The sequence below is a fragment of the Odocoileus virginianus genome, chromosome 7, assembly GCF_023699985.2.
Source record: "Odocoileus virginianus isolate 20LAN1187 ecotype Illinois chromosome 7, Ovbor_1.2, whole genome shotgun sequence".
NCBI lineage: Eukaryota > Metazoa > Chordata > Mammalia > Artiodactyla > Cervidae > Odocoileus > Odocoileus virginianus.
In genome coordinates, this window is record NC_069680.1 from 33,527,516 (window position 1) to 33,598,927 (window position 71,412).

At 49.0% G+C, this 71,412-nt stretch overlaps 2 protein-coding genes, 1 long non-coding RNA gene and 2 pseudogenes across 3 annotated transcripts; 4 read left to right on the plus strand and 1 right to left on the minus strand.

Moving 5' to 3' along the window:
• Positions 1–2,135: 2,135 nt before the first annotated feature.
• On the plus strand, positions 2,136–30,769 carry SCART1 (scavenger receptor family member expressed on T cells 1). Its single transcript, XM_070469826.1, is given in 17 exon segments — positions 2,136–2,727; positions 2,729–2,766; positions 3,425–3,512; positions 3,514–3,719; positions 19,552–19,860; positions 20,207–20,358; positions 20,360–20,513; positions 20,671–20,940; positions 20,943–21,236; positions 21,239–21,364; positions 23,184–23,321; positions 23,324–23,498; positions 23,691–23,799; positions 23,841–24,186; positions 27,193–27,339; positions 29,566–29,670; positions 30,663–30,769. Coding segments are annotated over 17 exon segments (3,312 nt in total). The 5' UTR covers positions 2,136–2,179.
• On the minus strand, positions 5,579–9,274 carry LOC139036012 (uncharacterized). The gene is made up of 2 exons (XR_011488692.1): positions 8,767–9,274; positions 5,579–8,680 (listed from the first exon to the last, which is right to left on the minus strand). It is a non-coding gene; the product is annotated as an uncharacterized lncRNA (long non-coding RNA).
• Positions 30,770–50,454: 19,685 nt separating the features above from the next.
• On the plus strand, positions 50,455–51,267 carry LOC139035915 (mitochondrial pyruvate carrier 1 pseudogene; annotated as a pseudogene).
• Positions 51,268–53,724: 2,457 nt separating this feature from the next.
• On the plus strand, positions 53,725–54,654 carry LOC110128944 (olfactory receptor 13A1-like). Its single transcript, XM_020880013.2, has one exon. The coding sequence runs from the start codon at positions 53,725–53,727 to the stop codon at positions 54,652–54,654; it is 930 nt and encodes a 309-aa protein (XP_020735672.2).
• Positions 54,655–71,241: 16,587 nt separating this feature from the next.
• LOC110128950 (olfactory receptor 13G1-like) overlaps positions 71,242–71,412 on the plus strand; it is a 912-nt pseudogene continuing 741 nt past the window's right edge.

Below are 71,412 nucleotides of genomic sequence, written 5' to 3' on the forward strand. Positions count from 1 at the left end.
TTGTGATGTCAGACACTCTTGATTCTGTTTAAATCTTCTATTTCAGCAGGTGGCCATTCTGTTTGGACTCAGTGTGTAGGTTCCAGTCTTCTTTTGTGGCCTTAGTTCCAATGATAGTTTAGGTCTCAGAGCCCTTGTAAAGCTGTCATGGCCTGTCTTGCTCTTCTGTGCTTTGGGACTCCTACTGTGTCCCTGCTGGTCCCCATGATGTCTGGGGTCACTGTGTCACCACCCATCATGGGGAGCTGAAGCCTGGGTGGAGGGCAGGGCTTGGCTGCTGCTGTGGCTGTGAGCCCACTGGACCACCTGCCTGTCTGCGGGGTCTGAGTACAGCTACCCTGTCAGCGTTCTCATCAGAGGAGGAACCCCGAAGGCCGGGCCCCCCGCTCGGTCTGGTGATGCTCGGGGCCACCAGCCATTGGCTGCTCTGCCCATAGATGGAGACGGAGCCACTGATATGCCCTGGAAAGGCCCTCATGGCAGCATTGGTCCTGAGGGGCCGCTGATGGCTCTGCTTCTGTGTGTCGCCCTGGACTGTGATCCCCGCGTTTGCACAGGCTGAGCCGCGGAGCTGGCTTGCAGCTGCAGGGCCATGAAGGTGGCTCTCTGGGTCTTGGGACTTGGCATCTTCTTCCTCAGGACCAGGGCCGCCCCCACTGGTAAGAGTTTCCTTCCTCTGCCCATGGAACCTTCTGGAGGCTCTGCTCCACAGAGGCTGAGGCCCTAGGGTATGACGGTCCCCTGTTGTCTGCTGTCTGCTGGGGCCTTGCTCAGCCCAAGTGGGGCCACGTCCTAGGGCCGAAGACATGTGGGGCTCCTGAGTGCAGACACCCAGAGATGCTGGTCCTTGCGCTGCCTGAGCAGGTTCCACCCGCGGTGAGCCAGAGCCCCTGGCTCCGCCACTCAGAGTCCAGGATGCAGGGCTGGCCAGAGTCCAGATGGCGTGAGGGACATGGCTGGCGCCTGGCCCCAGTGACCCAGACAGACAGGGGATGCTGATGGGTTCTGCAGGGAGCTGCCCCATCTCCTTCCCTAGGGGCAGGCAGGTGGTGGGTGGGTGTAGGCAAGCTGGCGGCGCCCGGCTGTGATGGTGAATGTGGTTTGGTGCTGGGCCACGGAGGAGAGCCAGTCCCGGAGAGATGCCACGTCAGGGTGGGGGGTGGGGGCTGCTGGGTCCAGAAGCCAAGAGCTAGGTCATAGCAGGAGCTGTGGACGGGTGTCCTGCTGGGAGAGAGCACAGAGAGGCTGGGTGAGAGTGTGCCGTGTGGTCTGCGTGTGGGTCTGCGTGGAGAGTGGTGGAGAGTGAATGCCGAGTACAGGCAGGGATGCGTGTGAGAGGAGGCTGGGCAGCTATGTGTGGAGGCATGTGAGTGTGTCTTGGGTCTGGGGAGGGGGTGAGGGTGGCCCCGTGCGGTGCCCTGGGAGCTGATGGGAGGAAAGGCCACTGGGCAGCTTGGTCCAGGGCCCAGCAGGAGGTGGCAGAGCCAGACAGAGGGACACGCTGGGTGGGGCGGGGTCTGGGTGATGCTGGAGCGCGTGAAGGGTGGGGGGCTGGCTTCTGAAGCGCAGTGAGGTTGGCTGGCGGGAGGGGTGCTGGCTTGTGTTAAAAAGGCACACACTGTGCACATGTATGTCCAGAGGAGAAGGGGTGGGTGTGAGGGGGCTTTGGGAGCGGGTGGAAGCGGTGAATGAAGGCCTGGAGGGTGGTGGGAGGAGTGTGCCTTCTGTACTGAAGGCCGGGGGTCTCCCTCTCTCTCCTGCCCCACGAGTCCGGGACAGGCCCTGGAGGTGGTCTGGCCCAAGCTGAGCATACTTGTCCCTGTGGAGGCTATCTGACCCCCTGCATCAGCCCAGGGCTCGGTGGGATGATGGAGGGTCCAGGGGCCAAGATGAGGGGCTTCCAGGGCTGTGGTGTGGTGAGGAGGATGGTCCAGGGTCCGAGACAAAGGGGGCTGTGCAGCAAAGACCGGGGTGCAGGGCCCTAGTGAGGAGTGCAACCCTGCTCCCGGAGGGACTGGAAGGTCAGGGGGTGGCTGAGACTCTTGGAGACCCAGGAGGCAGCCCCCAGGAAAGTGAGCTGGGGGACAGGGGGTGGGCAGTCAGAGATGTGGGGTGGGGGTGAGCAGGAAGATGAGGGGCTGTGCGGCTGTTGGGAAATGACCCTCGGCTGGAGGCTGGGATGGGTGATGGGAGGAGCCCGCCGTGCCAGGCAGAGGACAGGGGACTTCCACGCCTCAGGCCTGCGGTCACCCAGGATGTGGGGGCTCCGGCAGGCCAAGGAGGGCACTCAGGGCCCTTGCCCCACCACCTTTCTGGACGGCTCTGCGGTGCGGGACTTGGCTTTGCACGGAGGCCTCCGAGTCAGGCCTTGGCAGGGGCCCCAGGCACTGTCGTCACCACTACCGACTCTCTGCTGTTGCCGGCCCTCACTGGCCCGTTTGTTCCATCTGCAGGTGGACCTGATGACCTGCGGTTGGCCTACCGGCCCAGTCCATGTGACGGGGTGGTGCTGGTCTGGCATGAAGGGGCCTGGGGACACGTGTGCAACTGGGAATGGACGCTGAAGGAGGCGTCCGTGGTCTGCAGGCAGCTGGGCTGTGGCCGGGCCGTGGGTGCCCCCAAGTACGTCCTGCTGCCCAGAGAGGCGGTGCGGCCCTGGCTCCACGTGTCCTGCAGGGGAGACGAGGCCTCCCTCTGGGGGTGCGGCCTGGGGGCCTGGACGAAGAGCGATGCCCCACGAGTGGGTGGCGGCGGCTCTGTGCTCCAGTAGGTCACGGGCTGGGGTGTGGGGGGACGCGGGGCTCTCGGTGGGGCTCCCAGAGCTATCTGAGACAGGCCGGCTCTCGGCTCTCCCTCCTTCCTCAGTCAGCAGGCCTCCGTGTTGCTTAAGAAATCCCTTCTTCACAAGGCAGTGGCGGCGTTCTGGGTGCTGGGGATGCAGCCGTGAGTACACGGTACGAAATGGCTGCACAAAGCCTGCTGTCCAGGGAGAGACGGAGGGAGATCGCACAAGCAGGCAGAAGTGCAGTGAGGGGGTGGACATGCAGGCAGGGGTGGGGGCGACACTTGAGGGGGCCCCACGGACTGTGCAGGCATCTTATCACCATCTCCAGCTCGAGTGTTCTCCCTGGAGGTCTGTCTGGAGGGTCTAGGGCTGTGTCTGGCACTTCACGTCCTGTCTGAGCTGACCCACAGGGTGGTTTGTGGGGCCCAGAGCAAAGCAAGAAGGCAGGCATCTGTTGAAAAATCAACGAGGGTGTCCAGAGATTGTTGAGCCAGGAGGGCCTCTGAGCAGCCCCGTGCTGACCCCTCAGCGCGGCACAGGGCTGGTCTGGCCCGGGCCGGGCCCTGCTGGGGATGGCTGTCGTCGAGGCCTGAGGTCAGCAGAGCCTGCACTGTGCGCGACGCCCTTTATGCTCCGCACGTGGCACTCTCCGGGAGGTGCGGCTGGTGAAGGGCCGGAGCCCCTGTGCGGGGCTCCCTGAGATCAGCAATGTGAACGGGGTGGATCGTCTGTGGCCTGCACCGGGAGGAGGCCGCGGTGTTCTGCCGGGAGCTGGGGTGCGGCCCTGCCCTGCAGGCCCCCCGTCAGGATGGCAGCGTCGCCAGGAAGTACATGACTTGTGTGGGCGATGAGCTGACCGTCCGGAATTGCAGACTGAACAACAAGTTCTGCAGTGGCTGCGACTTCCAGAGAGATGCCCAGCTGGTCTGCTCAGGTGAGGTGGACCCTCCACCCTGGTGTGGGGTGGGGTGGGGACAGCAGGGAGCTGGCCATGGGCTGGCCATCCCTTCATGCTCCGAGTGGGCGGCAGCAGAGTGCACCCTGGGAGTGCCGTCCGCTGGCCCAGTCCTGCCTGGGGCCTGGGGTGCCAACGTGGGGGAGATGGCCTCTGTGCAGCCCACCTGCTGTGGCGGAGGCGAGAGCAGGCTGGGGAAGGTGAGTGAAGGCAGACAGGAAAGTCTCCTTGAGACAGAATGGACTCTGTAGCTCTTCCTCGCTTTGGACAGAGACCTAGAGGTGAGGGCACAGGATGGAGCTGGGGGCACGTACAGCCGGTGCCTCGGGAGCGCAGGGTGGCCCAGGAGAGCTGCGGGCCGGAAGCCGAGGGCGGGTGCAGTCCCGGCCGTGTGCCGCGTCTGTGCTGCGTTGACTGTGACCATTGTGGGTCTCACACAAGTCAGGGTCAGTAGTGGGAACAATCTGGTCTCTTAGATCCTGGTACATTCTGGGTGGAAATGAGGTAAAGTGTCCACTCTCCTTGGTGCCCTCAGGGGCATGCCTCAGGGGGCCATTACCTAGCCTCTGAGACAAGGAGGGTCTTGATGCCACCGCCCAGGGCAGGCAGAGGTTGTGCAGCGTCTGTTCTGATGGGGACAGAGGGTCTCTGGCCATCGGTTCTCCCAGTGCTCAGCAGGCTCTGCTGGAGGCAGATGATCGCCTCTGGCAGGACTGCTCAGGGTCCACAGAGGGGCTCAGGGCTGCGCTCTGAGCTGAGAAGCCCTGTACATGTCAGAACGGTCTCCTCCTCCAGGACACATAGAGGTCCGGCTGGTGGGTGGCGAGCACTCCTGTGCTGGGCGCATGGAGGTGAGGCGTGGCCTGACCTGGGGCACCGTCTGTGACGCTGACCTGGACCTGACCACTGCCCACGTGGTGTGCCGGGAGCTGCAGTGTGGCACGGCTGTGTCCACACCCAAGGGCGCCCACTTCAGCCAGGGCTCGGGGCTGATGTGGACTGAGGCCTTCTGCTGTGTGGGCAATGAGCCCCTGCTGTTCCACTGCCCTCGGGGCCTGGGGCACCAGTGTGGGCACGGCCAGGATGCGGATTTTGAGGGGGGGCATTTCATGACCATTTTATCCCATGGTGCTGAGAATGTCCATTCTCAGGTTTGGCAAAGATTTTGCTGACAGGCCACTCAATGTGCTGTGACTGGACTAGGCCATAAAGCAGTATCCAGAATTCTCTGGACCACCTGTCTTACTGCCTCTTGGTCCAGGAAAACATCCCCTCTTGTTGATTCTTCCCATATCTAGAGTTACACTGTTACCATCATTGATCTCATAGGGAACTATATATTATCCTATCAGGGGCCTCAGTCACACATTTGGCAGTGTAAGAAACAGCAATTTTGTGAAACAGGTGAAATACAAAGAATATAGCCAGCAGTATTAGTAAAGTCACAAGTAAGACTTAAGAGCTTCCATTAGATGTAGCCCAGCATATCCCAGGTCGTCTGACTTAGCCCACTCTGTACGAATCTTTATCTCCTAGGGAAATTATATATTGACACTGTCTATAAAGCACATAGCCCAGTTTTCTAGTATTGCTAGACTGATTATCCTTAGTATGATTTAATTGTTTCCAACATAGAGGAGACTAAACTTAAATTACCATAGCCTGGTTTTATCTATTTAAATCCATCACATAATTGTGGGAGATTTTTCCTCCTTTGCTGAAACTTTGCTTATTGATTGAGCGTGAGTAATAGAAGAACGCTCAAATTTATGGCCAGAGTCAGAGCAGGCATTGATTGGCCTGGTGAGGGGATCCCATCTAGTAATATCACAGTGACCTGAATATGACTATAATTTAATTTTTTTTAAGTAAATTTTCTCAGGGCCAACCAGTTAGAGCCTTGTAGTAGAGAAATTTACTAAGGTAACCCAGAACTAGATACAGGTGATTGGCCACAAACCCAATTGGATTGATTTCTAAAATTAGCATAGGATCAGGCCTATGATAGAAAAGCATTTGATTTATATGCAAAGGTCTAAGAAGTCAAGAAAACATTATAAATGATCATACGAATCAGGTCCAGCATCTTGGGCAAGGAGTCTACCTCTGATGTCTTCATCTTTTCATCCTGGTGTAGTGTAGTTTCTCCTGATAAAAAAGTCCTTCCATCCAAGTTGGAGACAGTCCCTTAAATTATGTCTTTTTCCAGTCCTGGTTGCAGGTCATGGGGCATCTGATCTTCATCCAAAGATAGATTACTGAGATAAGCTTCAGAAGCAAACTTAGGGTGTTCTTTAAGAATTCAATTAAATTTTACAATAATGTCACATAACAGCAAAGAAGTATCTAAGAAATGAGTCTTACTACCTCCATTGCTAGACCTCCATTAACAAACTGGGATTTAACATTTATTGAAACATCTTTTTCTCCCTAAAATTACCCTCATTTTGATCAAATATAACCAAATTCAGGCTAGCTTGTTTGCAAAATAGGTCTGTTCTCACTAATTTTGGTCTGATGATTTATATAGCCATAATTGATCACAGACTTTTTATTTTGCTGAAATATTTATAGAATCTCAGACTGAACTTTTAAAATAAAACAGGGCTGGGAACTCACACCAAAGGCTTATGACAGATTTTGCCTAAGAAATCTAGGTGAATTCTTCCCTTTTCAAGGTCTCAAAAATTCCTTGAGATTTTGTACCTGTTAGTGAGATAAACTTCCTAGCTCATTTGATAAACTTACTGGAAACCTAAGGGTTTCAAATTTCTCAAGGAGTCAGACAGAAAATATAATTTTTTTGTTTAAAACATATAATTTTACCAAATTATTTTCATAATTAGTTTGAGAGGAAGGTTTTCCCTACTCCCGGAAAACGCAAGATTCAAACCTGTAATTTTTCAGATAGAAATCATGAAAGTTATGAGCATATTTGCTGGTTCATTCAGTCCTTTGTTAGCTTTTGTGAAGTCATCAGGTTTTTCATTAGAATACCAATGACATATCAAAATGTTAAAAACTCCATATAATTTCTAGGATATCTGTATTAATTTGACCATACATTATAACATGAGCGGATTTATTACTCATTTGATAATCTTTTTCATGTAATTTAACCAACCAAATAAACACAGTTTAATATCTCTCTTTGGGATGTTTCAGGGGCCCTCTGAAGCACCCCAAAGTTAGCTAGAGGTCAAAGGAACTTGAAAAGAATTCGATTTAGGAAGTTTTATCGAAAAGATCAATTAAAAGCGTTTAGAACATTTGGTCAGATTTAGTCAACGTTGATGGGTGTATCATTCAGCTTGTTGATGTCACAATGGGCGCAAACACCAAGGCTCAAGGTCGAGTGAAGGTCAGCTCCGCCATCTCGGACCTAATTGACTCTGGCCAGTTTTCTTATGACGTGTCATTCCTAACAAAATCCATTTATCTAACTAATTGTAATCCAATTTTAGAAAATCCTGACCATGCATAACTCTTTTTAGTATTTTTTTCATACCTTTTTTTTTTTTTTTTTACTGAAAGCACACTTACTGATTTCCTTTAGCAACCAAGAGCTAACTTTTATATTAGCATTTTATAGATTGGTGAGCATAAATACCAGTGATAATTTCTAAAACCCTTGCTTTCTTAAAAGCATTTTAGTATGGCATCAAACATTATTCATTTATACTCCCAAATCTCTTTAGTTTCTCTGTAAAAGGAAATCAGTGTTTGGTAGTAAATGTTTCAAAATCTTATTTTATTTGGAAATGACCTAACTATTCAATAGACTTCCAACACTTAGCATACTTAGCACAACCCTTAGAAATTCAAGTTATGCCAATCAGGAGAGACTATTTTAGACAGATATTCCTAAAGAATAATTATTCCTAATAGAGTTTATATAAAAGCTCATATCTCATTTACATTTTTTAGAAGTTTCTTCACTCCAGGTAATTTCCTTGTTGACAAACTTGTAACAGATATAATATTTAACTTATATTAAACCTAGGTACAATGAAAATGTTCTACTTCATGTTAATTACTCTAAAACATGTCTCTATTAGATAGGTCAACAAACAAACATTAATATCAGGTATTTAAAACAGAATATTTCCCAGTTCACATGAACCTGGAATTTATTGTTTAATTTAGAATTACTTGATTTGTAAGTGCTTACCTTTCTTTAAGCCAATTCAATAGAGCTCACGTACAAATTAACCTAAAAAATATTACCCGGAGACAAAGACATACCAAGACATATTTAGACAGACTCAGTGCAAGATTTAGCTTCATTTTCTAAGTTTAGTCATGAATTAGATATTACAATATAAAATTTACTAGTTTATAAAAAAGTTGAAATAAGAAATTTAAAGGCTTTTTCCCATTTTCCCTCAGTCTCAGGAGTTAGAGATGGTCTAGATAAGTGTTCCTGAGAGCCCTGGTCTCAAGGCACAGGGAAAGAAAATCAAGTTCTAACAAAATGGTGGCAGGTCTAAACCAAATGGTGGCCACACAAAGCAAAATGGCCATCAAAAATCACAACACAGAACACAGAGTTAAAACACATACATATAAACCTGGCAGTCCTCATCAGACACTCCCTTAAATACAAGAATGCAGTCTCTCAGAAAACCTTCTATAAAGACACAGTACTTCAGATGTCTTCAAAGATTTCAAAAGGAAGAAAGGAAGCCAGGTTGAAAGGAGGAGGAGGAGGCGGGAAAAGGGGGCAAAAGGCGTGGCCTTACAGACGTCTCCCTCCGCCTGCAGACACCCAGGCGTTACGGGACTTTTCCCTGGGCTTCCAGAGAAGGGAGGACTGGAACTCGGCCCTACCAGAAACCAGACCAGAATTCGAGTTCTCTGCCAAGAGGAGGTGATCAGTCTCCAATCCACAGCTCAGGCTGAGGCCCTTCGACCAGATTCCTGCATCCAGGACCGGGGAACTAGAAAAACGGGAAGGCTATGAAGGGCTAAGGAGAGGAAAGAGAGAGGGAAGGGGAGAGGGTCAATAAAGTCTCTTGTTCCTTACCGGTCAGGGCACCCTGGCCAGTTGTCCGCGTCAGGAGGAGACCAGGGACAAAAGGGTCCCAGTTGTGGCCGCTGGGTCTGGTCCATTGGCAGGCAAGCTGGCCCCTGAGTACCCCGAGTGGTCAGGATGTCAGTCTCAGCGAAGAAGAGTCCCGCCAGAGTCGCCATTTGTTGCAGGAAGGGGGACCCTTTCCAGGGCCCGAAACTGGGCTCTTGTCTAACTCTCGGAAATGAATTGTCCGAGGAGACACATGTGCTGACAAAGCAAGAGATTTTATTGGGAAGGGCACCCCGGTGGAGAGCAGGAGGTAAGGGAACCCAGGAGAACTACTCTGCCGCGTGGCTCGAAGTCTGGGGTTTTATGATGATGGGATGGGTTTCTGGGTGGTCTTTGGCCAATCATTCTAATTCGGAGTCTTTCCTGGTGGCGCACGCATCGCTCAGCCAAGATGGATGCTAGCGAGAGGGATTCTGGGAAGTGGATGGACACGCGGTGTCTCCTTTCGACCTTTCCCAAACTCTTCCGGTTTGTGGTGGCTTATTAGTTCTGTATTCCTTATCAGGATCTCCTGTCATAAAACTCATGCAAATGGTTACTGTGGTGCCTGGCCAGGGTGGGCGGTTTCAATCAGCGTGCTTCCGCTAACAAAACCAGGGAGACTCCACTGCACACCCACCACGGGGGCTGTTGTAAACGGCACGGACACTGACAAGTGTAGGGAGGAGACGGAGAAATCGGAGCCCTCACACTCGGGAGGCAGACATGTTGAAGGCGGAAGCAGACAGAACAGGCTCCGCCTTGAAAGCAGGACTCTATCTCGGGCCGGACTGTGGACTTTGAGCTCTATGTACTGTATCTATGGAAAAGACATACCAACTGGAAAACCAGGCCCCCAGAAGGAAGAGCCCCAGGGCTCCTACCTATACTCTCCATAACCTAAAGTTCAGGTCAGTTCGGTTCAGTCACTCAGTCGTGTCTGACTCTTTGCAACCCCATGAATCGCAGCACGCCAGGCCTCCCTGTCCATCACCAACTCCCAGAATTTACTCAAACTCATGTCCATCGAGTTGGTGATGCCATCCAGCCATCTCATCCTCTGTCGTCCCCTTCTCCTCCTGCCCCCAATCCCTCCCAGCTTTAGGGTCTTTTCCAACGAGTCAACTCTTTGCATGAGGTGGCCAAAGTACTGGAGTTTCGGCTTCAGCATCAGTCCTTCCAATGAACACCCAGGGCTGATCTCCTTTAACCAGGATGGACTGGTTGGATCGCCTTGCAGTCCAAGGGACTCTCAAGAGTCTTCTCCTGAGAGAATACCCTAATTCTCTGTGTAACCGAATAGAACCATGCATTCTATTATGCTTATTGGGGTATGACCACAGGCCTGTTGTTAACTACCTAGGCTTAAGGCATGTGAATCATGGGTTAACTTTGATTGTATTTTTCTTTTCCTTTGTTCAGACTAGTTTCAGGGAATTTGGGGAGGTGGATTTGGGCATGTACACTTAGGGTATATAAGGTTTTCACAAAAACTGGTCAGGGTCCTCGGCTAGGAGTGTTAGGGGAAGCACACTGACTGAAACCACCCACCCTGGCTGGGCTCTCTAGTAACCATTTGCATGAGTTTTTTATGACAGGAGGTCCTGGTAAGGAATATGGAACTAATAAGCCACCATCAACCAGAAGAGTTTGGGAAAGGTCAGAAGGAGACACCGCGTGTCCGTCCACTTCCCAGAATCCCTCTCACTAGCATCCATCTTGGCTGAGCGATGCGTGCGCCGCCAGGAGGGACTCTGAGTCAGAACGATCACTCAGTCAAGACGGATGCTGGCGAGAGGGATTCCGGGAAGTGGACGGACACGCGGTGTCTCCTTCTGACCTTTCCTGAACTCCTCCAAGGAGACTGTGTCTTGCGCCCGCCTGTGTGATAAACTGCACTCCACTATCTGCCTTGTCCTTCTGAGTGGGTTTGTTTCCTGAAATGCGGGGCTACAACACCGGGAGCAGTGCAGCTGCTCTGGGAAGCAGGCTTCCAGCCTCAGAGGCCGCCTCAGGTCAGCCGCCACATGGTGTTCCATTCCTAGGTACATACCCAGGAGAAGTGGAAATGTGTGTTTGTACAATAACTTGTACACAAATGCCCACAGCAGCATCATTCATAACACCCAAAAGTGTCCATTAACACAGTTGGGAGGGTGGCCCATCCACCCACTGGAGCGCTCTTCAGCCGTGAAAGGAGTACCAGACCAACACAGGACAGAGCGGGGAAGCCCCTGAGCACGCGAAGCTCAGTGTCAGGCACAGGAGCCTACACGACGCGTGATTCCGTTTGTGCGCATCCGGGGCGAGGCCAGGTGCATGGCGGGGCTGAGAGCGAGGAGGGCGCTGGGCAGTGACAGCCAGTGGGCACGGGGTTTCCTTTCGGGGTGACAAAGTGTTCTGGAATTAGATGGTGCTGGTGATAGTACAACTTTGTGAATATCCTAAAAGCCACTGCATTTTACAGTTTCAGATGGCGAATTTTATGGTATGTTAATTATATCTTGGTGTTAGTTATATCTTAATGCTGGGCTTCCCCAGTGGCTCACTGGTAAAGAATCCACCTTCAGTGCAGGAGATGCAGAAGATGGGGGTTCAATCCCTGGGTTGGGAAGATCCCCTGGAGGAGGGCATGGCAACCCACTCCAGTATTCTTACCTGGAAAATCCTACGGACAGAGCCTAGCGGGCTACAGTCCATGGGGTCGGAAAGAATCAGACACAACTGAAGTGACTGAACAAAGTGCAAACACAAATAATCTTATCTTTGAAAAATCCAACCTCGTATCAAAAGCAGCCTGTCTCTGGCTGTAGTTCACCTCTGCTCCTTCAGTCCCTGGGTCCACCTGCGATTCTTCCCCCCTCACATCTGGTGGATATGGTCAGTTTCACTTGCAAAAGGGCTCTTCCTGCCACGACCCTGCCTAGCCCTGGCCAGGGCCCCTGCCTGCCCTCCTAGAGTCTCCCTGCAGTTTCTCCCCTGCCAGCCGGAGAGTGAGGGTCACACTGCTCATGCCCTCTCAGGCCCCCGGGGGCTTCCGTGCCCCGAATGGAGGTCAGTCATCTCCGTGTGCCCTCTCCTCCCCTCCCCTGCCCCAGCCCCAGGGCCCCCGGCTACTGCAGGACCAGGTGAGGTTCTCCCACCCCAGGGCCTAGACACTGGCTGCCTCTGCCCCAGAAGTTTTCTCTGTGACACTCCCCAGCTGCGTTCTTTCAGGTCCTTATTCCCGAGCCTTCCCTGACCACTTGACTTAGGGTTGCAGCCTCCCTGGGTCTCCCAAAGCCCCTCCTCCCACTGGTCCAGCGTCCACTCCCAGCGTCCCCTCCTGGACGTGCGCTGTCTCCCCTCTGCCCCGACCGTCAGCCTGCGCATGCCGCCTTGGCTGCGCTGGCCTCCTCTGCGGGGTGCGGGGCCTCCACCAGGCCTGCCTTCTCGGCCTGAGCTGGTTTCTCCGCTTAGTCACTGCCTCGGACTTGGCATTCCCGTCTCTTCGCTTCCGGCACAGAAACACTCCTGCTCTCCCCTCCCGGCACTCAGCCGTCGGCACCGGGCAGGCCTCGCACCACCAGAGCCGAGGACGCCCACTTCAGGTAACTCGCTGGGCACGGAGCTGCCTTTCCAGGTTGCCGCTTGGTATTGTCCTGGGCTCAGGGACCTTGCCCGCCTGCACCCTAGTGGAGCCAGGCCCCCAGAGCTGCACGCCTCCCAGTGACGGCGGCTCAGGGCTACAGGCGGCGGGGGCGGCCCCTGAGGCCTCTGCGGCCGCACCTTCTGCCGGGAGGCACGCTTGTCCTGAGAGAGGCACCGCCCAGGGCCGCCCTCCTTGCACCTACAGGGGTCCAGGGGGTGTGCAGGGCTGTGCAACCCACTGGCTGCCCGTGTGCAGCATCGCAGGCGCAGCCACTGATAAATTCTGAGCCCTCACTGGCCCCTTCGCCCCAGCCTCTGCCTGCTCGGCAGCAGCCCAGCCCCAGGGCGTTCGCTGTAGCAGCTGGGCAGGCGGCATCATGAGGCTCCCTCTCTGCCTCCTGGGCCTTGGGCCCCTTGTGCTCACCCTCTAGGCTGCTCCCCCAGGTGAGTGTCTTGCTCCTGCTCCAAGGTCATTGGAGATGGGCGGGTTCGGGAAGGGTGGGCCTTGCTCGGCCCTGGGCATGGCTGGACTGGGCTCCCATGCCCTGGGCCAGGGTCCAGCCTCAGTTCTGAGATTTCTGACTGATCATGATTCTTGAGAAGATGTTTTGCAATGTAGAACGATTTAAAAATATGGTTCGTTGGTAAAAATATCACCATGGAATCTCCTCCAACACTGTTCACCTCACCACCTCCCCTGTGCCCTGCTTTGCCCGTCTTCCCATGCGCACCCTGCCACCCCCGCGAGGCTTCCACCATCTGGTCCAAGGAGCTCGGTCACGCCCCTCCTCCCTCTGTGCGGGGGCCCGGAGCCGTGGAGGGTCTGCGAGGTGGGGAGGGGGTCGGGTTTAGCTTTACTTCCCTCCATTCCTAATCTTTCTCTCTTGGCCTCTCTGGTCTCCCAGGAGTCCTTCAGTCTTCCTTCTCCGAGTCTCAGACTGACAGCCAGTCTCTCATCTCAAGGAAATCCCCTAAGGCCTCCACGGAGCCAAGCAGTGGCCCCAGCCGGCTTTGCCCTGACCCAATGTCCTGACCTGGCTGACTCCCTGCCTTTCTCTGGGCTGGGGCTGCGGGGTGCTGCTCCTGCCCATAGAGGTGTCCTGCACACGCTGTGTGTTCCAGCCCGATCTTCCAGCTGCAGCCTTGTCAGGAGACACAACAGCTGTCGCCACTGCCGGGCCTTCCTCCCACCGGAGCCAGAGTGGGGCTGGCCCTCACTCTGGGCTTGTTGCAGATGGATTCTGGCCACACAGCTGCCCCGGTTAGGCAGCAAACCCCTCGAGAGTCAGACAGGGACAGAGGGGGTTCTGAACCCTCTCAAGTGTGCCAGTGATTGTGCACACATGTATGTGAGTGTGTGAGTGTGCAAATGCCGTCTCTGGAGAGCTGGGTGAAGGGGCATGAGCAGAATTTTGCTCTCAGGGCCCAGAGGGGCTGGGTGTGGCCCCCGTGAGTGGAGGTACTCATCCAGGCCGGGTCACACACACAGTGACCTGAATGGGCAGGCAGGGAGGATGGGCCCTCCACCTCGGGGGCAGTGTAGACAGCGCTATGTCCATTCTGGCCCCTTGCTGCTGGTCCCTTCCACACCTGAGGTCCCTGGATGCTCACCTACCTGCTCCCTCTCCCTGACCCTCACCTGGGCCTGAGCACCATCCCCACAAGCCACCCCAGCCTGCCCTCCTGAGGTCCCCACACTTTTCCCAGCCCCCTCCAGCCATGTCCTGCCTTCTTCCATGAGGATTCAGGAACCATGAATACCTTCCCTCTCCTGCTGGGAAAGCCCTGGGAGGGTGGTCACGGTGGCCTGGTCCTCGCCTGCCCCCATGGTGGGCTCTCAGAGCCCCCTTGTCCTCTGGGGGTGGAGGTGGCAGCCTTGAGGTTTGGAGACAAGGGCCTGGATGCTGCTTCAGAGGCCCAAGGTCCAGGGATCTGGCCTGAGTTGGGGCAGATGCCCTGGCGCTCCTTCTGCAGCACCTTCATGATGAAGATGCAGGCATTGGGGTGGGGCCTCCTCTGAGCTGGGGCAGAAGGACCCCAGCATGGCCAGCCCAGAGGCCCCGAAATGGTCAGTGCTGCTAGGGGTGTTAGGACCTCACTCAGAACAGGTTTGAACTTGTCCCACAGAAGGACCTCGGGCCTCTGAGGGGCCTGTTCCTGGGCTCCTGGAAAGACCCCTCTGGTCTGGGGGCAGAGTCGCACGGCGCTCTTTGACCGGAGCCTGCATCTCCCACAGAAGCGGCCCCCGAGGAGCAGCTGACCATCTTCCTTCACATCACCCACTGCAACAGGATCCTGCTGCTCTGACACCGAGGCCAGCTGAGCACCGTGCGCACAAACACCTGGGGCTCCCTGGAGGCCGTGGTGGTCTGCAGGGAGCTGGGCTGTGGGGCCCCCTTGGGTGCCCCTAGGGAGGTCCCAGGTCCTGAGATCATGGCTCGGCCCTGGCTGCATGGCCTGACCTGCCAGGGCAACGAGGCCTCCATCCAAGAGTGCGCTCTGGGCACCTGGGGCCCTCAACTGGGTGCCACCACTGGGTGCCAGCCGTGATGTGTGTGGGTAAGGGCCACCCCTCCCTCCATTCCCTCTGACACCCGCACTAGGGCCTGTGCTGGACCTGGGAATGCCGGGTGACCCCGAAGTCCTGCTCCTAGCAGGTGGGGAAGAGGCCCCAGTGCCATGGCCCCAGGGACCACTAGCCGTGGGTATGCAGTTTTCACAGAAGCACAGGAAGGGCCCGTGGCCTGGGGACTGGGCTCAGAAGCCCCCCAGTCCTCTAAGCAGCATCCATCTGGGCAAATCACATCTGTGTGGCCCGCAGGCCGATGACTCAAGAGTGGCGGTGAGATTCCCGATGCACAGGTCAGGGAGTCAGGGAGATGCTAGTCTGGCCTGGCTGGTGGAGGGGCGCTCAGAAGTGCCCAAAGTTTCAGCAGGGAACCGAGCCTGACGCTCTTAGTGGGCGGGCTATTTTTGCCAGGCTCCTGACCCTTCAGGGAGTGGGAAGGCTGGGTCTTGGTTGAGTGGTGGTTACACGCGGATGCATTTGCCTACATGCATCAAGCTGTAGGTTCGGAATGTGTGCGTGGAGGAAGACCCTCATGGGCAGGTGGGTGGGTTGCAGGGAATTGCACGCAGACCTGGCAACACTTCCAAGGAGGGTCAATCAGGGCTGTGGGGTCAGGGATGGGGGTGGGAGTGTAGACTTTCAGAGAAGAGTAATAATCAACAGGAAGTGGGGGTGGGAGCTGGATGAGGGGGCTGGGGGGCATGGAAGTGAGGGGGTGGTGGGGGTTCTCTGTGCCCAAGGCTGAGGTGGGACTGGGATCCTGGACGAAGTGGGGGTCGGGAGTGGCAAGTGGAGTTTATTGGGTGGGGGAGGTGAGCATCCTCTCCTCTGGTAGAATGTTCAGGTGCAGGGCAGGGGTGGGTGCTGAAAGGCTGATGCAGGATCTCGGAGGTGAAGCCAGGACTCCTGGGGACTGTTCTGGACACAGTGGAGGAGCCAGGTGGGGGACCTGGGAGCTTGGCCGTGAGGAACAGGGAGGACCCACTCCCCAAGGAGCAGGCAGGAACCCTGCAGCCTGAGAGGTGTACCTGCAAGACCAGTGACATGGCTGCCTTTCTTCTCTGACACGCGTTCCTTTGCAGGGGGTCTGGAGGTGGTGATAAAGCTGGTGGGTGGAAGGAGCGCCTGCGCTGGAGCACTTCAACCAGACACTAACCTCCTGTGACCCACAGTCAGTCGAGGCCGGCACTGTCCTCTGCAAGGAACTGGGGTGTGGCTCAATGCTCCAGACTCCCAGCCCCCTGCCAGAGACAGAAGGTCCCAGAAAGGGGCAGCAGTTTGTTGTCTGTGAGGGCTCTGAGCCATCCGTCCTGAACTGCAAGATCAACTGGGCAAACTTCAAGCCTTGTGTCTCACATGGTGAGGTGATCTGCTCAGGTAAGAAGGCTGCTTCCTGATCTTTTAGAGCCCCTGTGACCCTTTAGATCGTGTGTCCGTGGCCTAACCCTAGTTGACCTAGGGCTGCCCATAACTTGAGGTTCTTGGTCTCCGTGTCCCTTTGTGGGGTCAGTTGGGTGACCTCTTGATGAAGAACTGGTGCCCAACGTTTCATGATTTTAGGAATGCTTCCTGGAGGTTGGGGGAGGAAAAGGACTCTCCCCAGAAATGCTACGGTCCTCCCCCTCAGATTAGGCCTTTCCAGGGTTCTCTAACAGAGGTAGTGCTTTCCTCTGAGAGGCTCCTGAGCCATGTAAATGGTCGCTCTCCTGCTGTGCGCACTGGCTTGAGGGTCTTGCCATCAAGGGATCAGTGCAGGATGGAATTTTGAAAGTGCTAGTTTTGTGTCTAAAGGAAGAGCTGGATGGTTTAGGGTGCTGCTTTGGGAGGTGAGGTGGGGTGGGAGGAGGCTGTCCTGCGCCCAAATTTGACCTGAAGTGATGGCACAGGTCCTGCTTGTCAGTGACAGCAGCTCAGCCCCAGTGACCTCAATAAAGAAAGGGGTGGGAGGGATGGGAGAGCATGCCGGGCTCAGCCACTGGGCACAGTGAATGTCAGGGCGTGCTGGGTCTGTGCTCGTGGCTCTTGGCACCCAGATCCTCAGCCACAGAAGCAGCAGGAGGAGTGGGTGCAGGGCAGCCGGCTGGTGCCTTTTTCTGCCCTTCTCTCCAGAAGGTGCAACAGTGACCAGCGTCATGGTGCTCAGGGATCACTGTCTCCAGGGGTCCACTGGGCCCCTCATGGGGAGGATCCATCAGAACCTTTCGGGGATTTTTCAACACACCCCCGCATGAGTAGGGTGCAGCCAGCTTTGAGAATCTCTGGGCTAACTTCAGCTGTAATTGGGGCTTATTGGAAACACACAAGACAGTTTCAGAGTTCAGTCAACTGCCTGAGCCAACAAAATAGTGCAGGGCTCCCTGGTCTGGACGGGATGAGAAGCTGGCAGCCCAGGTCCCATGCTCCTCAGGAGGCCTGCTGGCTTTCCCTGTCTCCACCTGCCACCTCAGGGTCACAGGCACTTGCCATCATGAAGTGCTTAGAGGCAGCCTGGTGGTGGGGGCAGAAACACGAAGACGGCCGTCAGGAAGGATGGCCACAACTGCTTTGTGACCGCTGCAGACCAACGTGTGGCAAGTGAGGGGCTCCAACAGCCCCAGGAAGTTGTAAGAGGGACTGGATGTAAGAAGAGACCACTGTGGGTGTGGGGAGCTCCCCCGGGGAGGGGGTCCCTGCGAGTACCCATGAAACCACTGAAGAGGGAAGGATGGTGTGATCTCTCTGTGCCCACAGGACACATGGAGGCCAGGCTGGTGGGTGGCGAGCACTCCTGTGCTGGGCGCCTGGAGGTGAGGCATGGCCTGACCAGGGCACCGTCTGTGACACTGACCTGGACCTGGCCACTGCCCACGTGGTGTGCCGGGAGCTGCAGTGTGGCACGGCCGTGTCCACACCCAAGGGCGCCCACTTCAGCCAGGGCTCGGGGCTGATGTGGACCGAGGCCTTCTGCTGTGTGGGCAATGAGCCCCTGCTGTTCCACTGCCCTCGGGGCCTGGGGCCCAGTGTGGGCACGGCCAGGATGCTGCACAAGCAGGCAGAAGTGCAGTGAGGGGGTGGGCATGCAGGCAGGGGTGGGGGCGACACTTGAGGGGGCCCCACGGACTGTGCAGGCATCTTATCACCATCTCCAGCTCGAGTGTTCTCCCTGGAGGTCTGTCTGGAGGGTCTAGGGCTGTGTCTGGCACTTCACGTCCTGTCTGAGCTGACCCACAGGGTGGTTTGTGGGGCCCAGAGCAAAGCAAGAAGGCAGGCATCTGTTGAAAAATCAACGAGGGTGTCCAGAGATTGTTGAGCCAGGAGGGCCTCTGAGCAGCCCCGTGCTGACCCCTCAGCGCGGCACAGGGCTGGTCTGGCCCGGGCCGGGCCCTGCTGGGGATGGCTGTCGTCGAGGCCTGAGGTCAGCAGAGCCTGCACTGTGCGCGACGCCCTTTATGCTCCGCACGTGGCACTCTCCGGGAGGTGTGGCTGGTGAAGGGCCGGAGCCCCTGTGCGGGGCTCCCTGAGATCAGCAATGTGAACGGGGTGGATCGTCTGTGGCCTGCACCAGGAGGAGGCCACGGTGTTCTGCCGGGAGCTGGGGTGCGGCCCTGCCCTGCAGGCCCCCCATCAGGATGGCAGCGTCGCCAGGAAGTACATGACTTGTGTGGGCGATGAGCTGACCGTCCGGAATTGCAGACTGAACAACAAGTTCTGCAGTGGCTGCGACTTCCAGAGAGATGCCCAGCTGGTCTGCTCAGGTGAGGTGGACCCTCCACCCTGGTGTGGGGTGGGGTGGGGACAGCAGGGAGCTGGCCATGGGCTGGCCATCCCTTCATGCTCCGAGTGGGCGGCAGCAGAGTGCACCCTGGGAGTGCCGTCCGCTGGCCCAGTCCTGCCTGGGGCCTGGGGTGCCAACGTGGGGGAGATGGCCTCTGTGCAGCCCACCTGCTGTGGCGGAGGCGAGAGCAGGCTGGGGAAGGTGAGTGAAGGCAGACAGGAAAGTCTCCTTGAGACAGAATGGACTCTGTAGCTCTTCCTCGCTTTGGACAGAGACCTAGAGGTGAGGGCACAGGATGGAGCTGGGGGCACGTACAGCCGGTGCCTCGGGAGCGCAGGGTGGCCCAGGAGAGCTGCGGGCCGGAAGCCGAGGGCGGGTGCAGTCCCGGCCGTGTGCCGCGTCTGTGCTGCGTTGACTGTGACCATTGTGGGTCTCACACAAGTCAGGGTCAGTAGTGGGAACAATCTGGTCTCTTAGGTCCTGGTACATTCTGGGTGGAAATGAGGTAAAGTGTCCACTCTCCTTGGTGCCCTCAGGGGCATGCCTCAGGGGGCCATTACCTAGCCTCTGAGACAAGGAGGGTCTTGATGCCACCGCCCAGGGCAGGCAGAGGTTGTGCAGCGTCTGTTCTGATGGGGACAGAGGGTCTCTGGCCATCGGTTCTCCCAGTGCTCAGCAGGCTCTGCTGGAGGCAGATGATCGCCTCTGGCAGGACTGCTCAGGGTCCACAGAGGGGCTCAGGGCTGAGCTATGAGCTGAGAAGCCCTGTACATGTCAGAACGGTCTCCTCCTCCAGGACACATAGAGGCCCGGCTGGTGGGTGGCGAGCACTCCTGTGCTGGGCGCATGGAGGTGAGGCGTGGCCTGACCTGGGGCACCGTCTGTGACGCTGACCTGGACCTGACCACTGCCCACGTGGTGTGCCGGGAGCTGCAGTGTGGCACGGCTGTGTCCACACCCAAGGGCGCCCACTTCAGCCAGGGCTCGGGGCTGATGTGGACCGAGGCCTTCTGCTGTGTGGGCAATGAGCCCCTGCTGTTCCACTGCCCTCGGGGCCTGGGGCACCAGTGTGGGCACGGCCAGGATGCGGGTCTCAGGTGCTCAGGTGAGGCCACGAGGGGGGCTCCCAGGCTGGGCCCTGCCCGCTCCCTGCCAGCCTCCCTCTCGGGGTGCAGCTGGCCCAGCTCCAAGGGGCCTCCTTCCAGGAGGTGAGCCCATCCCCTTGAGGAAGTGCTGCTTCTGCGTGTTGCGGGCAGACTTTGGGGACAGAGGGATGTGACCCCAAGGCCGGCACAGTGCCCTGCACACGTTTCCGCTGGGCATTGCCGCTGAGGCAGGTGGGGAGCTGGCAGAGAAGGGGACCCGGGAGCCCCACCCTGGGTGTGAAGGGAAGAAAGAGTCGGGAGCAGGGCCTGTCGGGGGAGCGACACCCCCACCCCATCCCCCTGCAGAGTTCCGGCTGGTCAACGGCAGCAGCGCCGGCGAGGGGCGCGTGGAGCTCCAGGTCCAGGGGGCCTGGGCGCCCCTCTGTGCCGCCCACTGGGACTTGGCAGACGCCACGGTCCTCTGCCACCAGCTCGACTGTGGGAACGCGGTGGCCACGCCCCCAGGGGGGCCACTTTGGGGGCGGGGCCTCCGCCCTCTGGCCCGACGAGGTGCACTGCGCTTGGACAGAGTCCCACCTGTGGGACTGCCCCGTGAGCACCCTGGGGGCGCCCGCCTGTGGCCCCGGCCAGGCAGCCGCCGCCGTCTGCTCAGGTGGGTCAGCGCGAGCGCGGCCGGAGGGGAGGCCAGGAGCGGACAGGGCTGCACTGGGAGGCGGCGTCCTCGGCCCGGGACAGGCCGGGTGCCACCCGCCGGCCCCCGCCGCCCTGCAGTGTCCTCCCCCCCCCACCCCCCCGGCCCCCGCCTCCAGGTCTCCCTGACGCCCTGCGGCTGAGGGACGGACAGAGCCGCTGCGATGGCCGCGTGGAGGTGTCCCTGGACGGGGTGTGGGGCCGCGTCCTGGACGAGGCCTGGGACCTGCGCGGCGCAGCCGTCGTCTGCAGGCAGCTGGGCTGCGGCGCGGCGGAGCGAGCTTACGAGGCGGCAGCGGCGGCGCCCGCGCGCGGGACGGTGCCCCTGGGGCTCAGCCGCGTGCGCTGTGCAGGCACCGAGCCCCTCCTGATGCGGTGCAGCGTGTCCGCGGCCCCGCCGGTGTCCGCGGGGGCGTCGCGTGCTCCAGTGAATGCAGGCCCAGCCCCCAGGACCCCCTCCCGGGGCCCCCGCGCCCTGCCTTGGCCTCTCCGTCCGCAGGGAGCCTCCAGGTGCGCCTGGCTGCGGGGCCGGGCCGTTGTGCGGGGCGCGTGGAGCTGCTCCACGCGGGCGAGTGGGGCACCGTGTGTGACGACGGCTGGGACCTGCGGGACGCCCAGGTGGTCTGCCGGCAGCTGGGCTGCGGGCACGCGCTCAGCGCCCCGGGGGCCGCGCACTTCGGGGCCGGGCCGGGCGCATCTGGATGGACGAGCTGGCCTGTGAGGGCCACGAGGCCGCGCTGTGGCGGTGCCCGTCGGGGGGCTGGGGCCGACACGACTGCGGCCACAAGGAGGACGCCGGTGTCCTCTGCTCAGGTGGGTGCTGAGATCCAAGTGCCCTCCCAGGGCCGCTGGGTCTCCAGGGGTCTCGCGGTGTTCTCGTAAGGTAATGGCCAGTGCTTTTCCGGGATTGCACTGAAACGTCCGGGGCTGTTTTCCTGCCGGTCTGAAGAACTCTGCACTTGACTCCTCAGTGCCCTCCTGCTGCAGTGATGCTGAGCGACGGACGCCCCCTTCTTTGCCCTGTGGGCGCGCGGGGGTGGGGGTGGAGTGGGAGGCGCCCTGCGGTGGGCAGAGTGAGCTCGCCTTGCTCCTGCTCTTGGAGTAGCACTGGGGGCCTTTCTCCGCAGCTGCTGGAAGCCCATCTCACAGTCGGACTTGGGGCTTCCCTGTCTTGGATTCTTGATTTTGATCCACATTTCAGTGTGCAGGACGGCTTCTTTCCAGAGGATTGTTGAGGCATGGTAGGAAGATTGCTTGCTTTTAGCTCATACATCTCTGAGGCTTCTTCTGTGCATCTTGTCTGGATGGGATTATTCTCAGTGATGGGGTTTTGTCACATGCTGGAGGCATCTGTGCTTCCTTCCTCCTCCGGGGTCTCTGGGAAACCCTTTGAGAGGGGGTGGGCATCCCTGTGTGGGCTCTTGGCCTCTTCTGAGGGATTTTGGTTCCTATTTTAGGTTTAGGAACGTTTTCTGCAACTTGCTTGGATGTCTTAGATGACTGCTTCTTAAGGCACTGCATTTCTTTTCAAGTAGCGGGCCCATTGCTCTGGCCCCCAGCCTTGTCACTCATCTGGGGGGTGGGCCTGCTCCTCCCCTGCTTCCCGGGAGAGGGCCTCTCGGCGCTGTCCACTCACACTGTGCCCTGCTGGCGCTTCTGGTCTTTCTGTCCTTGGACGTACGTTTAACTTCCACTCTTTTCAGCTTGAAGCTCTGCCTTCCTCCGTGCTCTGGGCTCCTCAGGCAGCTGCTGGTGCTCGCTGGCGGACAGGCCTCTGTAGGGGGCCTGGCTGTTGGCAGGGGTGGGGACTCTGCTGTCCCGATTAGCCTGGCAGCAGCGGGGTTCCGAGGGGAGATCAGAGGCAGGCAGGCGCCATGAGGCCAGGCATGGAGCGGGCACTGTTCACCCTTGCCCCGTGCATTTGGTTGGTGGAAGGTCAGAGGTCAGCCCAGATCCAGGGCTGGGAGTAGACTCGGTGAGGGGGCAGGGACAGGCGGGGATCTGAGTGGCCGCTTTTACTCTATCACACATGTAATTCCTGCCATGTATTTTCTCAGCTTATTTTACCTAGTCAAGATCCTGTCAGATGCAGTTCATGTCTCAGTTCTCCAGTTTACCCCATGTGTGTATTTCGGTGTGTTCTGATCATGGGCCCTTTTGACCTATTTTTAGACGGTTGTGTCCTAGTCCACTCTGTGGTCATGTCATAGTCGGCTCAACATACTCCTTGCTCCTGGACTCTCACCACTCCAGGGTAACAAGACACTATTGGGTGCTGACCAGCCAGGACCAATGACAGACTCGGAGATCGGGCTAATTCCTTTTTTGTTGTTGAATTTTTACAGTCACTGCTAAATTGATCATGTTGTTTGAAAGGGTTATTCTGTATCTGAGTGACTTCCAGGGACAGATTTCTACAGTCAGTTGACTTACTAGGGATCGCAGCATTGGAGCTGGGGCTTAAATTGGCTCCCTGTGGGCCGCTGCTCCCGTCTTGGATGGGGATGGACGGGGATGTGGGTGGTGTGAGCTGGGTGCCGGAGGCCCTGGCTTGGCTCGGGTCTTGGTGCTGGGGGCCCCTGGTTTCGGCCTCCTCCTTCAGAGCCCCTGACCCGAGGGGCTTGTCTTCCAGAGTCAGTGGCCCTGAGGCTGCGCGGTGGTGCCGGGCCCTGTGCCGGGTGGTTGGACGTGTTCCACAATGGAACATGGGGGGCCGTGTGCAGTAACGCCCTGAAGGAGGCCTCCTTGTCCATCATCTGCCAGCAGCTGGGCTGTGGGGAGCAGGGCTGGCTGGAGAGCAGGCCGGGCCACAGCAGCCTGGGCACCTCCTGGGTGGACAACATCCAGTGCCTCCGGCTGCGGAACTCCACGCTGCGGCAGTGCCCCTCAGCCCCCTGGCACCCGCACTCTTGCACCCATGGGGAGGAAGTCTGGATCACCTGTGCAGGTAGGCCCTGCCACCTACTGCCAGTGGGCAGACTCTGGGGGCCCTGGAGGCAGCTTCAGTGTCCTGACAGGTCATCTGCAGGGGCTGCCATTCACCGATGGCTGGGGGTGGTGGGGTCTCTGGGCTCCACAGGTTCCATTCTGAAGCTTCTCTGAGCACTTATACTGGGTGAACCGCTCTTTGAATCCACAGGATCATCAGGGACAATGCCGCAGGATTCCGGGGAGGCCCTCAATTGCTCCTTGATGGGAAGCTGCCCAGGTACCCCCCCACTGCCCCCCCCAATCCTCTCCCCATCCGGGTCCTGCCCCGCGGTGACCACAGACTCCTCTTGCAGAGAAGGGCGAGCTGCGTGTGTGCGGGGGTGAGGACTGCTGCTCGGGCCGCGTGGAGCTCTGGCAAGCTTGCTCCTGGGGCACCGTGTGTGATGACTCCTGGGACCTGGCGGACGCCGAGGTCGTGTGCCGGCAGCTGGGGTGTGGCCGGGCTGTGGGAGCCCTGGCGGGGGCCGCCTTCAGACCAGGCTTGGGGCCTGTGTGGCTGGATGAGGTGGGGTGCCAGGGCAACAAGCCTTCCCTTTGGGGCTGCCCGGCAGAGCCGTGGGGCCGCGGAGACTGCGGGCACAAGGAGGATGCGGGCGTGCGCTGTGCGGATGAGTGGTCCAGGGGGGGCTCTGTCTGCCCCCTCGGTGGGGTAAGCAGACTGGTGGGAGGGATGGGAACCAGTTGACGAAAGGGGGACCCGGTGGGTGGTAGTGTCCTACCCAGACAGGACTGTTACACAGCCGGGGATCGTCTCGCTGTTCTGCACCCCTATTCCCAGGAAGCTTCCAAGTGTCCGTGAGGAGTACTGGGGTCTCTGGAGCATGAGAGTCCCACAGTGCAGGGCTTGGGAACTCACCAGGCCCTTTTCCTGCAGCCATGCCTGGGCCAAGCGGTGTGGCACACAGGGGGTCCGTTTGATGTACTTGTGATTGTGTGAGTGTGTGAGCGCTGTGTGCCTATGTCCATGTGTAAATTGTGTGTGTGTGTGTGTGTGTGTTTATGCATGTATGTGCTGGATTCTTGAGCTGCCAATGTGGCCTGGTTGGTCCATGTCCCGTGGGGGCATCCCTGGCTTGCTCTGGGGATAAAGGTGGCCGTGCAGGAACACTCGGGCTCTAGTCGGTGGGGAGCTCCACTGGGTCCAGGGTTGAGGACTTTGCAAACCTGAGCGCTGGCCAGTGGGCCCCTGGTGAAGCTGGGCAGCTCAGGACTGGCCCAGGCAGGGGCTGCAGCCCTGCTGTCCTCATGTCCCTCCTGTCCCTGCTGGAATGTGGCTACAGCCCACCTTGGAGATGTCCCCTCAGCCCATCCTCAGAGTGGTTTTGCTGGGGCAACACCAGGAGCTCAGAGGCCGAAGGACAGGTGGGCTGCGCCATCTGCCCTCAGCTGGAGGTCTGTGTGACTCCCTCTTTCTTATAGGACAAGCAGACATGTGAGGAGCAGCTTAGGAAAGCCTGATCTCAAGGAGGCTCAGGCCGGAGCTGGCCCTGGCTGGACACATTCTGCGATCTCTTAGCTGGGCTTCCCACCTTCAGGCCTCCCCTGAAGCGCGTCCTCAGGTCCCATGTGGGGTCAGGCCCTGTTGCTCTGTGGCTCTTCCTCTGGAGCTAGGCTGATGTCCAGGGGTCAGCCTGCCTTTCTCGACTCTTCCTGGCACTGACCCAGGGCCTCTGCTCCATCTTGGCACAAACCTTTCTCCAACCCCAGCAGAGCCAGCTGCACCTCACCTTTGCTCCAAAGTTATCTGTAGAGTTTTTGTGCCAGTCACTTACGTGCACACACACCCCTACAACACACATGCACACAACCCCCCACAACATATACACACGTGCACACCCCCCACAATATACACGCATGCCCACACCCCCAACATATACACATGTGCACACCCCCCACAATATACACACAGGCACATACACCCTCACAACACACACACATGTGCACACACCCCCCAACATATACACACGTGCACACACACCCACAATATACACATGTGCACACACACCCTCACAGCATAAACATGTGCACACGCCCACAACATATACACATGTGCACACCCCCACAATATACACACAGGCACATACACCCTCACAACATACACACGTGCACACCCCCCCAACATATACACACGTGCACACACACCCACAATATACACATGTGCACACACCCCCCCACAATATACACATACACACACACACACCCTCACAGCATACACACATGTGCACACCCCCCCAACATATACACATGTGCACACACACACCCCACAATATACACATACACACACACACCCTCACAGCATACACACGTACACACGCCCACAACATATACACATGTGCACACCCCCCACAATATACACACAGGCACATACACCCTCACAACATACACACGTGCACACCCCCGCAACATATACACATGTGCACACACACCCCCCACAATATACACATACACACACACACCCTCACAGCATACACACATGTGCACACCCCCCCAACATATACACATGTGCACACACACCCCCCACAATATACACATACACACACACACCCTCACAGCATACACACGTGCACACGCCCACAACATATACACATGTGCACACCCCCCACAATATACACACAGGCACATACACCCTCACAACATACACACATGTGCACACACACCCCCAACATATACACACGTGCACACACACCCACAATATACACATGTGCACACACCCCCACAGCATATACACACAGGCACACACACACCCACAATATACACATACACACACACACCCTCACAGCATACACACATGCCCACCCCCCCAACATATACACATGTGCACACCCCCCACAATATACACACAGGCACATCACCCTCACAACATACACACATGTGCACACACACCCCCAACATATACACACATGCACACACACCCACAATATACACATGTGCACACACCCCAACATATACACATGTGCACACATACACCCACAATATACACACACACACACACACCCTCACAGCATACACACATGCACACAACCCCAACATATACACACGTGCACATCCCCCCACAATATACACACAGGCACACACCCTCACAGCATACACACAGGCACACCCCCCCAACATATACACATGTGCACACACACTCCCACAACATATACATACATGCACACCCCATAACATATGGACATACACACACCCCACAACATATACATACCTGCACACACACCTCCACAGCATACACATGCATACACACCCTCACAGTGTATACATATGTGCACACCTCCCAACATATGCACACATGCACACACACCCCAACATATATACACGTTCACACCCTCCCACAACATGCACATATACACACACATTCTCACAACATATACACATGCACACACACGCCCACAACATACACACACACGCACCCTCACAACGTATACATGCACGCACATGCACCCCCACAATATACACACGTGCACACACACCTATGAGCTGCTCTCCCATGGGCATCACTGCTGCCTGGCTGAGTCCCCTGAGCTCCCCTACACAGGGCCCTCACAGCTCCGTGCCTCTCACACCCAGGGCTTCACCCACAGCATGAACACAAGGGGGCCTTCAGTTGAACACCATACTGAGCACGCTCCTCCCCTCTGGGCATTTCCCTGCAGGACCTGTGGAGTCCAGCCAGGCACCCCTGCCAGGCTCACAGGGGACCCTGCCTACCACCGTGGCCATCATCATCCTGGGGGCACTGCTCGGCCTTGTCTTCAGTGGGCTGGCGGCTAGGATGTTGCTTGGGAAGCTGCGGGGCAGGGGTAAGTGTCCTGGGAATTCAAGTGTCCTGGCCCTTAGGAGTGCACTGGGGACCCAGGCCAGTGAGAAAGGAGACCCAGTGGAGAAAGCAGGAGATGGATGCACATGTGCCCCACACAGCGCTGGGGGGGGTAGGGGGAGGGTGTGGAGCTGCTTCAGTAATCCCAGAGGTTCGTGTGCCCACTGACCAGGGCTTCACTACCGAGGTCTGGAGCCAGTAACTCTGCCGTAGGCATCCTGGGGGCCGTGGGGTGCCAAGCAGCACCTTCCCCCATGGTGTGACAACCGCAAGTGTCTCCAGACACGATGAGCTGTCTGCTGGGCAAAGCTGCTGGATCAGGAACTCCAGGATCAGAGGCAGGTTTGATAGGGTGAGGAGCGTTCTTCCAAACCACCACCAGCCTGTAGGATCTGACAAAGGAAGTTTCCTTATTTATGAATTTATTTGTGTAAAAAGTCTTAAAATATAAAGATATTAACTCCTTAGTAATTATACATGTAATGAGTCATCTATAGAAAAGAACACAACATAGAAAAAATAAATTTTAGCAAAATTGTAACATGGGGAAGGTTTTGCTAGCCTGGAACCTGAGTGGTGACTCAGCCCACTCAGTAAGTAGGACTTTCGTCAACCTGTCAGTGGCGAGTCTCCTCGTGTTGCATTTACACTCATTCACTGCTGATTTCATTCATCTAAAATTGTTCACTTTTGAGATTTTCAGCGGCAGCATTGGAGGATGATTCAGGCAGTTTCGTTATACTTCAAATATTTACATCCTTGTGATAGGAATTCTCCTTTGTGTTATCAACTGTTATGCTTATCTTTGTTCATTTCATGAATTTGCATTTAAGTGTAGTTTAAGGAACAGTATTCATTATAGAGACTGGACTACAAAAAAGAGGCAGAACATTGCCTGACTGCTGTGTTAGGAGGCCAGGGGGGTAGAGGTGATTTGAAGCCTTCTGTTAGCAGCTGTAAGGGTTCAGCTGGACACAGCCCCTCAGGACGTGTCCCTGTCTCTCAGGCTCTGAGAGGGGGTGCCCATGGGTGTGGTGTCAGGTCTGATATGTCTCAGCCCCTGTTCAGTACCTTAGCAGAATCAGAGCATCCTGGGTTCAACCGGAGATGCATGACACTGTGGGTGTGGGGCTGAGTCCCAGCCCAGCCCCGCCAGAGGCTCCCTCGCCCTCACGGTGCCACTGCAGGGTTAAGTCAGACAGTGTCCAAGTGTGCGGGTGATCAGTGCGTGAGGCACTATTACCGGGCCCTTAACTATAGCTACTGGTAACTGTACTATGATGACAGCCAAGTGTTCACCATCCTTTGTAATTAACTGACAGTCTCCGGAAGAGATTCTCAGAATGGGATTATTTGGAACTTGTATGGTAGTGCTGTCATGGACACTTTCAGAGACTTATCAAGAAGTAGGCAAATGCTTAGAAAGGAAATTGTTACTTAATCTCTGACCTCACAAGTTGCTCAGCAAGTTAATAAAAATATAACCATCAGCACTGGGAATCCTTTTACATTTAAGGACAGAAGGATGGAGGCAGGCAAATTCCTGCTGCCAATCTTCTGATATCTGAAACAAGAGGTCGTTTTATTTCTTGCTGTCTGGGTTTAGGCTGATGCTCCCAAAGACAAGCCCTGCCTAGTGTCTTTGTACGTTGGTTGTGCAAGCCCCGTGCCATGGATCTGACCTGGATTCCACACTGTCACCCTGCACCCATCTCTCTGAGTTGTCCGACCCTATGTGGGCACCCAGCTGCCTTTGCAGACTCATAGGTGCAGAGAGCTGCTGACCTGGGACATGACTAGAGTCCACATCTCCATTTGGAGGCTGAGCTGGAGCTGTGAAGGGGCCGGGACAGATAGGAGAGGTGCTGGGGTCGATGAGGACACCATGAGCCCCCGGCCTGGGATAGAAGGGGCCTGGGATAGATAGGGGTCTGGGGTAGAAGGGCCGGGACAGACAGGAGAGGTGCTGGGGCCGGAGAGGACACGGTGAGCCTCCGGCCTGGGACAGGTGTCCTCAGCTCCGGGGCCGCAAGGGCCCAGAGCGCCGAGGCTGGAATTGGAGACTGCTTCGAGGACACTGCTGCCTGCAAACGCCTGTCTGAGTTGTGAGGCAGCCCTGGCAGCTTGGGCTGCTCCCCACCCGTATAGAGGCTGTTTTTCTTTTTCCAGGACCTCCCCAGGCGGGGTCTCTCAGTGTGCTCCTTTGCAGAATCCCAAGGACACGAGGAAGTCTCTGAGGCCATCTATGAGCAGATCCTTGAGGAATGGGTGGACTCAAGTGGTGCAAACCTGAGGCCTGGGACCTCCCTGACTGGTGAGAGGTGGGCCTTGCACCTCTGCCTTTAGGCTGTCATCAGGATGGGGAGGCATAGCCACCATGACCTTCCCCAAAGCCTTCTGCCACTTCTGATGAGACTAATGTCCATGATGCAGCAGGTGGGCAGAGCTTGTCACGAACGGATGGTGAGTGAGTGTCTGGCAGGTGCTGGCAGCCTGGTTGTCTGAAAAGCTGCAAGGAGGACAGATCTCTGGGGTCAGACAAGGACATGTGCTGAGCAGAGTCAATGTACAGAGATGTGATGGGGTGGGTCCTGCCTCAGGCCCCAGGTGACATTAGGGCGGGCCCTTGGGGCGGGTAGGGGCCAGTTAAAGCAGGGAGGAGCCTTGTGCTCCCAGGGTGGCAGGAGGCCTGTGGGGGGATGTTCGGATGGGCAGCAGCAGGGCCGGGCTCCAGGACTCATGGACACACAAGTGTGCACCCCTCCCCATGCCCATGCAGTGTTTGCTGGCTGCACGCTCTCTTAGCTGTCCTGGGTTCCCCGAGGCCCCTTTGCCCTAAGGAGACCCAGTCAAGCCAGCCAGCCTCCTGGCCCATGAGGAGGAGTTATAGAGGGTGCCTACAGGTCAGCCAATCTTGACCCATCCCTGGGATCCCACTCACTCTGCTCTGCTGGTTAAGGGGTGGGGGGCAGAGCATACCTGGAGTCAACCCAGGGGAGTTAAGCACCTGAACCAAGGCTCCTGGGGTGGGTCAGAGAAGGCCAGCACAGAGCCCACTGCCAAGGATGCGCTGGGGTCAGGGGTCAGGAGGACTGGCGAGCAGTCATTAGAAGCCAGGCAGCCCCTCCCTCACTCTCTCCCTCGAGGGACATGGCCTGAACAACTCCAGCGAGTCTTTTGGACAAACTGGACCAGGTGTCCTGCGTAACCCCTCTGTGCCACCCCAGTGGGCCCTGCCCGTGCACAGAGCGTGGGAGCCCCTGAGACCTGATGACCCTGGTAACCCATGCCTCTTCTGGCCCTCAGGTGACCTGCCCGCAGAGGACACGCCCGTCATCACGCTGCAGGCAGCTGGCCCCCCCGCAGATGGGACAGCAGCCCCCCTTGCAGGCGTCCTCGGGCTCCAGCTATGACGACATGGGCGCAGCGTGCACAGAGCTGTGAGCCCACCTCTCCTTCTCCACTGGCTCTTCTGCCCTGGGGCGGTTCCAGGGCGAGCCTCAGTTTTTCCTAGTTTTGACAGATTTGTCTTTGGAAGCTTCCTTAACAATCCCCTCCTCTCCTGACTAATAAAACTCCCTCGATTTAATAAGAGTCTCACCTTGCGCTTGTGGGAATGGGTTCATTAACCACAGAAACCCTGAACAGTGCAGATGCCCAGTCCGTGCCTCTGCCGGTTCCCATCCAGCAGTGACGGGTGCTAGGCCTGGGGATCTCACCCCCATCACCTCCCCTCTGAGTGGGCGGGCTGGGTCCCAGATGCCGGGTGCCCCCGCTCGCGCTGTGCCGCCCTTGGGGGCCACCACTCCCTTCCAGCCCTTCAGCGGAGCTGTGTTCCCAGCACGCATAATTTGCGAGGAATGGGGTCCGCTTGTTCCCATTGCCCTGATAGTTCTCCATTTTCAGGCGACTTTTATTTTTAATTGGAGGATCATTATTTTTCAATATTGTGATGGTTTTTACTCAGGCAATGTTTTTATCCTTACAAACGAGATATTCTTTGTGGACAATGTGTGAAAGAGGCATCAGAAGAAAGAAATGTTCACCCTGCGGTCAGACTTGCTAATGACTGTCTTAAAAGCATTGTGAGGGGCTTCCCCGGTGGCGCAGTGGTAGCGAGTCTGTGGGTTCCGTCTCCGATCTGGGAGGAGCCCACTCCCAGGTGTTGTGGAGCCATCAGGCCTGTGTGCCACAGCTATGGAGCCTGTGCTCTGGAGCTTGGGAAGCGCAGCTGCTGGAGCCCGTGTGCCGCATACACCTGCTGGAGAGCGGGGAGGCTTGTGCCACGGCTAGAGAAGAGCCCGCCCCAGCAACCAAGACTCAGCGTAGCCCAAAATAACTAAACAGACGCCATGTAAAAACAATAAAACATGCCTGAAAAGACAGGTGAGGGCACTGAGGTATGTATATGTCTCTAGTCCGTGTACCAACAGGATACAGACAGTAAAACACCAGAGATGGAGGGTATGAAGCCTGTAGCGAGATGACTGGGGTCCCACCTGGCCCAGAATGGACAGCTTTCACATATCCAGAGCTCAGAGCTGTGAGAGCACTGTCAGCACACGTGCACACATACGTATACTGCACACTTGGGGCCCTGCCTCCACTAGGTTCCAGGCCCAAGGCGAGATCCCCTCCTCCATGACATGTTTTTTCAGGCAATAGATCTGCTATTTTCGTTTCCATTTGCTTTGGTCCTCTTCCATATCTCAGTTCCTTTTTTTCTGGTAGGGAGGAGGAATGCTTTTATTGGGACCATGTGGCCTCAACACTGAGGCCAGCTCCTGGGTGTATGTGTGTGTGCACGCGTGCGTGCGTGCGTGCGTGTATGCGCGTGTGTGTAGGGAAAGATGGCAGTGGTCAGGCTCTCTCACCCCACACCCTCTTGTTCTCACCCCACGTTTTGTAAATAATGGTTATATAACAGCTGAGATCACTTACAGCACACATGAGGCACACATGCATCACCAGGTACTTGCTTGGCCACAGGCTACTTTTGTTCTGAAAGTGTGTATAATTTCCACCTGGAAAACCCCGGCAGGTGTGAGGTTTTGTGTTATATTATGTCTGCTGTTAATGGCTGCTGTGCCAGCCAGGAGAAAATAAACATGTCTGCAGCTCCTACGGCTCCTCGCATTTTTCTCGCAGCCTTTTAGCTTGTCCCATGCCTACCAGGGGTTTAGTGAACAGTGCACACAGTGAGATACAGCGACACAGTTGGTATAGCCAGCAGGATACCCAGCAGGTAGAAGAGCCTGAAGCTTCACCGGATGAAGGAAGCCAAGGGCCACCATATAGCATGTGGTACCATGTGGCTGCGATCCTCTTGGCGTGGGCTCCAGTGGAAGACAGAGAGGCGATGGACAGGTCACCGGCTAGCACTGAGAGTCATTAGGGGCAGTGAGTTCCCGTTTGCTTGGACAAGGCAGCACCCTGAGGTGGATTTTCCTGACTGCCCTGGAGGCAGATGTGGACTGTGCCCTACCCAATGCTGTGCTGGTACTCAGTGTGCGGAGACGCTTGCAAGAGCTAGAGCAATGTGTACTGGAGTTAGAGCAAGAACCCAGCACCTCTGCCAGCGAGGCCAGATGAACGTGGTGAGACTAAGGATGATGATGATGAACCCTGTGAGACTGCAGGTCCCCAACTGGCAGCAAGCCCCGTTGTGCAGCAGGTAGGAAGCATGCGTATCCTATGGCCAGGGGACACCCTCTAGGGGCCCCCAATGTGACTGGGTTCACGACGTATCAACCATATACTCGGGTGGAGTTTGTCGACTTGAATAAGCAGTTTTGGCAAAAGCAAGGGGAGACCTTGGCAGTTTGGCTTTTGCAACTCTGGGATACAGGGGTGGGCCCGGCACCTATGGGGGGTTTTGTGGATCCTTATTGAGAGAAGTCCAGGGAAGGCATGCGAGATGCCATTTTGAAAGTGTGAAGATCCTGAAGGGGGCCTGAGCTGGCAGGGGTCTCATCCGGGTGACACAGATGCAAATGTGGGCTGATTTGTCAAGGACAGACAGTGGACTAGACTTGGCCATGGAAGATAAAGGTACTCCACGGGTGGTGGGTGGCTCTCGTAGCCCCCTGAGGGCAAGGACTGCAACATGAGTTCCAGGCGATACCTGGCGTTGGGTTTTGCTATGTGTTGGGAATGTAACTATTTGTTGTTGTAGCATCTACTGCTGTTGCAGGATGTGGGTTCGAAGGTCAGTGTTACTCAGAAGATAGAGTGCATGCAGATTGTGAGGCAAGAAACCCCTGAAGGGGTGGAATGTAGGGAAAGAACAAATTAGCCAAGATGGCTATGGTCAGGCAGTCTAACCCCGTGTCCTCTGATCTCACCCCATGTTTTGTAAAGAATGATTAAGTAACAGCTGATGTCACTTATAGCACTGCACATGTGTGTCATGAGGTATTCGCTTGGCTACGGGCTACTTTTTTTCTGTAAGCGTATATAACTTCCACTTGGAAAGGCCTGGAGGGTGTGTGTTGTGTTATGTCCGCTGCTATGGCGGCTGCACCAGCCAGGAGAGAATAAATCCATCTGCAGCTCCTACAGCTCCTCACATTTTCTTCCAGCCTTTTAGCTCGCCCCTTGCCTACTGTGGGTTCAGTGAACAGTACTTACAGTGAGATACAGTGAGCCAGTGTGTGTGTGTCTGGGGGAAGGGTTCTTGTATTTGCCCTCCTCTTCTTACAGAAAATAAAGAAAAATGCTTGTGAATACTTAGCATCGGGAGCAGTTCATCAGTTTTCAGAGGTCAGAGCTTATTTAGTTATGGAAGCATCATTTCTCTTGTATATCATGAAGTCTGTTTCATGCTTCATTCTACCCACTTTATCCTTCTCAGTGTCCTTTAGGCAAGTGGTTTTTATAGGAACAGCCTGTTTACTTAGCTGTGGTTTCCTTTTCTTTCAACACCCCCACCCCGTGGCAACTTGGCTGCGAGGCTCCTCAGGTGTCTCCTGACGTCTCCTGAGTCCTCTGGGTCCTCCTCAGCTTCGTCCCAAGCTCCTGGTTCATCCTCCCCAGCATCACTTGTTTCCCCTTTGGAAACCAGAAATTCACTTTCAATATCTACAAGTCCGCTTCTGTTTAGCAAATAAGTTCATTTGTATTTCTTAAAAATTAGATTTCACATGTGAGTGATACCATATGATATTTGTCTTTGTCTGATAATCTCTAGGTTCAACCATGATGCTGCAAATGGCACATTTCATTCCTTTTATGGCTGAGTAATATTCCATTGTATACATATACCCCACAGTTTCTTTATCTTTTCCTCTGTTGATGGACGTTTAGGTTGATTCCATGTCCTGACTATGTCAATAGTGCTGCAATGAACATAGGGGTGCATGTATCCTTTTGAATTATGGTTTTTGCAGGTGTGTGCCCATTAGCAGGATTGCTGACTCACATAGTTTTATTTCTAGTTTTTTAAGGAATCCCCATACTGTTGTCCAGGGACTTCCCTGGTGGCTCAGTGGTAAAGAATCTGCCTGCGGTGCAGGAGACACAGGTGACATGGGTTCAGTCCCTGGGCTGGGAAGATCTGGAGGAGGGCCTGGCAACTCACTCCAGAATTCTTTCCTGGAGAGTCCCATTGACAGAGGAGCCTGGCTGGCTACAGCCCATAGGGCTGCACACAGATATAACTGAAGCACACACACTGAGCGCACATACTCTTCTCCACAGTGGCAGTACCAGTTTACATTCACACCAACCGTGGAGGAGGGGTCCCTTTTTCTTCACGCCCTCTTCAACATTTATTGTTTGTAAACCTTTTGATGATGGCCATTCTGACTGGTGTGAGGTGATATCTCATTGTAGTTTTGATTTGCATTTCTCTAATAGTGCTATTGAGCATTTTTTCATGTGCCTTTGGCCATCTGTATGAGGCTTCCCTGCTGGTTCAGACAGTAAACAATCTGCCTGCAATGCAGGAGACCTGGGTTCAATCCCCGGGTTGGGAAGATCCCCTGGAGAAGGAAATGGCAACTCACTCTAGGATTCTTACCTGAGAAATTCCAAGGATATAGGAGACTGGCGGGCTGCAGTCCATGGAGTTGCAAAGAGTCAGACTGAGAAAGTAGCACTTTCATTTTCATGTCTTCTTTGGAGATCTGTCTATTTAGATCTTCTGCCCATTTTTTGATTTTGAGCTGTATATTTTGTATATTTTAGAGATTAATCCCTTGCAAATGGCTTCATCATTTGCAAATATTTTCTCCCATTCTTTGGTTGTCTTTTCATTTTGTTGACGATCTTTGCTGTGTAGAAACTCTTAAGTTTAACTAGGCCACATTTTTATTTTTGTTTTTATTTTCATTACTCTAAGGTAGGTGATTCAAAAAAGATGTTGCTGTGATTTATGTCAAGTGCTCTGCCTGTGTTTTCCTCTACAAGTTTTATAATGTCCACCCTTACATTTAAGTCTTTGATCTATTTCAAGTTTATTTTTGTGTATAGTGTTACAGAATGTTCTAATTTTATTCTTTTCCATGTAGCTTTCCAGTTTTCCCAGTAAAACTTATTGAAGAGACTGTCTTTTCTCCATGGTATATTCTTTTCTCTATTACCATAGATTAGTTGACTATGGGTGTGTGAGTTAACTTGTGGAATTCTGTCCTGTTTCATTGATCTGTATTTCTGTTTTTGTGCCCATACTATACTGTTTTTATTACTGTAAGCTTTGTAATATAGTCTTAAGTCAGGGTGTCTGATTCTTCTAGCTTCATTTTTCTTTTTCAAAATTACTTTGTCTTTCAAGTTCTTTGTTTCCATACATTTAAAAAACATCCAGATATTTTGGAGCTTTTACTTGTCTTTTCCCAAAATTTTATTGTGGAAAATTTCAACATACAGCAGAGTTGAAAGAATTTGTAATAAACACCCATGTATCCACTGTTAGATTTTGTCTTTAATGTTTACTTACACTTGCTTTGAAGTAAAGTGAGACTGAGGCTTCCTTGGTGGCTCAGATGGTAAGAATCTGCCTGCAAGCAGGAGACCCAGGTTTGATCCCTGGGTTAGGAAGGTCCCTTGGAGAAGGGAACGGTTACCTAGTCCATACTTACGTTAGCATGTCAGACTTTCTATATTCATCTGTCTATTCACCCATGAATTTATATTTTTTGGATGCATTTCAAAATACATAACAAATTTCAGTATATTTCCGCCTAAGTATCTCAACACGTGTTAACTAGAGTTCAAAATTCATTTTTCTTTTGTTGTATAATTTGCATATAATAAAATCTTACATATTCATTGAACTTTGAAAATGCATAAAGCTGTGTAACCTAATACCTATCAAGTTGTGGAAGGTTACCATCACCTCCAGACGGCCTTTTCATGTTCATTTTCAGGAAGATCTCATACCTTCCCCTGACAGAACCATAGTTCTCATTTTTTCTACAATAAGATAGTTTGCATTTTCTAGAATTTCACATAAAGTGGAATCATACGACATATACTCTTTGATGTAAGGCTTCTTTCACCGAGCATGATGTTTTTGAGATCTGTTGTTGTGTTTATCTAAAATCTGTTTCTTTATATTGCTGAGGAGCCTTCTATGACATGACTATACAGTGGTTTGGTTTCTCAGTTTTCTTACTGGGCTATTTTTGCTTTTTGGGTGAATGAATAAAGCCATTCCAAAATTCTTGTACAAGTCTTTTTGGGTGTATGTTTATGGTATGTATTTATAAATATATACCATAAATATAGTTGGCACATATTTAGTTTTATAAGATACTTCCAGACCTTATTCTGAAGTGGTTGTACTAGATTTCACCCCCACCACCAAGTGAGAGTTCAAATTGCTCCACGTCCTTTGCAACGCTTGATGTTGTCAGTCTTTTCAACGTCAGCTATTCTAGGCTGTATATTTGTGTCCCACTGTGGCTTTAATTTGTGTTTCCCTGGATTGAGTGAGAATCAGGATGTTTCCTCAGACAGGTGATGGAGGAAGGCAAGCCTCACAGTGATCACTGTTTCTGCTTTGCTTTTTTATCTCCATCAAATGCTCTCTCCTATTTCCTTTCAGTTTCTTTCTTTCTTTTTGATGTTTTTCATGTTTCTTAAGTTCAGTGTTTATTTATGTCTATCAATTTTGTAAAAATTGGCTTCACTAGTTCTGCTGACCCCTGCCAAGGACAGAGCCTCTAGTCGTCTGTTGCGACCCAAGGAGGCCGGTCCACGCGGCGGACAGTGCAGAGTTTCTTCCGAACCAGAGATCGCCACTGTGTGCTTGTGCGCTGGCTTTCGGAACTCAAGTAAAGGCCCTTTCATTTCCGGTGAGATTCCTCACGGTAGACTGAACGCAGGCTGGCCTTCGGAGATGGACTAAGCCCTGAGTGGGAGCTCTGACTCCAAGACCCTGACACCAGAGAACTAACCCTCAGCTCAGCTCAGTCGCTCAGTCGTGTCCGACTCTCTGCAGCCCCATGGACTGCAGCACGCCAGGCCGCCCTGTCCATCTCCATCCCCTGGAGTTTGCTCAAACTCATGTCCATGGAGTCGGTGATGCCATCCAACCATCTCATCCTCTGTTGTCCCCTTCTCCTTCTGCCTTCATTCTTTCCCAGCATCAGGGTCTTTTCAAATGTGTCAGTTCTTCGCATCAGGTGGCCAAAGAATTGGAGTTTCAGCTTCAGCATCAGTTCTTCCAGTGAATATTCAGAACTTATTTCCTTTAGGATGGACTGGTTGGATCGCCTTGTGGTCCAAGGGACTCTCAAGAGTCTTCTCCAACACCACAGTTGAAAAGCATCAATTCTTTGGCACATCCATACATGACTATTGGAAAAACCATAGCTTTGACTAGATGGACCTTTGTTGGCAAAGTAATGTGTCTCCTTTTTAATATGCTATCTAGGTTGGTCATAACTTTTCTTCCAAGGAGCAAGGATCTTTTAATTTCATGACTGTAGTCACCATCTGCAGTGATTTTGGAGCCCCCCAAATAAAGTCTGCCACTGTTTCCCCATCTATTTGCCATGAATTGATGGGACCAGAACTAACCCTAGGGAGTATCAAATAGTGAGAACTCACACAAAGGAAACCACTTGAATACAAGACCTGGCATCACCCAACTACCAGTAGCACCCTGTGCAGGACACCTCATCTAAACAACAAACAAACAAAAAAATACAAACCAAATGCTCAGCAGACAGGATTACCATCTCACTTAACCTTGCCCATCAGAGGAAAAACAAACAAAAACTCAGCACAAATCTCATCCTACACAAAGCTTACACAAACCACTGGACCAAACTTAGGAGGGCAGAAACCAAAAGGAATAAAGAATTCAACCTTGAAGCCTGGGGAAAGGAGACCTCAAGCACAATAAATTAAAAAAAATAATGAAAAGGCAGAGAAATACTACACAAATGGAGGAACAAACTATAAACACAGAAGTCCAAATAAATGAAGAAGAGGAAATAGACAAACTACCTGAAAAAGAATTCAGAATAATGATAGTAAAGATGATCAAAAACCTTGAAAACAAAATGGAGAAAATGCCAGAATCAATTAATAAAGACTTAGAAGAATTAAAGAATAAACATACAGTGACAACACAATTACTGAAATTAAAAATACTCTAGAAGGAATAAATAGCAGAATATCTGAAGCAGAAGAATGAATCAGTGAGCTGGAAGATAGAATGGTGGAAGTAACTTCTGAAGAGCAGGATGAAGTAAAAAGAATGAAAAGAACTGAAGATATTCTCAGAGACCTCTGGGACAATATCAAACACACCAATGTTTGAATTGTAGGGGTCCCAGAGGAAGAATAGAAAATGAAAGGGTATGAGAAAATTTTTGAAGAGAATATAGTTGAAAATTTCCCCAACACAGCAAAGGAAATAGTCAATCAACTCCAAGAGGCACAATGAGTCCCATACAGGATAAATCCAAGGAGAAAGACGCCAAGACACATACTAATCAAACTAACAAAGACTAAACACAAAGAAAGAATATTAAATGCAGCAAGGGAGAAGCAACAAGTAACATATAATGAAAACCTCATACTCTTAATAGCTGATCTTTCAGCAGAAACTCTGCAGGCCAGAAGGGAATGGCAGGATATATTTAAAGTATTGAAAGGGAAAAATCTACAACCAAGATTACAGTACCCAGCAAGGATTTCATTCAAAATTGATGGAGAAATAAAAAGCTCTTCAGACAAGCAAAAGTTAAGAGAATTCAGTACCACCAAACCAGCTTTACAACAAGCGTTAAAGGGACTCATGTCGTCGAGAACTACTAGGGACGAAAAAAGGTCTACAAAATCAGCTGCAGACAATTGAGAAAATGGCAATAGGAGCATATAATCAATAATAACTTTAAATGTAAATATACTAAATGCTCCAACCAAAAGACACAGACTGGCTGAATGGATACACAAACAAGACACATATATATGCTGTCTACAAGAAACCCACTTCAGACCTAAAGACACATATAGACTGAAAGTGAGAGGATGGAAAAATATATTCCATGCAAATGGGAAGCAAAACAAAGCTGGAGTAGCAAGCCTTATATCAGACAAAATAGACCTTAAAGAAGATTATAAGAGATAAGGAAGGACACTGCATAACGACCAAGGGATCAATCCAAAAGGAAGAAATAACAATTGTAAATAATTATGCACCCAACATAGGAGCACCTCAATACATAAGACAAACACTAACAGACCCAAAAGGAGAAGTTGACAGTAACACAATAACAGTAGGAGACTTTAACACTCCACTCACTTCAATGGACAGATCATCAAAACAGAAAATTAATAAGGAAACACGAGTCTTAAATGATACATTACATGAGGTGAATCTCACTGATATCTTCAGGACATTCCATCCAAATGCAGAAGACTACACCTTCTTCTTAAGTGCACATGGAGCATTCTCCAGGAGAGACCACATCTTGGGTCACAAATCAAACCTCAGCAAATTTAAGAAAATTGAAATTGTATCAGGCATCTTCTCTAACCACAATGCTATAAGACTAGATATCAATTACAAGAAAAAAAAACTGTAAGAAACACAAACACGTGGAGATTAAACAACACATTGCTAAATAACCAACAGGTTACTGAAGAAATCAAAAGGGAATTAAAAACATTTCTAGAAACAAATGACAATGAAAACACAACAACTCAAAACCTATGGGATGCAGCAAAAGCAGTTCTAAGAGGGAAGTTTACAGCAATACAATCCTACCTCAAGAAATAAGAAAATCAAGTAGACAACCTAACTTTACACCTAAGACAACTGGAAAAAGCAGAAGAAAAAAAACCCAAAATTATTAGAAGGAAAGAAATCATAAAGATCAGAGCAGAAATAAATGAAAAAGAAATGAAAGAAACAATAGTAAAGATTAATAAAACTAAAAACTGGTTCTTTAAGAACATAAAACAGAATTGACAAGGCTTTAGCCATACTCATCAAGAAGAAAAGAGAGAAGAATCAAATCAACAAAATTAGAAATTAAAAAGGAAAGGTTACAATAGACAATGCAGAAATACAAAGGATTATAAGAGACTATTATGAACACTATATGGCAACAAAATGGATAACCTGGAAGAAATGGACCGATTCTTAGAAAAGTTCAATCTTCCAAGACTGAACCAGGAAGAAATAGAAATTATGAACAACCCAATTACAAGCACTGAAATTGAAGCTGTGATCAAAAACCTCTCAAAAAACAAAAGCCCAGGATCGGATGGCTTCACAGGAGAATTCTATCAGACATTTAGAGAAGGGCTAATGCCTATCTTTCTAAAACTTTTTTAAAAAATTGCAGAGGAAAGAACACTTCCAAACTCATTCTACGAGGCTACCATCACCCTGATACCAAAACCAGACAAAGACAACACCAAAAAGGAAAACTACAGGCCAATATCACTGATGAAAATAGATGCAAAAATCCTCAACATAATTTTAGCAAACAGAATTCAGCAACACATCAAAAAGCTCATACACCATGATCAAGTTGAGTTTATTCCAGGAATGCAAGGATTCTTCAATATATGCAAATCAAACAAGTTGATACACTATATTAACAAGTTGGAAGATAAAAGCCATATGATAATCTCAATAGATGCAGAAAAAGCCTTTGACAAAATTCTGCACGCATTTATGATTGAAACTCTTCAAAAATGGGCATAGAAGGAACCTACCTCAACATAGTAAAGGCCATATATGATAAGCCTACAGCAAACATTATTCTCAATGGTGAAAAACTGAACGTATTCCCCCTAAGATCAGAAACAAGACAAGGGTGTCTACTTTCACCACTATTATTCAATGTAGTTCTGGAAGTCCTAGCTACAGCAATCAGAGAAGAAAAGAAATAAAATGAACCCATATCAGAAAAGAAGTGAAGCTCTCACTGATTCGCAGATGACATGATACTACTATACATAGAAAACCCTAAAGATAGTATCGGAAAATTACTAGAGCTAATGAGTGAATTTAGCAAAGTTGCAGGATACAAAATCTATACACCGAAGTCACTTGCATTTCTATATACTAACAATGAAAAATCTAAAAGAGAAATCAAGGAATCAATCCCATTCACCATTGCAACAAAAATAATTAAGTGTCTAGGAATAAACTTACCTAAGGAGACAAAAGAACTGTACCCAGAAAGACACTATAAGACATTATAAGACACTAATGAAAGAAATCAAAGATGACATAAACAGATGGAGAGATATCCCATGTTCCTGGGCAGGAAGAATCAATATTGTGGAAATGACTATACTATCAAATGCAGTCTACAGATTCAGTGTGGCCCCTATCAACTTACCAATGGCATTTTCCACAGAACTAAAACAAAAAATTTCACAATTCATATGGAAACACAAAAGACCCCGAATAGCCAAAGCAGTCTTGAGAAAGAGGAATGGAACTGGAGGCATCAACCTCGCTGACTTCTGACTATATTACAAAGCTACAGTCATCAACACAGTATGGTACTGGCACAAAAACAGAAATATAGATCAGTGGAACAAGATAGCCCAGAAATAAACCCATGCACCCGTGGATACCTTAGTTTGGACAAAGGATGCAAGAATATGCAGTGAGGCAAAAACAGCCTCTTCAATAAATGGTGCTGGGAAAACAGGACAGCTACATGTAAAAGAATGAAATTAGAACACTTCCCAACACCATACATAGAGATAAAATGGATTAAAGATCTAAATGTAAGACCAGAAACTATAAAACTATTAGAGGAAAACATAGGCAGAACACTCTCTGACATAAATCAAAGCAAGATCCTCTATGATCCACCTCCTAGAGTAATGGAAACAAAACAAAAGTAAACAAGTGGGACCTGATTAAACTTAAAAGCTTTTGCACAGCAAAGGAAACTATAAGCAAGGTGAAAAGACAACCTTCAGAATGGGAGAAAATAATAGCAAATGAAACAACTGACAAAGGATTAATTTCCAAAATATATAAGCAGCTCATGCAACTCAATGCCAGCAAAACAAAAAAACCCAATCAAAAAGTGGGACAAAGACTTAAACAGACATTTCTCCAAAGAAGACTAACAAACACATGAAAATGTGTTTGGCTAACAAACACATGAAAAGATGCTCAACGTTGGTCATTATTAGAGAAATGCAAATCAAAACTACAATGAGGTATCACCTCACACTGGCCGGAATGGCCATAATCAAAAAGTCTACAAACAATAAATGCTGGAGAGGGTATGGAGAAAAAGGAACACTCTTGCATTCTTGGTGGGAATGTAAATTGATACAGCCACTATGGAAGACAGTATGGAGATTCCTTAAACAACTAGGAATAAAACCACCATATGACCCAGCAATCTCACACCTAGGCATATACCCTGAGGAAACCAAAATTGAAAAATATACATGTATCGCATTGTCCATTGTAGCACTATTTATAATAGCTAGAACATGGAAGCAACCTAGGTGTCCATCGACAGATGAATGGATAAAGAACTTGTGGTACATATACACAATGGAATATAACTCAGCCATAAAAAGGAACTCATTTGAGTCAGTTCTGATGAGGTGGATGAACCTAGAGCCTATTATACAGAGTGAAGTGAGTCAGAAAGAGAAAGATAAATATTGTATTCTAATGCATATATATGGAATCTAGAAAAATGATACTGAAGAATTTATTTACAGGGAAGCAATGGAGAAAAAGACATAGAAAATAGATTTATGGACATAGGGAGAGGGGAGGAGAGGGTGAGATGTATGGAAAGAGTAACATGGAAACTTACATTACCGTATGTAAAATAGATAGCCAATGGGAATTTGCTGTATGGCTCAGGAAACTCAAACAGGGGCTCTATCAATCTAGAGGGGTGGGATGGGGCGGGAGATGGGAGGAAGATTCAAAAGAGAGGGGACATATGTAATGTCCCTTGTGGCTGTGGCTGATTCACGTTGAGGTTTGATAGAAAACAACAAAATTCTGTAAAGTAATTATCCTTCAATAAAAAAAATTAAAAAATTGACTTTATTTTTTAAAGCACTTTCAGGGTCACAACAGAATTGGTCAGAAAGTCAGAGATTTACCATGTACCTTCTACCCCCCTCACACCACCCCCTCCAGAGTGGTGCAGTCATTAAAATGGATGAACCTACACTGACACATCATTACCACTCAAAATCCACAGTCTATATTAGTATCTATAGTAAATTTTTTTTGTGGATTTTATAAAATAAATTTTTATTGTGGTACAATTGGCAAGTAGCATTATATTAGTTTAAGTTATACAACATGATTCAATATTTGTACACACTGTAAGATGATCACCAACCTAGATAGCATATTTAAAAGCAGAGACATTACTTTGCCAACAAAGGTCTGTCTGGTCAAGGCTGTGGTTTTTCCAGTGGTCAGGTATGGATGTGAGAGTTGGACTGTGAAGAAAGCTGAGCGCTGAAGAATTGATGCTCTTGAACTGTGGTGTTGGAGAAGACTCTTTAGAGTCCCTTGGACTGTAAGGAGATCCAACCAGTCCATCCTAAAGGAGATAAGTCCTGGGTGTTCATTGGAAGGACTGATGCTGAAGCTGAAACTCCAATACTTTGGCCACCTGATGCAAAGAGTTGACTCATTGGAAAAGACCCTGATGCTGGGAGGGATTGGGGGCAGGAGGAGAAGGGGACGACAGAGGATGAGATGGCTGGATGGCATCACCAACTCGATGGGCATGAGTTTGAGTAAACTTCGGGAGTTTGTGATGGACAGGGAGGCCTGGCCTGGCGTGCTGCCATTCATGGGGTCGCAAAGAGTCGGACATGACTGAGCAACTGAACTGAACTGAACTGAAGATGAACACCACAGTAGGTCTAGTTGACATCTGTCATATCACATAGTTACATTTTCTCATGATGAGATCTTTTATGATTTTTCTTTCCACAACTTTCAAATATGAAATTTAGTATTACTAACTATAGTTGCTGTATATTATATCCATGACCCATTTATAACTAGAACTTTGTGCTTTTTGCCGATGTTGCTCCCATCTTTGTCCCATATCTGGTAACCACCATTCTGTTTCTGTATCCAAGAACTCTCTCTTTTCAAGGCTGGACTTGTGAGGTCATGTTATTTGTCTTTGTCTAACTTATTTCATTAGCATAACACTCCCAAGGTCCACCTTTGTTGTTGCAAATGGCAAGATCTTCTTTTTTATGGTAGAATAATATTCCATTGTGTGTGTGTGTGTGTGTGTGTGTGTGTATCATTTATCCACTGATAAACACTTACATTGTTTCCATGTCTTGGCTGTTGTAAATAATGCAGCTATGAACATTGGAGTGCAGGTATTTTTTTGAGTTAATGTTTTCATTTTCTTCAGAGAAATACCCAGAAGTGGAACTGATGGACCATATAGTAGCTTTATCTTTAATTTTTGAGGAAACTCCATACTCTTTCACAGTGGCTGTACCAGTTTACATTTACACCAATGGTGTACCAGAATTCCCTTTTCTCTGCATCCTCACCAATACTTGTTATTTTTTGTCTTTTTCACAATAGTCACTTAAGCTGGTGTTTGGTGATAACTCATTGTGGTTTTTTTTTTTTTTCCCCAATTATTGTTATTAGTTGGAGGCTAATTACTTCACAATATTGTAGTGGCTTTTGCCATACATTGATATGAACCAGCCATGGATTTACTTGTGTTCCCCATCCAGATCCCCCCTCGGCCTCCCTCCCCACCCCATCCCTCTGGGTCATCCCAGTGCACCAGCCCTGAGCACTTGGCTCATGCATCCAACCTGGGCTGGCAATCTGTTTCACACTTGATAATATACATGTTTCGATGCTGTTCTCTCAGATCATCCCACCCTTGCCTTCTCCCATAGAATCCAAAAGTCTGTTCTATACATCTGTGTCTCTTTTTCTGTCTTTCATATAGGGTTATCAGTTACCATCTTTCTAAATTCCATATATATGCGTTAGTATACTGTATTGGTGTTTATCTTTCTGGCTTACTTCACTCTGTATAATGGGCTCCAGTTTCATCCACCTCATTAGAACTGATTCAAATGAATTCTTTTTAATGGCTGAGTAATATTCCATTGTGTGTATGTACCACAGCTTTCTTATCCATTCATCTGCTGATGGACATCTAGGTTGCTTCCATGTCCTGGCTATTACAAACAGTGCTGCGATGAACACTGGGGTGCACGTGTCTCTTTCAGATCTGGTTTCCTCGGTGTGTATGCCCAGGAGTGGGATTGCTGGGTCATATGGCAGTTCTATTTCCAGTTTTTTAAGGAATCTCCACACTGTTCTCCATAGTGGCTGTACTAGTTTGCATTCCTACCAACAGTGTAAGAGGGTTCCCTTTTCTCCACACCCTCTCCAGCATTTACTGCTTGTAGACTTTTGGATAGCAGTCATTCTGACTGGCGTGTAATGATACCTCATTGAGGTTTTGATTTGCATTTCTCTGATAATGAGTGATGTTGAGCATCTTTTCATGTGTTTGTTAGCCATCAGTATGTCTTCTTTGGAGAAATGTCTGTTTAGTTCTTTGGCCCATTTTTTGATTGGGTCATTTATTTTTCTGGAATTGAGCTGCAGGAGTTGCTTGTATATTTTTGAGATTAATCCTTTGTCTGTTGCTTCACTTGCTATTATTTTCTCCCATTCTGAAGGCTGCCTTTTCACCTTGCTTATAGTTTCCTTTGTTGTGCAAAAGCTTTTAAGTTTAATTAGGTCCCATTTGTTTATTTTTGCTTTTATTTCCAATATTCTGGGAGGTGGGTCATAGAGGATCCTGCTGTGACTTATGTCGGAGAGTGTTTTGCCTATGTTCTCCTCTAGGAGTTTTATAGTTTCTGGTCTTACATTTAGATCTTTAATCCATTTTGAGTTTATTTTTGTGTATGGTGCTAGAAACTGTTCTAGTTTCGTTCTTTTACAAGTGGTTGACCAGTTTTCCCAGCACCACTTGTTAAAGAGGTTGTCTTTTGTCCATTGTATATCCTTGCCTCCTTTGTCGAAGGTAAGGTGTCCATAGGTATGTGGATTTATCTCTGGGCTTTCTATTCTGTTCCATTGATCCATATTTCTGTCTTTGTGCCAGTACAATACTGTCTTGATGACTGTGGCTTTGTAGTAGAGCCTGAAGTCAGACAGGTTGATTCCTCCAGTTCCATTCTTCTTTCTCAAGATTGCTTTGGCTATTCAAGGTTTTTTGTATTTCCATACAAATCTCATTGTGGTTTTGATTAATGATTTATGGATCTGTTGGCCACTGTACATCGTCTTTGGAAAAAAATGTCTATTCAAATCTTCTGCCCATTTTTAAATTGACTTGTTTGCTATTGAGTTGTAGGAAGAACTGAACAGTTCTAGAGAAGCTAAAAGCAAAGAAGAAAAGGAAAGATATACCCATCTGAATGCAGAGTTCCAAAGCATAGCTAGGAGAGATAAGAAAGCCTTCCTCAGTGATCAGTGCAAAGAAATAGAGGAAAATAATAGAATAGGAAAGACTAGAGATCATTTCAAGAAAATTAGAGATAGCAAAGGAACATTTCATGCAAAGATGGGCACAATAAAGGATAGAAATGGTATGGACCTAACAGAAGCAGAAGATATTAAGAAGAGGTGGCAAGAATACAAAGAAGAACTATACAAAAAATATCTTCATGACCCAGATAATCACAATGGTGTGATCACTCACCTAGAGCCAGACACCCTGGAATGTGAAGTCAAGTGGGCCTTAGGAAACATCACTATGAACAAAGCTAGTGGAGGTGATGGAATTTGAGCTGAGCTATTTCAAGTCCTAAAAGATGATGCTGTGAAAGTGCTGCACTCAATATGCCAGCAAATTTGGAAAACTCAGCAGTGGCTACAGGAGTGGAAGAGGCCAATTTTCATTCCAATCCCAAAGAAAGGCAATCCCAAAGAATGCTGAAACTACTGCACAATTGTACTCATCTCACACATTAGCAAAGTAATGCTCAAAATTCTCCAAGTGAGGCTTCAACAGTACATGAACTGAGAACTTCTAGATGTTCAAGCTGGATTTAGAAAAGGCACAGGAACCAGAGATCAAATTCTATGATCCAACATCTGCTGGATCATAGAAGAAGCAAGAGAGTTCCAGAAAAAATGTCTACTTCCGCTTTATTGACTATGCCAAAGCCTTTGACCACAACAAACTGTGGAAAATTCTTCAAGAGATGGGAATACCAGACCACCTTACCTGCCTCCTGAGAAATCTGTATGCAGGTCAAGAAGCAACAGTTAGAACGGGACATGGAAAAATTAACTGGTTCCAAATTGAGAAAGGAGTACATCAAGGCTGTGTATTATCACCCTGCTTATTTAACTTATATGCAGAGTACATCATGCGAAATGCAGGGCTGGATGAAGCACAAGCTGGAATTAAGATTGCTGGGAGAAATATCAATAACCTCAGATATGCAGATGACACCACCCTTATGGCAGAAAGCAAAGAGGAACTGAAGAGCCTCTTGATGAAAGTGAAAGAGGAGAGTGAAAAACTTGGCTTAAAACTCAACATTCAAAAAATGAAGATCATGGCATCCAGTCCCATCACTTCATGGCAAATAGATGGGGAAACAATGGAAACAGTGACAGACTTTATTTTTGGGCTCCAGCATCATGGGAGACAGTGAGTGCAACCATGAAATAAAAGACACTTGCTCTTTGGAAGAAAGCTATGACCAACCTAGACAGCATATTAAAAAGCAGACATATTACTTTGCCAACAAAGGTCCATCTAGTCAAAGCTATGGTTTTTCCAGTAGTCATGTTTGTATATGAGAGTTGGGCCATAAAGAAAGCTGAGCACTGAAGAATTGATACTTCTGAACTGTGGTGTTGGAGAAGACTCCTGAGAGTCCCCTGAACTGCAAGGAGATCCAACCAGTCCATCCTAAAGGAAATCAGTCCTGAATATTCATTGGAAGGACTGATGCTGAAGTTGAAGCTCCAATGCTTTTTCCATCTGATGTGAAGAACTGACTCATTTGAAAAGACCCTGATGCTGGGAAAGGTTGAAGGCGAGAGGAGAAAGAGATGACAGAAGATGAGATGGTTGGATGACATGAGTTTGAGCAAGATCCGGGAGTTGGTGATGGACAGCAAAGCCTGGCATGCTGCAGTCCATGGGGCTGCAAAGAGTTGGACATAACTGAGCAACTGAACTCTGTTGTAGGAATTTTTAATAAAATATATTTTGGATATTTAAATACCTTATTGGATATATGCTTTGAAAATATGTTTTCCCATTCAGTAGGTTGCCTTTTCCTTTTGTTGATGGTTACTTTTGCTGTGCGGAAACTTTTTAGTTTGATGTAATCTCACTTGTTTATTTTTGCTCTTTTTCCCTTTTGGTGACACATCCATAAAACGATTGCCAAGACTGATGTCAAGGAGTTTTTAGCCCATGTTGTCCTCTAGAAATTCCATGGTTTTTGATCTTATATTCAAGTCTTTAATGTATTTTGAGTTAATTTTTGCATATGGTGTAAAGTAGTTTTATTCTTTTGCATGTGGCTGCCTAGTTTTCCAATACTATTTTTCAAAGAGACTGTCCTTTCCTCATTATATATTCTTGGATCCTTTGTCATAAATTAATTGGCCGTTTTGTGTGAGCTTATTTCTGGGGTCTCTATTTAGTTCCACTGATATTTATACTTGTTTTTATGCCAGTACCATACTCTTTTGATTACTGTATCTTGGTAATATAGATTGAAATTAGAAAGTGTTAAGCCTCCAGATTTGTAATTCTTTCTCAAGATGGCTTTGGCTATTCTGGGTCTTTTTTGGCCCATACAGATTTTAATATTGTCTGTTATATTTCTGTGAAAATAATATTTTAATAATGGTTACGACCTCTGATATTGCTTTCTAGATGTGTTCTGTGAGCTTCTGGGCCAACTGCTCTCTGTCCAAGGGGAAGGTGGTGAAGCTGATGAGGGGTGGGTGAGGGACTCTGGCTGGCGGAGGAGCATAGGGCTCCGAGGCCCTGGGTGCTGGGTGGGCACTGAGCGGGGTAGGGGTCACACCTTCCTCTGCTTCCCTCCTGACCCCGTTTGTTGCCCAGGCTCAGCAAACAGCTGCTTCCTACATATGCTGGCACTGCAGTTGGCAACCTCAGCCTTTTGAGAGTGGCTTCTTGAAATGACACTTGCTTTTTATCTTCTCAGAAGCCACAGACATCTTGTTGAGGCTGATATCAGCGGTGAAAGTCTAGTTGATAGTATGTCTTCTGATATGATGTGTTGAGGATGGCTCCTCACTTCTGTGATTTCCTCCCAAACCCTTCACCCTAGTCTGATCACAAGAAAAGCAGCCAAGTCCCAACAGTGGAATGTCTATAAAACGCCTGGTCAGCACCCCTCAAAACTGCCAAGGTCACCAGAAACTAGGAAAGTCTGAGACACTGTCAGCCAAGAGAACCCTAAATGTCATGTGTCCTGATGAGCTCCTGGGACAGAAAAAGGACGCTGAGTGAAAAGCAGCACAGGGGGCTGCTATGCAGAATAAGCATGTTTAATGATCCCATCATTCCCAGGACCTTTGTAAAGACTCGGAAGAGCGGCGTTAGAGAATAACCTTGTCTGATTCAATACGCACTTTTGGGGCCCAGTAGCCAACTGGGGTCTTCCCATCGCCGCCATCAATGACATGAAGAAGTCCCCAGAGATTATCAGTGGGCGGATGACATTTGCCCTCTGCTGTTACTCGCTCACGTTCATGAGATTCGCCTACAAGGTGCAGCCTCGGAACTGGCTCCTGTTTGCCTGCCACGCCACCAACGAAGTAGCCCAGCTCATCCAGGGAGGACGGCTGATCCGGCACGAGATGTCTAAAAAGGCATCAGCGTAACAATAGGAAATGAAGAACCGGCCTTTGAAGGGACTGCATCGCCAGCTGCCGTTGCCCGCGTCATGGATTCCACCATCATGAATAGTCTTGCTGAGGAGAATACGCAGAATGCTATTTTTACTAATCAGACTATTTTTCTAGACATAGCAGAGTCCGTAAACCAGCTCTCTGCTGCCTTACGAGTACTGAATATTTTCCTTCTCTTCAGAAAGAGTAGCACAAATATGCAATCAAGTTAATAATTCTCAATGAAGGTTTTATCTGCAGTAATATGTGTATTATCTATTAGAATATACTTAGTGAAAAACTGAAGAGAACAAACTTTGTGACCATTAGCATTAAGTGCTCAGAAGTCGTGTCCTTTAATGGCCGTGACCCAGCCGGCAGCTGGCCGCATGCCCAGAGCACATTGCCAGTGTTTGGAGATTTGGAGAGCTATTTGTACTTCCGTGCAGTGTGTATATTGAAATGCTATAAATTAATGGCAATAAATGATTTAAATATTTGTCAAATAAAAAAAAAAAAAAGCAGCACAGCCTGGATGAACTGGACTTGAGCTGATAGCGTCAGTGTGGCTCACCAATGTAACAGGTACACCACACGAAAGCGAGGCTTAAACATCCAGGGAAACCGCGCAGGCGCTTAAGGGAACTCCCGGACTGAAATCTAAAAGCTGTTTTAAAAATTAAATCTATTTAAGATGAAACCCATCGTTCTCACAGGATCTGGTTGTACACAGCTCCTGTCTTATACATGGGAGAGACCCTTGGCAGAGAAGCCGCCAGCTAACGCTGTGTTCACACTGAGCCCTGCTGCCCCGAGCCCCGCCCCTGTGGCACCAGGCACCCTGGCCCTTCTCTGTGCCCATTGGGGCCCTGGTTCTGCTCAGCTTGGGGACTGTGCCCACAGAGGCCCTCGTTTGCCTGCAGGAGGGGTAATTGCTCCCCGAGAGATGTGTCTGGTGGTGCTCCTCGCTCCCTCAAGCCTCAGCGTCCACCCCAGGGGACGGACTCTTTTTAAAGGTCAGCAGCAGACAAAGGAGCCACTGAACTGGGAGATGGGCTTCAGGTTATGTCTAGTCTTCCACCAGAGGAAGAATTTCTTGTATTTTTCCGTGAAAATGTAAACGTCGTCTCTTTAGGACAGGAGCTGAGCAGAGGATCACTACGGACATTCACAGTGAGTAACTCTGTCCTTGTCTCTTCATGCCTTTGGGACCACCTTCCCTAGTTTTCCTTTTGATGTTTCTGCAAAAGACAGATTTGTTTTTGTCCTGACCTATTTTATTGTGGAAAAAAGTGATGCCAAAATTGCTTTGCTTCTCTTTCACCACCCCAGCCTGAAACTAACATTCCAGGAATCTGCAGCACATCTGCTTGTCTGTGACCTATCTTTGTCCCAGATCAGTAGGAGGAAGGAACCCAGCAGTGTGGCTAGGTTTCTAAACAGGTCAAGCTCTTTAAGAAAAACCAGGTCCTGAGGCCCCTGAGCCAGCTGGGGTTCCATGAATCGGAGGTGAAGCTCGGCGGGCAGCCAGCCAACATAGCCAGAGGGGACGCAGGTGGCTCAGCTGTGGCCAGGGGGGCTTTGGGGGCGCATGCCTACGAATGGCAGGTGACTGCTAAGAAGGGGTGTGTGTGGCGTGTGGCACTGGACAGGGCCCACAGTGACCAGCAACGGGAACCCGTCCTGCACCTCAGCGGCACCTCAGCTCTGCAGGGGTGGGAGCAGTGAGGGTGAGAGGGCTAGAGGAGTGGCTGGCAAGGCCACCTGGCGGCCAGCTCCCTCCCCGCCCTGGAGCTTCACCACGGATTGCAGCTGAGGACACACATCTGCAAATCACATGTCTTTGCGTGTATTCCACAGGAATGACAAGCCTTCCTGTGTTGTTGACACTTGTTTCCAGGTAGGGTTAGGGTTCAGCCCTCCTAAACCCCCAGGGCAGGTCATAACATCCTCTGGGGCTGCCTGGGGCTGCCTGGGGCTGGCAACAGGGAGGCAGGCATGGTGGCCTCTCTTCCCCTGAGCACACTGATCTAACTGCTCACAGGCACAAGGAAGATGGTCTCTTCAACTGAACTGGACTCAGGGAGGCCTGGTGGTCCCAGAGGGCTGGGGGACAGGTGTGCTAGGCTGTGGGGGCGGCCACGGAGCTGGGTTAGCGTAAAAGCTGGGGGTCCTGTGGCCATGTTGACCTGTGTGTGTCCTTCCTTCCTGTGTCCCAGCCCCCAGTCCAGCCTGCCCCTCACCCAGGTGGGGAGTGAGGGATGGAGTCAGAACCACGAGCCCTGATGACACAGACTCCTCGGTCTCACTGAGTCTGCCCCACCTGAGGGCGCAGCCGGGAGTAGCCCAGGCAGGGCTGGGCAGCTGCGATTGCAAGTAATGGGCTGTGGCCAGATCCGTCCACAGCTGACTCCAACAGCTGAGGGTGACCTTCCCCAAAGAGCTAGCGCCTTTGTGCTCTCGGCCGCTCATTCCCCTCCAAGACCCTGTACTCCCTTGTGAGCACCCACTTTGCAGCTGGCAAGGGTAAAACTTCCCTCCCTTCTCTAATCCCCGACCCAGTTGACTGGGTTTTCCTTTTGGGAACCTGGAGTTCTGTGCCGGCCTTGATAGGGACCACCCCACACTGTGGTGGGCCCAGAACACATGCAGTAGACAGCTTCCACATCTCTGGCTGCTGCAGGAAGTGTTCAAAACCAAAGCAAGGAGGACCAGACTTCCCTTTTGTGTGGGCCAGGGAGGGGTGGAGGTGGTCGTGAGATGGGGTGTCTGTGGGCCTGATGGGGGCCACCAGGGGGCAGAGTGGAGTACCTTCCGCGAAGGTCTCCCTGGGTGCTGGGACCTTGGCTGGTATCTTAATTATGCGCTTTCCGCAGCAAAGCTGCAAACAGCAAACTTTGCGCAGCACTGCCTCCCCCACCCCATGTCTCCTGTGCCAGGTCGGCCGTGTCCTAGAGGCTGCAAGGGCTCGACCACGGCATGGACACACACAACCGCTCAGCTGTGGAGGTGTTTGCCCTGCAGAGTTTCTCAGAGGAGCCTGGGCTCCGGCGTCTCTTCCTGGTCTTGTTCCTCCTTCTTTTTCTGGGGGCTCTTGCAGGGAACACCCTCATTGTCACGGCCATCAGCCTGTACCCAGGCCTCCATACCCCAATGTACTTCTTTCTCACCAACCTGGCCGTTTTAGACATCGTCTGCACGTCTACAGTTCTCCCCAAATTGCTGGAGAACCTGGCGGTCAAGGGTGGCACCATTTCCTATCAGGGATGCCTGACTCAGCTCTTCTTCCTGACCTGGTTTCTGGGGGCCGAGCTGCTGCTGCTGACGGTCATGGCCTACGACCGCTACGTGGCCATCTGCCGCCCGCTGCACTACAGCTCGTGGATGGGCCGGCCTGTCTGCGCCCTGCTGGCCGGCAGCGTGTGGGCAGTCAGTGCGATCAGCACGTCCGTGCACACAGCCCTGATGACAAGGCTGACATTCTGCGGCCCCAATCAGATCCAGCATTTTCTCTGTGAAGTCCCCACGCTGCTGCGGCTTTCCTGCAGCCCAACCACGCTGAACAACGTCATGATAGTAGTCGCGGACGTCTACTTCGGGGTGGTCAACTTCCTGCTCACCATGGCGTCCTACTGCTGCGTCATCGCCAGCATCCTGCGCATGCGCTCGGCCTCGGGCAAGCAGCGCGCCTTCTCCACCTGCTCCTCCCACCTCCTGGTGGTCACCTTGTACTACTCCACCGTCATCTGCACCTACATCCTCCCGGGGTCCGGCTCCTCGTTGGAAAATGGCAAAGTTGTCGCCGTGCTGTACACAGTCGTCAGCCCCACCCTGAACCCCCTCATCTACTCACTGCGGAACAAGGATGTCAAGGTGGCGCTCAGGCAAGTGTTTTTCGGAGTCCAGTAAAGAAGGGAAGTGGCTGATGTGGACTTTGCAGGCCAAGCAGCGAGTTTCAAAATAGGACGTTGAGAGTCTGATGCAAGAGGCAAAGAGCGAGAAGGTAGCTGATGTGATAGACTTACCTGTAATGGAGAAATGGCCACCCACTGTAGTCTTCTTGCCTGGAGAATCCCATGGACAGAGGAGCCTGGTGGGCTACAGTCCATGGGGTCACAGAGAGTCGGACCCGACTGAGGGACAACACTTTACCTGTAATGTGTGATTCTGGGGGCGCTGCCGGTGTTCCAGGCGGTCCTTAACTAAGCGTTCCAAAGCCCTAAGGATGGATGCTATCAGGGCTTCAACGTGGGGGGGGGGGGTGTTAAAGGGGTAATGGGAGAGATAGCAGGGGTGAGGAGGAAGGGCAGGAGGCAGGCAGAGTCCCTCAGCCCCCGCTCCAGCACCTTGCTGACTAGTTTTCCCAGCACCTGGCACCTGGTGCTGTGGCTGGCCCCTTCCCATTCCTGGGCCAGGGGTCATGTGCTGGGGAGTTCCAGGAGTCAGACTCACCCAATGTGCACACTGCCTGGTACTTTCTGATGTGGGGCCCCCCAAGCCCCGATTCTCCAATCAGACACCCCTTGGCATGTGGGGAAAACACAAGATGCGGTGCTCTTCGCCATGTCTGGGAGCTCCTAGTCCTGGCTCCCAGGGACGGAGAGAGACAGCGGAATCCAGCCTTCCACCTAATGACCTGCAGAAGGAGGTGTGGTTTTATTTACTTTTTCTTCTTTAAGAAAAGGGCACATTTATCCTTAATAGTTGCAGGGTACCAAATGTGGAGCTGCAGTTACTGCCTCAGTGCTGAACCCCAGGCCCACTGCTGTGAGTGCTTATGTGACACTGGACCTCAGAGGCATCCCTGGTAGACCTGGAGGTCCTCAAGGGCTTGCATGACAGGTGAAAGACCACCTTCAGCCCCAGCCAAGTGGATCATTTGATGCAGATACAAGAAAAAATGAGAGAAAGAAAAAAACCTTTTTCTTGTGATGAGAACTTTTGGGATCTACAACCTCAGCAGCTTCCCAGTGTACCTGACACTTGTGTTCCTGTATGTTCATCCCAGGACTTGCTTATAACTGCAAGCTTGTGACTTTTGACCCCCTTCCTTCTACCCCCAGTCCCACCCCTGCCTCCAGTAACCTCAAATCTGATCTCTTTCTCTATGAGTTTGTAAGGGTTTTTAGATTCCACGTTTAAGTGAGATCATACAGTATATATCTCTGTCTGACTTACTTCACTTAGCATAATGCCCTCAATGTCCCTTCATGCTGTAGCAAATGGTAGGATTTCCTTCCTTTTAAAGAAAGATTTTTCTTATATATATTTTTTCTTACACTACATTTGACAGAGTGATGTCATTTCCTTTGGGTATATGCCCATAAGTGGTGTGCTGGATCTTATGATAACTCTCTATTTAATTTTTGAGGACCCTCCATACTGTTCCATGGTGATGGAACCAATTTACAGTCCTGCCAGAAGTGAACCAAGATTCCCTTTTGTCCACATCCCTGCGAGCATCTGTTATCTCTTTGTTTTGTTTAATGGTAGCTATTCTAACAGGTGTGGAGTGGTGCCTTATTGTGGTTTTTATTTTCATTCCCTAGTGGTCAGTGATGTTGACTATCTGTTCACATATCTCTCGTCCATTCGAATATCTTCTTTGGAAAAAAATGTCTATTCAGGTCCTTTGTTCATTTAATTTGAATTCATTTTTCATTTGGATTGCTTGTTCGCTATTGAGTTTTATCAGGTCTTTACAAATTTTGGGTATCAGCCCTTTATCAGATATATGATTTACAAATATTTTCTCCCACTCAGTAGGTTACGTTTTCAAGTTGACTGTTTCTTTTGTTGTGCAGAAACCTTTAGTTTGATATAGTCCAACTTGTTTATTTTTTATTTTGTTGCTTGTGCTTTAGGTGTCATATCCAAAAAGATCATTGCCAAGACCTATGGCAAGGAATTTGTTTCCTATGTTTTCATCTAAGAATTTTATGGCCTCAGGTCTTTCAGGTTTTATATGTAAATCTTCAACCCATTTTGAGTTAATTTTTTGAGTAGTGTAAGAAAATTGTTCAGTTTTATTGTTTTGCATGTGGTTTGGTAACATCTTTTATAACTTTGGCTATTAGGAATAGAGCTTTTATGAATATATATATATATATATACACACACACACACACACACACAGACACACACACACACACACACACCTGTTTTTGTTTCTGGTGGCTCAGTGGTAAAGAATCCACCTGCCAAGCAGGAGACATGGGTTCGACCCTTGGTCAGGAAGATCCACTGGAGAAAGAAATGGCTACTCACTCCAGTATCTTGCCTGGGAAATCACATGGACAGAGGAGCCTGGCAGGCTGCAGTCTGAGGTGTCGCAGAGTCGGACATGACTGAACCTTTGTTTCTTTTCAGTAAGTAATTATGAGCAGAATTACTGGGCCGAAGTTTTGTATTTTTTAGTCTCATAAGAAACTACCACTCTTTATTTCAAAGTGGTTGTACCATGTTTTCCTCCCAGAGCGGTGAGTGAGAGTTCTGGTTGCCTCATATGTTTTAGTGCTGGACAGAATGGCGTGTAAACAACTGAAATCTCATTATGTCATCCCCCTGCTTAGAATATTGAGTAGCTTCCTCTTGCTGATGGGATGAAATTGGATTTTTGTTTCATTCTGCATGGATACAGTGTTAAAAGTTCCCCTTACCTTCTGCTTTAGCAGCATCCCGCACACTCTCATATATCTTTTCATTTTCAGTAAGTTCAGAGTGTGGTCTAACTTCCTGATTTCTTGAATGACTGGTGCTGCTCAGGAATGCATTATGTTTCAAAGTGTCTGAACATTTTGCAGGCAGGTGTATGTATATTATTGACTTCTAACTCAATTTCACTGTGGTCAGCACACATTATTTCTGTGACTTAAATCCTTTAACATTTGTTGAAACTTATTTTATGATCTAGTATATGGTCTTTCATGGTAAGTGTTTTGATGTCCTCAAAAAGAATGTGTCTTCTGTTATTGGGTAGAGTATTATGTAAGAACGAATGAAGTCAAGTGGTCATGGTGTTCAGGTTGCTGTATCCTTGCTGTTGTTCTCTTTACTTCTGCTATCAATTACTGAGAAAGGAAATTTGAAATCTCCCTCTATAATTGCAGGTTTATCTATTTCCCCATGAAGTTCTATCAATTATTACCTCATATATTTCAAAAGTCTGTAATTGGGTATGTAAAAATTTAAGGATTTTATGTCATATTAATTAACTGTTTCAAATTTTATTCTAACCCTTTATTATTAGGTGACCTTCTTTATCCCTGGCAATACTTTTTGCTCTGAAATGAACACTGTCTGATATTAACATCATCACTCTAGTCTTCTTTTGACTGTCATTAACATAGAATATCTTTTTCCATCCTTTTACTTACAATGTACTTGTGCCTTTATATTTAAAGTGCTTTTCTGAGTGGGCAGCATGGTTTTTTATGCCAATCTAAAACTCTCTGCCTTTTAATTGGGATATTTTGACCATTTACATATAATGTAACTATTTCACTTTCATATTTGAAAGATGTTTTTGCTAGGCATGGATTTCCTAGGATTTTTTCTTTCAGTACTTTAGTGATGTTGACCTGTTTTTTTTTTAAAAATAGGTTTGGTTTTAACAAGAAATTTACTATTATCTTTGTGCCTTTATACAGAACATATACTTGTGATTTGAAATTAACTTGAGTGATTATTTTATTAATGTGTTCCTCCTGCAATAGGCTGTAATTTCACTAAAGGTAGAGGTCATGTATATTTTCTCTTACTGTTATATCTTAAATAGATACCATAGTCTCTGGTACATAATAGAGGATCAATCAGTGCTGTGGGTTGCATGAATACATTTGCTGTAATTAATGGTCTATACAGTTTATCCAGACATTGGACAGTGATAAAGTGTAGATCAAAAAAAGCTAAAGGCAAAGGAGAAAAGGTAAGATATACCCATCTGAATGCAGAGTTCCAAAGAATATCAAGGAAAGATAAGAAAGCCTAAGTGATCAATGCAAAGAAATAGAGGACAACATAGAATGGGAAAGGCTAGAGATCTCTTCAAGAAAATTAGAGATACTAAGGGAAAATTTCATGAAAAGATGGGCATAATAAAGAACAGAAGTGTTATGGACCTAACAGAAGCAGAAGATATTAAGAAGAGGTGGCAAGAATGCACAGAAGAACTATACAAAAAAGATCTTCATGACCCAGATAACCACAGTGGTGTGATCACTCACCTAGAGCCAGACATCCTGGAATACAAAGTCAAATAGGCCTTAGGAACCATCACTATGAACAAAGGTAGTGGAGGTGATGGAATTCCAGTTGAGCTATTTCAAATCCCAAAAGATGTTGCTATGAAAGTGCTGCACTCAATACACCAGCAAAATTGGAAAACTCAGCAGTGGTCACAGGACTGGAACAGGTCAGTTTTCATTCCAATCCCAAGGAATGCTCAAACTACCACACAGTTGCACTCATATCACATGCTAGAAAAGTAATGCTCAAAATTCTTCAAGTGAGGCTTCAACAGTATATGAACCATGAACTTTAAGATGTTCAAGCTTGATTTAGAAAAGGCAGAGGAACCAGAAATCAAATTACCAACATCCACTGAATCATAGAAAAAGCAAGAGAGTTCCAGAAAAACATCTACTTCTGTTTTATTGACTATGCCAAAACCTTTGACTGTGTGGATCACAACAAACTGTGGAAAATTCTGAAAGAGATAGGAATACCAGACCACCTTACCTGCCTCCTGAGAAATCTATTTGCAGGTCAATAAGCAACAGTTAGAACTGGACATGGATATTGTGAAATGAGTATACTACCCAAAGCAATCTATAGATTCAATGCAATCACTATCAAGGTACCAATGGTATTTTTCACAGAACTAGAACAAATAATTTCACAATTTGTGTGGAAATACAAAAAACCTCGAATAGCCAAAGCAATCTTGAGAAAGAAGAATGGAACTGGAGGAATCAACCTGTCTGACTTCAGGCTCTACTACAAAGCCACAGTCATCAAGACAGTATTGTACTGGCACAAAGACAGAAATATGGATCAATGGAACAGAATAGAAAGCCCAGAGATAAATCCACATACCTATGGACACCTTACCTTCGACAAAGGAGGCAAGGATATACAATGGACAAAAGACAACCTCTTTAACAAGTGGTGCTGGGAAAACTGGTCAACCACTTGTAAAAGAACGAAACTAGAACAGTTTCTAACACCATACACAAAAATAAACTCAAAATGGATTAAAGATCTAAATGTAAGACCAGAAACTATAAAACTCCTAGAGGAGAACATAGGCAAAACACTCTCCGACATAAGTCACAGCAGGATCCTCTATGACCCACCTCCCAGAATATTGGAAATAAAAGCAAAAATAAACAAATGGGACCTAATTAAACTTAAAAGCTTTTGCACAACAAAGGAAACTATAAGCAAGGTGAAAAGGCAGCCTTCAGAATGGGAGAAAATAATAGCAAGTGAAGCAACAGACAAAGGATTAATCTCAAAAATATACAAGCAACTCCTGCAGCTCAATTCCAGAAAAATAAATGACCCAATCAAAAAATGGGCCAAAGAACTAAACAGACATTTCTCCAAAGAAGACATACTGATGGCTAACAAACACATGAAAAGATGCTCAACATCACTCATTATCAGAGAAATGCAAATCAAAACCTCAATGAGGTATCATTACACGCCAGTCAGAATGACTGCTATCCAAAAGTCTACAAGCAGTAAATGCTGGAGAGGGTGTGGAGAAAAGGGAACCCTCTTACACTGTTGGTGGGAATGCAAACTAGTACAGCCACTATGGAGAACAGTGTGGAGATTCCTTAAAAAACTGGAAATAGAACTGCCATATGACCCAGCAATCCCACTCCTGGGCATACACACCGAGGAAACCAGATCTGAAAGAGACACGTGCACCCCAGTGTTCATCGCAGCACTGTTTGTAATAGCCAGGACATGGAAGCAACCTAGATGCCCATCAGCAGGTGAATGGATAAGGAAGCTGTGGTACATATACATCATGGAATATTACTCAGCCATTAAAAAGAATTCATTTGAATCAGTTCTAATGAGGTGGATGAAACTGGAGCCCATTATACAGAGTGAAGTAAGCCAGAAAGATAAACACCAATACAGTATACTAACGCATATATATGGAATTTAAAAAGATGGTAATGATAACCCTATATGAAAGACAGAAAAAGAGACAGGGATGTGTAGGACAGACTTTTGGACTCTGTGGGAGAAGGCGAGGGTGAGATGTTCTGAGAGAATAGCATTGAAACAAGTATATTATCAAGTGTGAAACCAATCACCAGCCCAGGTTGGATGCATGAGACAAGTGCTCAGGGCTGGTGCACTGGGAAGACCCAGACGGATGGGATAGGGAGGGAGGTGGGAGGGGGGATCGGGATGGGGAACACATGTAAATCCATGGCTGATTCATGTCAATGTATGACAAAAACCACTACAATATTGTAAAGTACTTAAACTCCAACTAATAAAAATAAATGGAAAAAAAAAAAAAACCCAAAACTGGACATGGAACATTGGACTGGTTCCAAATCGGGAAAGGAGTACATCAAGGCTGTATATTGTCACCCTACTTATTTAACTTATAATATGCAGAGTGCATCTTGCAAAATGCTGGATTGGATGAAGCACAAACTGGAATCAAGGTTGCCGGGAGAAATATCAATAACCTTACATATGCAGATGACACCACCCTTATGGCAGAAAGTGAAGAAGAACTAAAGAGCCTCTTAATGAAAGTGAAAGAGGACAGTGAAAAAGTTGGCTTAAAACTCAACATTTCAACAAACAAAGATCATGGCATCTGGTCCCATCACTTCATGGCAAATAGATAGGGAAACAGTGGAAACAGTGACAGACTTTACTTTTGGGGGCTCCAAAATCACTTCAGATGATGACTGCAGTCATGAAATTGAAAGACGCTTGCTCCTTGGAAGAAAAGCTATGACAAACCTAGACAGCATATTCAAAAGCAGAGACATTACTTTGCTGACAAGGGTCCATCTAGTCAAAGCTATGGTTTTTCCAACAGTCATGTATGGATGTGAGAGTTGGACTACAAGCTAAGCTCCAAAGAATTGATGCTTTTGAACTGTGGTGTTGGAGAAGACTCTTGAGAGTTCCTTGGACAGCAAGGAGATCCAACCAGTCCATCCTAAAGGAAATCAGTCCTGAATGTTCATTGGAAGTACTGATGCTGAATCTGAACTCCAATACTTTGGCCACCTGATGTGAAGAACTGACTCATTTGAAATGACCTTGATGCTGGGAAAGATTGAAGGCAGGAGGAGAAGGGGATGACAGAGGATGAGATGGTTGGATGGTATCACTGACTCAGTGGACATGAGTTTGAGCAAACTTCGGGAGTTGATGATAGACAGGGAAGATGGGTATGCTGCAGTCCATGGGGTCGCAAAGAGTCGGACACGACTGAGCAACTGAAATGAAGTCAACTGAAGAGGTCAAAGGAGCAAAGTGCACAGTACCAAAGCCTGAACCACATATTCAGGTGTTTCTCTCCCAGCCCTTTGAAAGGAGATCTGTCTTTGAAGTCTTCAGTATGTAGACATGGAAGGGAGACAGTTGCATGAGAAGGGTGGAGATGATGATGGAACATTCTCTGAAAGCAGGACAGAAAATCACGTGCATCACATTACATGGAACTCCCAGGAAGGGTGGAGTTGGGGGCATCAAATAGGGCATGTGTGAAAGTCTTTGCAAGTGCTGAACCCATCTGGATCCTTGGTAAGCTGGTGCTGCTCCCCCTGCAGTGGGACAGGGTGGCCCCAAGGCACACCGTCCAGGAGTCCATCGTTGACCATAACACACACTTTCCATTGGTGTTCTTATTTACCTGAATTATAAGTAGCTTCTCAACCCAAACACCTATCATCAGCCATTAGCAGTCATTGGCTGACTGCCTTGGGTGGGCTTCCTAGACCAGACCCAGAGGTAGCACTTTGTGCAAGAGGTTTATTAAGCAGATTCTCCAGGGAAACCATGTAGGGAAGGAGATGAAGTGAAGCATGAATGTGATTGATTTCAGGTGAAGTTTCAGCCTGATCCCACAGGGAGCTCTGGTGCATAAAACTGGCAAAAGTAAGGGCAGTGGGATTTCATTCTGCCACTCTGACCAGTCACTGTTCACTGGCTGTGGGACTGGAATGTAAATATGCAAGACATCCTGTTCTCATGTGCAGTGATGTGGCTCAGGAACTGAGGTGTAGTCCTCTGAGGGAAGTGGAGGTCCAGTTAGGAGGGAAGCATTCAGGAGCCAGGCGCACGGAGAGAACGAGGCAGAGCTGCGGCTGTGTCTGTGAGCCGCCACTTCACACCTGCCAAATGTGTGCTGTGTGAATTCCTAGGAAGGGCACAGATGTGGCCAGGCCTTCACTGCATCCCTGAGGCTAAGCTGGGGTTTGATGTCAGACTCTGATCGACAAATTTCTAACGAATGCATGGATGTTTGGACCCCCTGCTGGAATAAAATTTGTTATGAGTCAAGGGGATCAGCTTGGATGATTAGCAGGATTGTGGGATCAAGGATAATACAGGGCGCACATGGGGGTGGGAAGTGGTGAGGGGAGAGGCCGCAGTGTTCCTCCTGGGGGGTGTCAAAGAACTAAAAAACCTGGGTCCACCCTGGGAGAAGTGAGTGTCTGTGCCCCTGAGGCAGACCGTTTTGTCTTGGTATGTCTGTAGGTCCTGACATGGTCTTGTAACTTGGCTGGACTCCTCCCAGCTGCGAGTGTGCTCCAACTTGCCCAGTGACCCACATGGAGCCATGCCTGTTTGTGCTCCCAGAGGCAGGTCTGCTGATATCAGACCAACTCTGGATCCTGAAGCAACCCTGGGACCTAGCTCCACTCAGGCTGCAGTAGAGGGAGTCCTGACTCTACAGGAACCTGGCAGAAGACACCCTTCTTTGTGCCTTGAGCCTACCTCAAACCCAGTCTTGGCTATGCTTCCTGAAAGCAGCCCTGTGACTCAGCACCACCTCCTCTCAGCTGCATCTGGGGGAATCTTGCCTGCCCAAGTCACACACATCTGTGAACCTGATAGCACTGTCTGCAGACTGTCTGCAGACCCTGAACAGATCTTTGTCTAGTGTTAGCTCGACTGAACAAGATCCTAGAGACAGTGCTATCAACTCAAAGACCAGACAGAATTCACACCCACCTACGAGAGAGACCCTGTTAATGGGACTTCCATCTGCAAACCCTACTGTGGACTCACTAGTAAACATTTGACTGGGCTCCAACCCACTCAGCTGAGTTCCCACAAACAGTACCATCAGCCCAGGGACCTAAAAGAAGTTTTTTAGCCACCAAAATTAGTTCTTAAAGACTGGAAGAGGTGGTTTGCTCCTTTGAATGCACAGAGAGCAATTCAAGGCTAAACAGAACATGAATAATAGAGCAAACATGACACCAAAAAAGGAAGATAGTAAAAATTCAGAAACTGACCCCAAAGAAATGGGAATTTTCAATAATGAAAACCATAAAACATTTCCTCAAAGATTAAGAACAAAATAAGGATGTCCACTCTCACCACTTGTATTCGACGTAGTTTTGGAAGTCCCAGCCATGGCAATCGGAGAATAAAAAAAAAAATAAAAGCAATACAAATTGGAAAGGAAGAAGTGAAAACTGTCACTGTTTGTAGATGATGTGATAATATAGATAGAAAATCCTAAAGATGCTACCAGAAAACTACTAGAGCTTGTAAATGAATTTGATCCAGGTTGTAGGATACAAAATTAATTCACAGAAGTCTCTTGCATTCCTATACACTAACAGAAGAAGAACAGAAAGAGAAATTAAGGAAACAATTCCACTTACCATCACATCAAAATGTATAAAATACCTAGGAATAAACCTACCCAAGGAGGTAAAAGACCTGTACTCAGAAAACTATAAGATACTGATGAAAGAAATCAAAGATGACAGAAATAGTTCTTGGTTTGGAAAAATCAGTATTACCAAAATGATTATACTACCCAAAGCAAGCAACAGATTCAATGCAATTACCATTAAATTACCAATGGTAGTCTTTCACAAAATTAGATAAAAAAATTGTTACAATTTGTATGGAAATACAGAAGATCCTGAATAGTCAAAGCAATCTTGAAAAAGAAAAATGGAGCTGGGAGAATCAGTTCCTTTACTTCAGACTATATTAAAAAGCTATAGTCATCAAAACAGTATGGTGCTGGCAAAAAAACAGAACTATAAATCAATGGAACAGGATAGAATGTCCAGAGATAAACCCACACACCTATGGTCAATTAATCTACAACAAAGGAAGCAAGACTATACAATGAAGAAAAGACAGCCTCTTCAATAAATAGTGCTAGGAAAATGGGACAGCTACAGTAAAAGAATGAAATTAGAACACTCCCTAACACCATGCACAAAAATAAACTCAAAATGAATTAAAGATATAAATCTAAGGCCAGAAACTATAAAACTCTTAGAGGAAAACAGGCAGAACACTCTCTGACATAAAAATCTTTTTTGATCCACCTCCTAGAGTAATGAAAATAAAAACAAAAACACACAAATGGAACTTAGTTAAATTTAAAAGCTTTAGCACAGCACAGGAAACAATAAACAAGATGAAGCGATAACCCTCAGATCAGTCAATCATAGGAAATACTATGATAGACAGTCATACAGAAATACTGGAAACAATTATACCCTCCCCCATTGGATCACATAGAAGAAATGAATAAATTTCTATAAACCTAATCACCTATCAAGACTGATCAGAAATACATAATCTGAATGAAACTAGTGAGTAAGGAGATTAATGCAGTAATAATAGTAATAGTAGAAAAACCTCCTAACAAAGAAAAGCCGAGGACCAAATGATTTCATGGGTGAATTCTACACCAGTCCTTTTGAAAGGTTGCTGCTGTGAGCCGTGAACAACACTAGGATTCATGGCCTCTGGATCTGGGGCCAGAGATGAAGCTTGATCACTCAGAGCTTTTGTGTAGCAAAGTTTTATTAAAGTATAAAAAGAGGTAGAGAAAGCATCTGACATAGACATCAGAAAGGGGCAGAAAGCGTTCCCCCTTGCTAGTTTTTAGCAAGGCATTTTATGTATGTTAGATGGCTGCTAATCAGATAAGGGAAACACCTCAAGGCTGAGGGTGTCTCACCAGGCCCTCTCCCACAGTACACACTTTTGAGATAGGATGGCACAAGGCATGTCATCTCCGGCCATAAAACAACTCACACGAATGCTGGTTTGTTGCGCCATTACCAGCCTAAGCCTTGAGAGAAGAATGTCCACCACTTGCAGCTTATTTCCTCCTGTCCCCTGGGGGCCTCTCGCCTTCCCACCTGCTAACCCTCTCACTTTCAAACTCTAATAAAAATATGAAGAGGAGGAAACACTTGTAAACTCATTTTACCAGGCCAGCACTACCCTGTTACCAAAGTCAGACAAGGACACTATGAGAAAAGAATTCCAGGCAAATATCCTTGATGAACATAGATGCAAAAGTCTTAACAAAATGTTAGTAAGCCAGCTCAGCAGCACATTAAGAGGTATAATCAGTGGTGTCTTATCCCTGTGATGCAAGGATAGTTCAACATATGAGAATCAATCTATATGATTCACCACATTGATAGAATAAGGGATAAAAACCATATGATCATCTCAATAGGTGCTGAGAAAATATTTGACAGAGTAAAACATCCTTCAGGATAAAACCTGCCAAGCATCAGGTATAGAAAGAAGGTACCTCAACATAATGAAGACCATGTATGACAGTCCCACAGCTAACATCCTCAATGGTGAATGAAACATTTTCCTCTAGATGAGGGATAAGACAAGGATGCCCACTCTCACCACTTTGATTCACCACAGTACTGGAAGTCCTAGGCAGGGCAAAGAGGCAAAAAAAGAAGTATCCAAATCAGAAAGGAAAAAGTAAAACTATCTGTATTTGCAGATGGCATGAGCTTACGCTAGAAAATACTAAAGATTCCATCAAATAGTTACAAATATCACCGTGCCATTTGTGACAACGTGGATGGACCTGGAGGACACCATGCCCAGTGAGATGTGGTGGACAAAATGACAAGTACTGTACGGTACTGCTTGTATTGTGGAGCCTAACAAGCTGATCACATAGGAACAGAGTAGAGTGGTGCTTGCTTGGAGCTTGGGAATGTGGGAAACAGGGACGTGGGGATCAAACAGTGCAAACTCTCAGTTATGAGACCAGTAAGTTCTCAGGATGGAATCCACTGCATGGAGTCGAGAGTTAATAATGCCATGCTGTATACTCGATATTTACTAAGAGAGTAAACATTAAGCATTCTTAAAAAGCAACTTTGTGAGATTATGAATGTGATATTTAACTTTACTGTGGTAATCATTTCACAGTTTACACATATCAAATCATGTTGTACACCCTAAAAAGCCCATGTTGTACAAAGTATATACTTTTATTTATCAAACATAAGTAAAAGTAGTCCTCAGCAGTGGCCACAAAACTGGAAAAGGTCAGTTTCCATTCTAATGCCAAAGAATATTCAAACTACCACATAATTGCACCCATTTTACGTGCTAACAAAATAATGCTCAAAATCCTCAAAGCTAGACTTCAACAGTATGTGAACTGAGAACTTCCAGAATACAAGCTGGTTTTAGAAAAGACATAGGAACCAGAGATCAAATAGCCAACATCCACTGGAACATAGACATAGCAAGAGAATTCCAGAAAAAGATCTACTTCTGCTTCATTCACTATGTTAAAGCCTCTGAGTATCTGACTACATAGATCACAACAAACTGTGGAAAATTCTTAAAGAGATAGAAATACCAGACTACCTTACCTGCCTCCTGAGAAACCTGTATGCAGACAAAGAAGCAACAGTTAGAATTGAACATGTAACAATGAACTGGTTCAAAATTGGGAAGAAATGAGTACGTCAAGGCTGTATGTTGTCACCCTACTTATTTAACTTATATGCAGAGTATGTCATGCTATATGCTAGGCTGGATGAAGCACAAGCTGGAACCAAGATTGCCAGGAGAAATATCAATAACCTCAGATATGCAGATGACACCACCTTTATGGCAGAAAGCAAAGAGGAACTAAAGTGCCTCTTGAAGAAGGTGAAAGAGGAGAGTGAAAAAGTTGGCTTAAAACTCAGCATTCAAAAAACAAAGATCAGGGCACCTGGTCCCATCCCTTCATGGCAAGTAGATGGGGGAAACAATGGAAACTGAAGGACTTTATTTTCTTGAGCTCCAAAATCACTGCAGATGGTGGCTGCAGCCATGAAATTAAAAGATGCTTGCTCCTTGGAAGAAAAACTATGACAAACCTAGACAGAAAATTAAAAGGCAGAGACATCACTTTGCCAACAAAGGTCTGTCTAGTCAAGCTATGGTTTTTCCAGTAGTCATGTACAGATGTGAGAGTTGGACCATAAAGAAGGCTGAGCACTGAAGAATTGATACCTTTGAACTGTGGTACTGGAGAAGACTTTTGAGAGTCTCTTGGACTGCAAAAGATCCAAACAGTCCATCCTAAAGGAAATCAACCCTGAATATCATAGGAAGGACTGATGCTGAAGCTGAAGCTCAAGTATTCTGGCCACCTGATGTGAATAACTGACTCATTTGAAAAGACCCTGATGCTGGGAAGATTGAAGCCAAGAGGAGAAGGGGACAACAGAGGATTAGATGGTTGGATGGCATAACCGACTCAATGGAGTTTGAGCAAGCTCCGGGAGATGATGATAGACAGGGAAGCTTGACATGGTGCAGTCAATGGGGTCACAAAGAGCCTGATATAACTGAGTGACAGAACAACAACAGTGGTAGCATGTTGACTCTCCACTACCACCCTAAGTTAGAAGCTGACCCCTTTTCTGAAAACATAGAATGGAGAATGAAGACATAAAACCCCTGTGCTGAGTCAGGATGAATGGGTGGATCATCGATTAGATCAAAACTAGGAGTTAAAGTTATTCAGGAAAGATCAGCAGGACGAGTCTAAGAAGACCTGCTGACCAGTCACCAGTGATTCCATATTTAATGTTCTTGGAGACTGATGTCCCCAGCTGTACAATTAATACAATGCATGAGCAGGGAAGCCCGTAGCCACGGGTTACTCTAGACAAGGTGTGGTTTGCACAGTGCAGGGCTTCTTCCCTTTCCCCCTCATGTCAAGTACTTGTCAAGAGGAGTTGTAGCCATGACTGGGTGAAATCTGCACTTGCTGGTTGTGTGAGGAAGGCAGCAGTGAAAGAGCAGACACTGAGGGCAATGTCGCCAGTGGCATTGGCCATGTGGCCATTAGCACTCAAAGATGCTGAAATCTGGAGACGATTTCAGTAAGAGCCCTGGGCCAGTGACCAGCTGAGGGGTTAGCCATGACTTCTTTGTGCTTCCTTCTTGGGATGGGAGGTCAGTGTCTGCCCTCAGCAGAAATGATGGGCCAGACTGCTGACTGACTGGGTGCCACCACCATCTCATTGTCTGATATGTCAGCTCTGTACATCCTGCAGCTGTTCATGCTGCTGCTGCTAGTCAACCGTCCCTGGATGGACACTTCTGAGTACCAGTCCATGTTCCAGTAGCTTCCAAGGATGACCTCAGTTCTTACTTGGTGGTGATTAGATCTGTCGCCAAGGTGCTGGTCAGCTTCTCCAGAGAGTCCTGAATCCATGGTAGGTTTCGCCTAGTGAAGGAGAGCAGGTTCTGTGCTAATTGGCCCCTCAGGGCCCTTGAGCATGAACCATGAGTCATGTCTCTGCTGACATTAGACAATATAGGGCTTCTCTAGCCTTTGTCACAAATTTCTGATGGACTCTTTATACCAGGTGAATCCACTGTATTTTTTTTTAAATCATTTCTATCTCCTAATGACTGCTGAGAATTCTTCAGAATTTTTTTCTTAGGACGGAGAAGGAGGTTTCTTGAGAGAATACCAAGAATACCAGAAAGATATTTTCCATCTTTTGTAAGCACATACTATAATTGAAAGTGTATTATATGCATCATGTGTCATATAGATGAAAAACAATGTTCTGATTTGGGTGGATGATTATATTTTCCTGTGACTAAGAGTCATGAGACCACTTTGGCTGTCATATTTGAGAAAGTTCAGTAAAAAGCACATATTTTGTGCACAAAATATGGTCTAAAATCTCTTTCTCTCTCTTCCTATCTTTGTCTTTCTTTCTCACCTTTCATATAAGAGATGGTTGGTTGAAAACTGTCACCGCTTTCCGCACCAGTGAACACATTTAATTTGGTGGTCTGGGTGTCATTCTCAGGCCACTCCTCACAGGGACCTGTCTCTATAATTTAGTGAAAGCCCTAACCTTCAGACATTGGCTTTAAAGCAGTTGGGCACAGGTCTTAGCCAGGTCTTAGCCAACACCATGAAGTAGTTTGTTGGTCACCAGCTTTATGCAGACAATCTTCCTTCTTAATTAAAGTGCTATGATCTAAGTGGTGAAATAATTTCAAGAAGCACTAGTTTGCTAGTGCTTGAAATCAGCAGAGCTCCACACAGAATCTTGGTTTTCAGAGAGCCAGGACATCTGCACTTGCATCTCCATTTGGAAGCTGGCATGCGTGGGCCTGAGTTTCCACTATTTCAGGATTATCTGGGGAGATTTTTTTGATTCAGGTGAAGCATTTTGGTGGTGATTTGTCTCTGATTTGGTGGGCGGAGGGGGTGGGGGTGCTTCATGTTGTGGGCTGTGCAGGGGCTGGCAGCAGAGAATCTGGTGTTGAATCAGGGTCCAGTTCCATCCTGACCCCTGGCTTTCCAGTGACCACTTGCAAGTCACTGGACGGTGGTGTGAAGACTCTTGGTTGACCTCCGTCAGCACTGGCTGGATGTAGTGAGTCCAGGAGGAGAATGGGGATTTGGGAAAGAGGTTCTTTCCAACAGCAGGTTATTTTTCTCTCTGTTCCTCCTCTGTTCCCAGACACTGTCTGAGTGTATGAGTGGCTGTAAATACAGATTTTCAAATAGGAGACAGAGGTCAGAAGCCCCCTCCCCAGGGTTCCCCTGGAAGTCCACCCCAACCCCACCCCACATGTACTCCATGAAGGCTGGGGCAGCCCAATGCTCGCACACTGACCAGGAATCAGAGCCTGGGAATTTCTGTGAGTGGCCATCCCAGTCCTGCACTGGCAGAGAGGGGTGGGGATTTGAGCCTCTCCACACCTCAGGGGGCAGTCACTCTCACTGAAAGTTCCCAGGGGTCCACAATTATCAGGAGCACAAAGTTCCATTTTTATTACCAAAATAAGTTTTAAAATCCTCTTTTTAAGTGGGTCATGCACACAATTGCAAGAGGGAGCACTCAGAACAAGTTCAAACTCTTTCTCTACAGCCTGAGTCAGAGCAGTGCCCACAGTCTCAGAGGGACCATGCTGGCACCCTCCAGGGCTGTGATGAACCAGACGCTGGTCACCGAGTTCTTCATTCTGGGATTCTCAGAAACACCTGGGCTGCGAACACTGCTCTTTTTCGGCTTCCTGCTTCTGTACACAGTGGCCCTCTCTGGAAGCCTGCTCATTGTGGTGGCCATCAGCTCCAGTCCAGCCCTGCACACCCCCATGTAC

Bases quoted from the DNA above. Each gene is read 5' to 3' on its own strand.
- LOC110128944 (XM_020880013.2), top strand. From the start codon at position 53,725: ATGGACACACACAACCGCTCAGCTGTGGAGGTGTTTGCCCTGCAGAGT.